The sequence below is a fragment of the Suricata suricatta genome, chromosome 6 (assembly GCF_006229205.1).
Source record: "Suricata suricatta isolate VVHF042 chromosome 6, meerkat_22Aug2017_6uvM2_HiC, whole genome shotgun sequence".
Classification (NCBI taxonomy): Eukaryota; Metazoa; Chordata; class Mammalia; order Carnivora; family Herpestidae; genus Suricata; species Suricata suricatta.
Window position 1 is genome coordinate 71,881,662 of NC_043705.1, and position 72,089 is coordinate 71,953,750.

Genomic DNA, 72,089 nt, shown 5'->3' on the forward strand with positions numbered 1-72,089 from the left:
ATTATCGTTTGCTCTGTTACTTAACATTTAAGAAAAATTAAACGTAAACTAGAAAAATGGGTTTATGTCTCTGACTGCCTTAGAAATGAGGACATTGCAGACAGTTTGCAATCTGGGTGGGAGGAGCCGGTGTGAAGAAAGATATGGATTTGTAATATGCTGCATAGGATTAGGCACTGTTGTCTGGTGACATCATTAATCAAAGCTAAAAAAATTACCTAACAGAAGCCAGCAGCCCCAGACACCAATCATCTATTTTCTTGCTGCTTTCTTGTACAAGCATGCCACTGTGAATTTGATTAACACCTCTCTCTAATCTTTCTGTTCAGCTCTACCACCTGTTTTATAAATTATTATTACTATCAGTGAGGATTGGGATTGGTTTATTTGTCTTCAGTTAAGGCAGACCCTGGGGAAGTTTTCCGGCCTAATCACATGTTTTTTAAAACAAGTACACCCACATATTCTTATGGACTTGGCAAGCTCTGTGCCTACAAATTGTGATGCTCTGATATGCAGTAAAATTATTTCTCTCTGAAGTAACTTTAGATTGAGCCATTTATCTCAGAATATCAAGTGCTGTCTTAAAAGATAAAATGAAGTGTGGCTCAATTGTCTAGTTAATTTCCTAAAAATGGAGAGCCCTTGTCAGTGAGGGTTACTCATATGCACACCCAATCTCCCTCAGCTAGATTCTGAGCCTATTTTAGGATTCCTACCACACTCAATACACACACATGCATATACCACTTAGTTCAGTGCCATCGGCATAGTAAATGTCCAGTATACATTCGAAAAGTGAGTAAATCAAGTACTCCATGTTGTCTTTTCTTTAGTATATGCTAGATATTTTTACTTAAATTATCACCTTCAACTTTCCAGTTTACTTTATTTTTCTGATCCTGGCATGTTAGATTTGTGGAATTACAGAGTTCACAGGCAGCTGTGGGATTCATAGGATGCAGCTCTTTGTTTCCCAGATGAGAATATTATAGTTATAAGAGATTAAGACAGTTTTCTAAAGTCATGCAACTAAAGAGTGGCAGTTCCAGAACCAGTCTCAGTATGAGTTCTAGTGTTCTCCCTGCACCACACCAAACTGCCTTCCATCAAAGCAATCTAACTGCATGGTAAAACCAGAACCATATAAATCTTAATATTATATCTGCTACTTCTCTGCAGAACATGTCCTTTTTGCTTTCTAATGAAAAATATCTGAATATTTGTCTAAGACATACATTGTATAATTTGAATATGCACAAAGAAAGTCTTTGAAAGATACCAACAATCTTTGGCATTATCACAATAAATAAGGGAGAGAGGAAAAAGTTCTTGAGATTTTTCCTGAGTTGATCAATTCAAGGATTCATTAGGCAAGTTTATTATCTTGTGTAGAAGGGAGTACAATAACAGGGGAGTAAAAAAAAACACACGCTGACATCATCTAGTCGTTCAGAAACCTTGATTGAGAATCACTTTTGTTAGACAATATGTCACATGTAGGCAAACAAATAGGTGGGCATCTTCAAAGGTCTAACAGCTTCATAAGATGAAACCTAGTGGTTCTTTTTTCTTGTGAATCGCATACTGACATTCAGCCCACAAAAGGCAGCTTTGGTAACTTTTGGATAGCCACACCTTGAATGCAGAATGGCAGCTGAGTTTAGTTTAAAAATATCAGTGTGCAAATAACTGGTAAGTTCCCCTTCCCTGAAAAAAAAAGTGTTTAAATGAAGAAAGAGAAAAAGCACATTTCAGCTATAGTTGAGGTAGTTAAAAAAATCAAAGAGTGATCTTCAGAATCACTTAAGCTGAGTATTGTAGACAAAGCAGACAGTCTTCTAATGACCTATGGTGTGATCTTTGTGTGCCTGACCAATGGCTCTTTACAGAGACTGTGGGATCACTGGGTTTACAGGCGAGGGAAGTTAACAGTGAAGTTCCTGATCTTGGGGACAGCCAAGCATCTAGGGGAAGAAGTTGCTTTTACTCCCATATAAGTTGCTTCTCTTGGAAATCCCAGCCAAGCTAAAGAGAGTTTTGTGGACTGCAGGGAGGAGTAGTAACAGCAATAATTAGCTACCACTAATCTACTGGAGGTATTCAAAAATCTACCATGCCATTCTTATGTATTGATTGGCAGTATATTTGATTTGATCATTTCTCTGATCCAATAAATGCAAGACAACCAAATTAACAAATGCAGATTAAGTGAGCAAATGTGATTATCCTCACATAAATAAACTCTGTTGGAAAAAATAAAATAGCAGCAGCTAAAGAAATGAAAATAATGCTGGCAGTATTGAGACCTAGTGTGTTCCAATTGCTGTATGTAGATTATTTTATTTAATCCTGGCAGTGACTCCTCTAAGGTACACATTATTACTTACTAACAAACTCCAGGCTTCCCCCTTCCTTCTGAATAAGCATTTCTAATGCACTTTGTTGGTGATCTCTTCTAAGTCATTTGGCATGTTCTGCCTTAATTTATGAATTATGTGCTTGCTTATTTCTTTTTCTAGATTATAAACCTTAAGGTTTCATATTTCCTTTGAGAGTAGTTTCCTCTTGCCTCAGCACAGATCAAATCCTACTCTTGTGGAACAATTCACATCTTATCCAAAGTTTCTCTTCATGCTTATTTTAACTAAAAAGTAAAAATGGAGATAATATTTGCATCAGCTATGTTTTCTGCATAGCACATTACTCTATAATTCATTGACTTAACAGTAATTGTTACTATTTTTCTCTGTTTCCATAGATTAAGCATTTGAAGAGGGTGTGTTAGCAGTTCTGTCTCAGTCTCTCATGAGGTTACAGTCACATGTGGGCCAGGCTTTCATCATTTGAAGGCTTCACAGAAACTGGAAGATCTACTTCCAACGTATTTTATTCACATGGTTGGCAAATGCTAATTTTTTATGGGAGGCCTCCCTCCCTGTGGGCCTCTCCACATGGCTGTGTGAGTGTCCTTAAGACATGGAGGCTGGCTTATCCCAGAGTGAACAATCTAAAAAATTAAGAGGAATCTTCATTGCTTTTTATAAGGTATCTTAAAATCATACACTATAACTTCCACAGTACTCAACTGGTGAAATGGGTTAGCACTGATTTACTGTGTATTTGCCTCAACACAAGGACATAAATATGAGGAACCAAAGAGTATTAGGAGGCGTTTAGTAGACTTAATAACAGCACTAATTGTAGTAAACAACCTCTTTAAGGCTCTGCTTTTGTCTAGTATTTGGTATCTCTAGAATCTCTTAAAATCTCACCTAATTATTTATGAAAATATCTCACATGAATTCAGAGTTATTTTAAAGTACCATGCAATCATGCTTTATTCCCCTCTTTGTTCCATTACTGGCTCTCAGCGATAAGGTCTGCTACCCAGGCGTAAGGCTTATAAAATATCATAAAGACCTTTTTCTGGTACAGATCCTGATAATTTAATATACACTATGCAAGTACCCTCCTGGGCTTAAACCTCTCTGTTGTGCCAAACATGACATAGTGCCCAATGTTGCTGACATCATGGAAGCCACCTCTTTGCTGGATGCCTTCAGAGTGGCAGCAATGCTGTGCTACGTGTTCTCTACATAAGTAGGAGAGAATCCCGTCAGCCTATGTATCAGACTGCATCACATGTGCACAGAGCTCCCAGTGATTTCAGGCTTTTTGATAAAAGATCTCTTTCAAATATTACCTGGCTCTTTCTAGTACTTGACTTGAGGACTGGGCAGCAGACACCATTCTATATTAATAATGACTCTTTCTTTCCAGTACTGATGATATTGTTGGGCACAGATATGTGCCAGATTCCCTTCTTCCCTGTAATAGTTATTTCCCAGGAGGCTTGCTAGCTCATAAAAATCTGTTTTGGTAGACCTCTACAACAAGAGTTTTAAAGTACATTCAGTTTAGGTTCAATTGAGACTCCCATTACACTCCTCCAAATAATATTTCTAAAAGGCCTCTATCCCCATAAATGGACAATATTTTTATTGGAATAAACTGAGCCTTTCTGTTTCATGTTTCTGAGAGATGCTGAAACCATACAGTAAATGGCCAGGAGCTAATTATTTTCAGAAGTTCTAGTCACAGAAGAAACATAATCAACTTTGATTCAGTCTATCTTGGGAACCTTTCCTGTGAAAGCTAATTCCTTTAAGAGCCTTCTCCGTTCCCTCACAGTACCTTGTAAGGAGGCAGAATAACTAATGAGATAACTCATGGTCTTTGAAGTCAGACAGATTAAAAGCCCAATTTGTCCACATAGTAGTTGGCTAAAATTGGTGACTTCACTAAATCTAATTTTCCTTATCTGATATTATTGTAAGAACTACATAAGACTATTTAAGTCTGTGCTTTACAAATAAATGCGTAAGAACATTAGTCATTATCATTATCTTTAAAATAATTATTGATGCTAGTCCTTAATAAAGCTTCTTAGCATTCTGGAAAATTCCTCTTCAGAGCTGGGTACTCATAGTAAACCAACATCTAACTCTGAATTGATTCTCCAGGCCACATCATCCACTACCACCTTTTTGTTCCCAAGAGTCAAACTTCACTTTTGGATCCTCAGGGTGCAAATAATTGGAGAGGTGAATCCCAACTTATCTTTTGTCTTTATTATGGGTTTTAGGACATTAACAACAGAGTTCTGCCTCTGAATCAATTTCAAAGGCAGGATATTAGGGTTCCTGGGAACATTCTGCTCTGCATTTTCCTTTTCTGGTGGTTGCCTTCATCCTACTATCATTCCTCAGAATTCAGTCATCAAAAAGACAGTAGAATTATGTTTCTCAAAGTATGATCCCTATATAACTTTGAGAGGGAAGATATGTTAACTAAAATTCAGATTCCTGGGCCCCATTCCAAACTTACTGAATCAGAATACAAGGCAGCGGGATACAAGAGTAAATATGTATTTTTTCCAACTTTCTCTTAACATGATTGAAATGCAGGGAGCTTGTGTCTAAACTTTGAGTGGTACCAGCGTACAACACAGACAGTTTGAGAACCAAGAAATCAAAACATCATGAACTAATCCTTACCTATAAAGGGCCAGAAATGCTAGATTTAACATGGCTCACCAGGTAGAAATGGACTTCTAAGATTTGGCTTTTCCTTTTGTCATGCCACAGGGAAAATAGGTATAGATGAATCAGTTACAAAATGATTGATAACTCCAATTCTCAGTGCCATGTATTTCTTGCACATGACATTAGACAAGGGCTCAATGGTCAGCCACTAGTTTGGATGGACCTCAAAGTAATTTCTAAGATGGTACCTTGAAATGCTGGCTTATTTAGTAGCTGGTCTAATGATTTGTGCTCTACACCCCACCCCCTTGGATTATGCTCATCTTAATGCTAAAAATAACTTCCTATTCTCCTATTAGCATGTAATAATTATGGGAATCTAGGATGCTGTAATTTTTCCCCCTACAATCTAAGCTACCATGAAAACATTTCACTATGGCAACCATTTGCTTACAGTGAGTCCTATCTCACCTCCTGTGCCTGTTAAAAGTTTTATTCCTACCACATACAAGTAGAAATTTCCTGCATTCTGATATATCTTAAGAAGGCTCAAATCACCCCCTTTTCCCGGTATGCCTTTATGCCTTTACTGATTTTTATGGAGTACTCAAAATCTAGCACACACACACCATATATATAACAATATATATAATATAGAGAGATGAATCTACATATTAAATGAGTCTCTATATAGATGAATCCATATATAAAATCCATATATAAAAATGGTTTATATATTTATGTATTTATATATTTACATATTTATGAAATATGTATACCTTCCCCAAAAGCTTCATACAACCTCAAAGAATTAGAACTAATATGTGAGACAAAATTTAAACATATTCCTATATATATATACACACAGGAATATATATATATACATATAATATATGTTAAACCATTTTTATATGTAAAACCATAAGATGCTCAAGGATAGTATATTAGTTATCTATTGCTTTGTAATAAATTACCCCCCAAATGACTGACAACAACAACCATTTATTATCTCTTGGTTTCTGTGACTCTGGAATCTGGGAGTAGTGAGGTTGTGTACGCCCTGAAGCTACAACCACTGTATTTCCAGGGCATCAGTGATCTTGGGGGTCAAATGGGGGAGAACATGCTTTGAATCTCGCTCACATGGTATTGTTGCAGGACTTGCTATCTCTTAGCTCAAGGAATTCGTTCCTTACCAAATGGGTCCCTCTGTAAGGTTTTTCACAGCATTGCAACTGACCTTCCTCAGAGTAAAGTCTCCAAGAAACAGAGAGACAGACAGAGACAGACAGATAAAGAAATAGGGAGAAGTGCTCAGAACTCCTATTCGTGGTTACATGAGTTTTGTGTGTATGTAAGTTCTCCATAGTAATTTGACAGTATTTCAGGACAGAATCATTTACAGTGTTTATTGGAAAATTCTAATGAGTGCTGAGCTAAAGTAGAACACTTAAGAAATGGCACATAACAACTGTGTGAATATTAAATTAATTTATTGCCATAACACTGAAAGCAGAATACCAAATATATCCAGAATAATTGGTTGCTTAAAATCACATTTGTAAAATAGTCTGTGATTAAACTGTAAACCATTTGTTGATCTAACAATAGGAAAATAGGACAGTTTTATGCTGAAAGGATTTTACAAAATATTTCTACCAAGAAAAGAACTTTTACTGAAACAATTTGTGAAAGACCTTGCTTGCATAAAGCCATACCACAAACAAGGTCATCAACAAGGTTTCAACATTTATGCTTTCTTGTAGTAATCTAAATAATGACCACCATTACAGATGTCACATCCTAATCCCTGAAATCTGTGAATGTTGCTTTACATGGCAAGAAAGAGTTTGCACATATGGACAAATTAAGGATCTTGAGATGGGAAGATTGTTCTGGATTATCTGAATGAGCCCAATGTAATAATAAGGGTTCACATTAGAGGGACCTGGGAGTTGTCAGAGTACATCAGACAGTAATGTCAAAACAGAAACAAGGAAGAGAAAGAGATTTGAAGATGTGACAGAGGAAAGAGAAGAGTTGGCCACAAACCAAGGAATTCAGGCAGTTTCTAGAAGATTGAAAAGTCAAGAAAATGGATTCTCACCTAGAACCTCTAGAAAGAATCAGTCCTGCTGATACCTTGACTTAGTACAGTGAAATTGATTTTGAATTTCTGGCCTTCAACACTGTAAGAGAATAAATTTGTATTGTTGTAAGTCTTTAAGTAATTTACAGTAATTCATTACAGCTGTGATAGGAAACACATATACTTCTGAAAAAAAATAGAGTTCTCTCTGCATTTTTACAAGTGTTCCATGATGGACTGAGCATCTTGAAGGTTTTTCAATAAACATGTATCCCAGTTCTCCAAATATAGAGAAAGACACTGCTTCTAAATGATTAGAGGCATAGGCTGGGAAGAGCACCTAACGCTACTTGTTCCTCTTTTGGGTGGAAGTGGACCCTGCAGAAAGCCCAAGCATCAGCCATGGCACAGATCCTTCATCAGGGAACAAAATGGGAGAGACCCTTGCAGCCACCCATTCTGGGATCCCCAGTGGGCAAGGGCCTGAGGGGCATAGTCACTGTTTGTATAGATAGCAACCCATGGATTCTGGCAGATTATACAGGGACTCTATTCCTGATCTGATGATAATCAGGGTTCTATTCACCCATGCCATCTCTACAAATAGGTATAAATTAAGGAGTATAAAACATATCCATGTCTTCCATGGCCCAGGTTATTCACTCCATTACCTCCCTAAGCAATTCATTATATACTGAATTGACCATGAAATGAAATTTCAAACAAGGTTTTTGGAATTGATATTAAAGAGAGTAACTTGAAATGTGAAAGTACTTATTTTACAAAATATGTATACTTTCCCCAAAAGCTGCATACAACCTCAAAGAATTAGAATTAATATGTGAGACAAATTTTAAACATATTCCTAGCCACTGTGGGCTACATTATTTTATTTAGAGAAAAATACAATTTAGTATGACATTTCAGGATCAACCTGATCATGGAAGATGAATTGTGGATATATCCCTTTCTTGCAAAATAAAGAAAGATCTCCAAGAGTACCTCATAAAATTCCCAGAAATAAAAGTATGTGGCAGCCTTAGGGGGTGAAGATAACTGTTAAGGAGTGAGGTTAGCAGGCAGACGGCATTTCAGTTTGTAACTGGGTTTCAGTGGCTTGGTTCTGACAGGCCCAACTTAGGAAAAGGGTGAGGGCTCAGTGAGTGAAAAAGAGCCTAGCAGACCAACATGGAGATGTAGGCACCTGCCCCTTCTTCCAGCCGACACCTCAGAGATGGTTGGGGGAGGGACTATTGTGCCTATTCTGTGTCAGGGCAGGCACTTCAAGCGTAGGTGCCCAGCACAAACACCACTATGTAAACTGAAGAAAACTATTGTAGTTTAATGCTCAACAGAATCTGATAGGGCCTTGTTCCGAGTCTCACAGCACACTATCCCTCTGTCCTTAGGGGTGAGAAGAAGCTCCCAGCAACTCCACAGAATATCTTCTTGATAAACCACGATAAACTCAGGCCACTGCTGATAGCACCTACCATCAGAAGGACTTGTGCCTCCCTACAACTTCTCTCATGAAACTGGACTCAAGGGCATACCTGTCTATCAGAGTTTTGCACATTTTCCCTGATCCTCATTATCCCTTTACTAGAGATCCATGATATTGTCATCACCTGAGGGACCCACATGCTATACTTCTTCTCTGAGCATTGCCATCAGCACTGCCTACAGACCCTGAAAGATGCCTTATCCAGAAAAGAGATAGGTAATTCTGAATTTAAAAGCCCCAGACATTCAAGGATGTCTAGTGGCTCCTGAGTTTTTCTTAAGTGAGCACTTTAAGAGCTCAATTTCCCATGTCTCTCAGCGTCTTTAAAAAGAAAAGATATTTATTAGATATTTACTCCAAAACAAACAAAATATTCTAGCAATTGGCATCCCTGTCTGTCTCACCTTATTTGTGCTCTGCTCATATCCAACCCAGGACATCAAGGATAAAACTAATTGTCCCAACACCAGAGTGGAGGCTCCTACCATTACTTTAATAGAAGTACACCCTGGGTCATCAATTTCAGTATCTTGGTCTCAGTCGTGGACATCTGCCTCATGAGGAAGCAGGAGTTTCTGGTTATTAGAGACATTGAGGTCAGGGCACAACTAGAAGGCTCAGTGGGTTTGGCTCACTTTGAGCCCTGTCTGGGTCTGTGATGACAGCTCAGAGCCTGAAATCTACTTCAGATTCTGCGTCTCACTTTCTCTCTGCCCCTCCCCTTTCTCTCTCCTCTCTCTCTCTTGCTCTCTCTCTCTCAAAAATAAATAAACATTAAAAAATTTTTTAAAAGATAAGAGACATGGAGACCAGGTGATATTACATGATAAACAATCTTTTCACTGCAGCCTTGACTTCTCAGGCAAAGGCAGACACACTGAGTCTCTGCTGGGTAAGATGGGAATATTTTTTAAATGCTTCATCAATTAAATTTATGGGTCAGACTGCATAACCACCTAGCAAAAGCTTAGTTTTGCAAGAGGCAAACTAAGAGTACTAGAGATTGCCCCACATTCTCTATCTTCTCAATGTAATATTTACTAAATACTATGGCTGCCTGCCAACCTGGCCAGGGACTGACATGAAGGCAAAAGGGCTAGTAAAACTCCTTGCTGTTACTGCTTGTTCCCAGGACATTAATATAACCAACTCTGGCAGAGATTTCCCTCTCCTCCATGACTCACTTGTAGTCATGCACCACTTGTTGACATGTTGCCTTCATCCTATATGTTGTCTTCTGTTCTAGCCACCACTACACTGTTCATCAGGGAAACCCCTTCTTCCACATGCTGTATAGATACCTGAACTGTCATTATAGCTCTTAATTTAAGACATTCTGAAAAGTATTGTTCAGATTCTTCAGCTTTTGTATTCTCCCTTTGCCAATCTTTAGATACAACCATATAGACACATGGTGCATATTAACCCAATCATGTTATAGAAAGTGCACCCATTCAGTCTGACCCCCAGTCAGGGGAGAAATGTAAAATAGGTGACCAAAAAAGCAATTATGAGTAGAGCTATCTATATTATTGCAAAGTCCAATGCAAATTAAAATGTGGTGCCATTTGTGAATAAAATATTGGGAATTTCAAGACAGCGACACCAGAGCATTAAACAAGCATGGAGCCTTTCTAAGCATGGAGTCCTATGTTCAGCTGTGTAGGTTGCACACACACATGAATCTAGCTCTGACTATGAGGAATCATTTCCTACTTCCCAAATTACTGATTTTCACTAAAGAGTCACCAGAACATGTCAGGGCTTTCTACTCAACAATCTACGAGAGACCTTAGCTTACCTCAACTGGAGAAGAGACCCTACAGATTATGGGACTGGAATCTGAGCCTGACCAGCACTACTACACCTGGACTGTGTGTGCATGTGCATGCACGTATGTGTGTGTATCTCATTCTGCAAGGAAGAATCAGATTCTGATCTGCAAGGAAGTTCCAGACACCTCCCATCTATTTTCAACTTGCTTATGCTTGTTCTGGTCTTTGTAGTTTTTGCCTTTCTGGCTCCATAACCCACCTTTGATATCTGATTTTGGCATCCTCTCTTTGGTAACCGTCCAGATGCCCCTTTCTGACTTTTTAGACTCTAGTTTCTGACGCTGGTTTCAGCTCTGCTAGCTCTTCAGGTTTTAATATCTCATATTTCATGTAAGAAACTGTTCTTTCCTTAGTTCTATGTAATCTCACTGGCCATACCAGCCCTTTTCCTCTACTAGCTAGGGGAAAAAAAAAAAAAAAAAAACATAAGCAGAAGTTTCCATATGTAACCTTGACCTGGTAGTTAATTTCATTCCAGAGTCAATAAGAAACCATTACCATATTCTTTCTGTTTTCCTCCTTCTTGAAATTCTTTATTTATGTATGTATCTATATGTATGTGTGTATGTATGTAGGTATGTATGTATTTTTATTTTAAAGGGTGTGCACAAGGCAGGGAGAGGGGCAGAGAGAGAGAATCTTAAGCAGGCTCCATGCTCAACACAGAGCCCAATGTGGGGCTCAGTCCCACAACCCTGTGGTCATGACCTGAGCCAAAATCAATAGTCCAATGCTCAACTGAATGAACTACCTAGGCACCCCTTGAAATTCCTTTTTTTCTTTTTTACTTTCTGTGACTCTGTACTCTCCCTGTCTTCCTTCTACCTCACTAAAGTACTTTCTCTTTTTTTTTTTTTGTCAGTTAGTCCTTCTACTAATTGGCTTCTACCATCTCTGGCAGCACAACTATCAACTCCTTACTTTACTTTGCCATAAATATTGGAATGGTCCAGTGGTCATTTCTGAGCACTTTTCTATGTCTTCTCATTACATTCCTTTATTATTGACCTCCAAATTTTTATCTTCATCTCTGACTTCATCCCATATTCCAGATTTGTATAATTCACTGCCTTCTTCATGTATTCGTGTTTTTCCTATCCGTTACAAGTATATTCCTTGACTCTAAAAGAGACTATTATTCCTTCAATCTCAGTAAATCTCAATAAGGGGCACCATCAAATTTCTCAAGCCAGAAACCAAGTGGCTGCCATGTATTCTTGTCTCCTTTACCTATTGAGTCTAGTCTGTAAGCCCTCCGGGCTCTACTTCCCAGTATATCTTCTATCAATATACTTCTCACCAAAGCCTCTGCCATTTTCTGCCTTATTTGAGCCCCATCAATTCTTTCCTGAATTATAGCAATCACCTTTCAAATACTACTTTCTGGTACTTTCTCCCACTAAATTTTTCTCTCCAAATAGGAAAATAGGACCAGCTTTTTTTTTTGTTTTTATTTGTTATTGAGACACACACAAAAATTATTATTGAGAGAAACAAAGCGTGAGTGGGAAAGGGGCAGAGAGAAAGGGAGACACAGAATCTGAAGCAGGCTCCAGACTCTGAGCTGTCAGCACAGGGCCCGATGCAGGGCTCAAACCCATGAACCATGAGATCATGACCTGAGCCAAAGTCTGCCACTTAACCAACTGAGCCACCCAGGTGCCTCAGGAAAATCTCTTAAAAATAAATTAGATAATGTAATTACTCTACTTAGAACTCTCTAGTGGCCTCTGACTGCATTTAGAATGAAATCCAAATGCTTTACAATTCTTATACTTCCCTCTCCTACCTCAAGTCTTAATATTTTCCCCTTCAATCCATTTGCTCAATAATGCTACATAGCTCTCTTTTCTCAGTCACACCACAGGGTCTCTTACCTTGCTTTGCCTCATTACTAAAATATTTTCCCTTGATCTTCACATATTTGAAACCTTCTCCTTATCACCTCTGCAAAATATTTTCTGGCCATCCTTTCAAATGCTGCCTGTCCTACCACCTGATTTCTCTGTATCATTTCCCCCACCTCTTATTTTCTTTTCCTTTTTCTTGTTATTTCTTCTTTTTTCTTTGTTTATTTCTTTTTTGTGGGTGTATATGTTTAATTTTTTTTTAGGGCAGAGGCATTTTTTACCTTGTCCAGCAATGTGAGCATTTAGAAGAGTTAGCACATAACATATACTTGGTAAATGCTTTCTGAACAAACAAGTCCATAAAGGTATGAGGGATATTGTAACCCAATAATATGTGAGTCAGTTTACACAGACCCATAGGTCAAATCTGGCCACTGCCTATTTTGATAGATAAAATGTCATTGAAGCAACCTTATTTATTTGGTTACAAATTGTCTGTGGTAGATTTTGCACTATAACTGCAGAGCCGAGCAGGTTCAACTAAGACCAAAAAGCTTTCAAAACTGAAAATATTTATAACCTGGCTCTTTGCAGGAAGTTTCTGACCCCTTCAATAATATATGTCAAGTTGCCATTCAAATTAAAAGAAACAGACATCATCTAACCTAAATGTACTGAGGAAACTAAAGCCATCTGCCCTTTCTGGAGACGGAGGGAACACTACTTGAGAAACAATTCAGCTAGGGAAAATGTGATGCAAAATAGAAGATTCCAGAATTGGAGAAACTAAAGCAAAAGTTTTTGTGGGTGATTTGGATCTACTTAAATATTGAACTATAAGACTAAAAACCATAGCAATTTTTATTAACAGAATACAAAATTAGTAAGTGCAACAAACCTTAATAGCATGACCAACAATAACCAAGAAAGAAAACAGGATTAAGTCTAACCATACAACTCGCCTCAGTAATAATCACAGCAAGTTGATAAGGGTTCCATTTTTCAATGGAAAAAAAGTATTCCTTTTCAACAAAAGGGACTGATTTACTAAATATTCACATGGAAAAAATTAATGTTGGAACCCTTCCTTAAAACATACATAAAAATTAATTTAGCATTTTAATATAACTGGAATCAGACAATATATATACTGTGTATTTGATTCTCTGACTAAACAAAATGTTTTCTAGGTTCATCCACATTATATAATGTATATGTACATTATTTCTTTTCATTGATGAATAATATTCCATTCTCTGGATATACCATATTTTATCCATTGTTTTCATTCACCCATTCATCAAATGAAAGTACAAAGACCTATTATACTATAAGAGCTTAAACTATAGAACTACTAGAAGAAAATATAGATATATAAATCTTCATAACTTTGGATTAGGCAATAATTTCATAGACAAAACACCAGTAGCACAAGCAAAGAAAAAATAAGTAAATTGGCCTTCATCAAAATTGAAAGAGAAAAGCATTTTGTGTTTCAAGGACTTATCAAGAAAATGGAAAGACAACCCACAAAATGGAAGAAGGTATTAACAAATAATATATCTGATAATAGTCTAGGATACAGAATACATAAGGAACTCTTACAACTCAACAATAAAAAAAAAATAATACGATTTTTAAATGAGCAAAGAATTTAAATAGACATTTTTTTGGAAGATACGCAAATGGTCAATAAAACCATGAAAAGATGCTCACCATCATTAACTATTAAAGAAATGCAAATCAAAACCACAATCACATATCACTTCATACATACTAGGATGGCTATAATAATGTAGATAGATAATAGCTAGTGTTGACAAGAGTATGACAAAATTAGGACCCTTATACACTGTTGGTGGGAATGTGAAATAGTTCACCTGCTTTGGAAAACAATTTGACAGTCCTCGAAAAGTTAAACATAGAATTATCATGTGACCCAGCAATTCTAGTAAGTGGAAACAACATAAATACCCATTATCTGATGAATGGATAAACAAAAACAATGAAGAAAATTATGGTATGTCCATAGAATGGAATATTACTTGTCAATGAAAAGAAATAAGATACCTATACATTATACAACATAGATGAACCTTGAAAACATTTTAATGAGTCAAAGAAGCCAGATACACAACACATATATTGTATGATTCCACCTATATGAAACATACTTGGTTGAACTTGTGGTAGTCTATAAAATTAACACCATTTAATTTGACTGTCAGAAAACGGATGAGTTCTGAAAAATTATATGGTGATATAATAGAAACCAGCATCCCTATAGTCTTTAGATATATAAATGAAGCACTAATCTCCACCAGTATGTGGTAGGTTTTTTTTAAATTTACTATATTTCTCAGGGGGCAGGACAGAACAGTTTTAGAGATTTCCACTTAGCGTTGTCCTTCTTTACTATGATAACTCTTATTGATCAATAATTCAATGTAAGTGTTATCCAACTGCCAAGAATATCAATTCTTATTATATACTCAGAGCCTGGGAAAATAATAACCAGGTGATTCCACCCATAGACCCAACAGCCACTATACGCTTGATTTAGAGAAGACTCCATCTACTACTTGGCCTTCTGCTATTCCCTTCTTTCACAAAGGAACTGTAAAAAAGCCTTGAGTCTCCTAGCGTAGTTATTAATTCAAATTCTATATGCAAGAGTTCTTATAATGTCTGGGTATTCCCCTTCCCCCAATGAAGTAAGAGACTACAGCCCTTTTGGAGATGACCTGGTGGAATCATTATAGTATATACTTGCTGTGGTGTAGCATGTCCCTTTTCCTCGGTTAATAGATTCTATGTTTGAAAATCAGCTCAGGTCCAGAAACCAAACAAGGAGTTATGACTGTTTATTGAAAAGAGTGTCCTCAACTCCCTGTTCTTTCATTCTTATCATCTTCTGGTTGGAGATATTAAGCAACACCCTTGCTCTCTGCCCATCCATTTTTTCTTATATTGATACAATCCTCTATTAACTGTGTCTACAAATCTTGACTGCCCCTCCGGTCCTTCTGGTTGTTACAGTAATTGTGACCTCCTGGTTTCTGGATTTAAGCAGTGCCAGCTGGTGTCTTTTACTTTGATGGCTTATAATCTACCTGGATGTAAAATGTCCAAGTCTGTGAATCCTACTCCTACTAACATTTCTGGCTTAAAGAGAAGATCCTCCCCTGAATTTCTCAATGATGCTGGTACCCTTCTCACCATCACATTCCTCATGGCCTTAGTGATGGGACTTAGTCATTAGAGGGGTCTTCTGGCTTTATACAATACATCCATTCTAGGATATTCATCTCCCTGGAATCTTATTCCTTTCTCTACCATCTACCAGAGAAATTCAGCAAATTCCACTTCCTTCAGCATAGACCTTTGTTTTTTCCATACATCTAACAGCAAGAAGTGTGCTTCATTGCATATAGTCCTTGCAAGATATTAAATCACAGGTCCTGAGAAAGTATCACCAAGCAAATGAATTTTTACCTAGTTTGTCTTATATTCTGGCCCCTTCATCACCCAACCTTAAAGCCTAATCCTAGGGATTCCTTGAAGGTCCTGTAGAGCTTTGTGACTCTGTCAAATATATAAGCTTATTCTTGTCTCTTTCTTGTGTATATTCTCTAATTTCCCCCAGGAAGCCCAGCATTCTCTAGTTAGGATATACTGATATTTAACCCTCATTACCAGTCTGGCAGCTAGACAAAAAGATGCTATAGCTCTTGATAGAGTATTGCATTGCTGGGAAGAGACTTTTACAGTGTCTTTCTACAGCGTTCTCCAGGGAGAGGCAAGCCACCTCTGAGAGCTCTAAGAATTTAGAGAAGTCTGTGCAATCCAAATAATCTAGAACATCCATCTACTTTTTCCCAACATATGTTTCATGTCCCCAAATGTGACACTGTGATTTATATGAAGAAATATATATTTGGTCTTCATCTTGTTTCTGGCAAAGAGCTTCTAAAATTCTTGGAATTTCCTAAGTGTTGAGAAATAAAAGTGTCTTTTGTTATGTTAGTGAGGTGACTTTTGGAAAGCACCTAAGGTTAGTAGCTGGTTGCTAGGAGAAACAGCCATTTAATTAAACGGTTGGAACTTTCAGTTCTGTCCCTCCACCCCCCCCCCACACACATGCACGCAAATACTCTGCTGGGATAGGAGAGCGTCTGCTGGTTAAATTCAGTCACCAGTGGTCAATAAGTTAATCAGTCATGCCTATGTAATGAATTCTCTAAAAACCCAAAAGGAGATGGTTCAAAGAAAGTTTGGATTGGTGAACATGTGGAGATGTGGAAGGGGGGGAGTGCGGAATGCCTGAAGAGGGCATAGAAGCTCCATGACTTTTTCCCATGCGTTTTCCTATGCATCACTTCCATCTGGCTGTTCCTGAGTTATATTCTTTTATAATTAACCAGTGATATAGTAAGAAAAATGTTTCTGTAAGTTCTGTGAGTCACTCTACCAAATTAATGAACTCAAGGAGTGAGGTGAGTGGTCATTGAAACCTCCAATCTGAGGCTGATTGATCATAAGCACAGGTCACAACCTAGGCTTTTGAGGGGGCCAGAGGGAAGCCAGTCTTGGGGAATTGAGCCCTTAACCTGTGAATCTAATGCTATCTTTGGGTAGATAGTGTCAGAATTGACATTGCTGTTAGATGTATGGAAATATTAATACTCTGACTTGAGTATTAATCATGTATAGGATACCCAGCTGGTGTTAGAGAATTGCTTGGATGTGGGAAGAAAACCCTCCATACAGTGAAATTTGTGACCAGAATCTTTACCAAATTTTTCTTTTTTTTTAATGTCTTATTTTGAGAGACAGAGATAGCATGAGCAGGGGAGGGTCAGAGAGAGAGGGAGACACAGAATCCAAAGCAGGCTCCAGGCTCTGAGCTAGCTGTCAGCACAGAGCCTGACATGGGGCTCAAATCCACGAACTGTGAGATCATGACCTGAACCGAAGTCGAACACTCAACCAACTGAGCCACCTAGGCGCCCCTACCAAATTTTTCTAAACAAGACCCTGACCTTGGCATAACAGACCTTCTTTGACCAAGCATTTAGCATCTCTGAGTTTTTCTAACTCTATCAAATCCCCTTTCAGCTTTTGAACAGTTATGGGCTGAATTGTGTCCTCCCAAAATTCACATGAAGTCCTATTCTTCAGTGTGACAGCGTTTGGAGATAACAGTTTTACAGGAGGTAATTAAGGTTACATGAGGTTATAGGTCCACCCCTATTGTCCTAATCTGACAAGACTGGTGTCCTTGTAAGAAAAACAAGAGATACCAGAGCTTTCTCACACTCTATGTACATGCACTGGGAAAGGCCATGTGAGGACACAGTAAGAAGGGGGCTGTCTGCAAGCTAGCGGGAGACTTCTTACCAGACACCAACCCTGCTGACATCTTGATTTTGAAGTTATAATCTTCAGAACTATGAGAAAATAAATTTCCATTATTTGAGCCACTCAGTCCTTTGAAACCTTTTATGGAAGCCTGAAGTATTACTTTTACCCTGTCTGCTCTTTTTCTGCAGGAGAAAAGGGGCTTTTTGTAAGCATCCAAAGTATTTAACTGCCAGTTGACCACCCTCAGTTTCCTGTTTTCTCTTTGCAAGGTGTCAATACAACCTGATAATAACCAGACAACTCCACTGTCCCTGAAGTAGTTGCTTTCCACCTATCTGTGAAGTGCCAGAATCATTGAACCAGCACGGTATTTCTGTATACCAGGACATTCTCCCAGAGCACAGTTAGGCCACAGTCTTGTACCAAGGATTATCCAAGCTGTACATTCCACTTAGGACAAGGTCCTCTTTGTCAGCCAATTAAGAAATAAGCCATTCTCAAAAGTCATCTTGCCGCCTGATCTCCTGAATAAGTAATATTTGCATCAGTTCAGGTCCTTCCATAGGCAAGCATCAAGAGAGGATTAAGCATTCAAGAATTTCATTGTGGTGTCTCTCAAGGATAAGAATGAGAGTAGGAGTGGACAAGAAGAGGCTTCAGGTGACTGTATAGGTTTGACACTTATAATAAGAAGAAAGGAAGAGATAAGCGTCTGAATGCAGCATAGTTCTAAGAAAGTCCTGGGCAGGCCAATGGGCAGAGTCAAAGTACAAACTGTTCTTGAAAGAACCTTACATTGAGTATAAATAGTCTGGTTCTTCTGTCCTCACCAAGGTCAGTTATTGATTCAGAGCCATTTGGGAAGAGCATTACCTCTGATGGTTAACTCAAAGATATAACAACTGGGACTGTCAACCAACTGTGCTCCCTTTATTGGGTCCTTTAGGAGATCTGAACAGCCTGCTTCCATGGATGCTGCAGGGTAAATATTAATACTCTGACTTGATTAAAGCGTGAGGAGGGGATACCGTATTTTCTTACCAAATCCATTTCCTTTACCTCCTTATCCTTGGCATACATTATCCTGCCTCCGTAGTGGGGTATGTGACTCAGCTCTGGTGATAGAATGTGCACTTTTTCTATGCTTGAGCCATTAAATTTCCAAGCAGTTCTTCACTCTCTATTTCTCAGACAAACTTGAAAGTTCTGTGTTGTAGAAGCACCACAGATGGAGGGAGAGTCTTAGCCTCTGAATAACTGCTTTGAGGAGAGAGGCCAGACTGCAATGAACTATGTGACATGGGCAAGCAACAAATCTCAACTGAATTAAGATTCTGACAGTTGAGGGTTTCTTATTTCAATAATTAACCTATCTTTTTTTGTTGCAGTAGTAGTTTACTGTCTTGATAGAAATATTTAAAAATAAGAACTATTTTAAAGTCCTGTTTTGATTACACAACTAGAATCATCATGCAGGAGTGTGTGTTGGAATGACTGAATGAAGAGGCAAAGGAATACAGAAACTGAATGACTCCTTACTCTTATCCACCTTATCTTTTAAATAATAATATTCTACAAAGCATAGTTGCACTCTACTATGTAAACATGTAGGGTTCTAAATAATTCATGTAATACACACTTTTAAATTTCTTATACAAATTCTTTCATATTAACTTGCCCAAGTGTTGCTCACTAGTATTCTCTAGAAATGTTTTCCCAAATGACGACTACTATTTCTAAATGACTTGCAGGTCATCATTGTTCAAAGTATCTCTGAACCAAAAAAACATTTTCTCCTCCAAAATAGCATTTTTTGTTTTCTGCGTGAAGTTTTAGTGAAATAAGTCTTTACTTGGTCCCTCCACAATGACTGGCAAAAATTGTGTGCAATGTTGCAGGACTGAGAATAGTTCTCAGAAATCTTTCTGAGCTCAATAAAACTGATACAATCAGCTTCATCTCCAAGCTGTTCTAGCTTTTAATATGCAATGGTTAGATTATTTTATATGATTTTGAATCTAGAAGCAGAGGCCAAATCACATGTAAAGACGTGAAATGAGTTGCAATCACCCAAAATCTATTTTGCTTCACCTACTCATGAAACCAGGATCGTAACACTTTGTAAGTTGTCAGGATGATATGTGTTCAGTGTATTGTAAAAGGCACAAGATTTGTTATTTTATTCCATGTTTTAAAAATCCTAGATTCCGCTTACCTATCATTCTAAAGACATAAAATGTCTGTTAATTCTAGTAATGTTTCAGTGGTTCAACTTTTAGTAATTTCCCCTAGTAATTATACCTACATTGACTAATTACTCTGTGTTGTTTCCCTTATTTCTTAAATATAGTGTTTATATTTATTAAGCACCTAAGAAATACCAGATGTTTTGCAAACTCTGGAGAATCCTAAAGTAAAAAGATTGGTAAAAACTTTGTTTTTTAATGACTAGTGAGACCAACCATAAAAAAAAGGAAGGAAAGAGGAAACAAATGCAAAAATATCAGCTAAGAACTACTTTGCAAAGAATTAAGATTGGAAGCGTGAAATGGACAGTGACAGTGGGCAAAGCAACAATTTTATTTATTTTTTAAAATTGCTTTAATGTTTAATGATTTTTTTGAGAGAGCACAATTTGGGGAAGGCAGAGAAATAGGAAGAGAGGGAGCCGTCACCACAGAGCCCTACGCAGGGCTCGAACTTGTCAACCCGAGGTCACAACCTGAGCCGAAATTGGACGCTTAATGGACTGAGTCACCCAGGAACCCTTGGAGAAGCAATTTTAAATATGTATTCCATGGGTAGACTCTCTGTAGGAGGCATTTAAGTTACAGACAGAGGCAACCACATGATATCAAAGAGGCTGCGTTCCTTGGAGAAAATGAAGGGAGCAGCTGGTGCAAGGGCTCTAGAGCAGAAACAAACTGGGACAGTCTGAGAAGAGAAAAGGCTAGCATGGCTGGAGCTGATGACGTGGAAGAAGGACTTTTATATCGAGTTCCTACTTTTGATAGGTTTGGGGCTTTTATATAGTTTGAATTTTATTCTTGGTAATCCAAGAAGCCATTAAAGAATTTTTAAGCAGAAAGTAGTGTAAAACAAATTATATTTCCAATGTAAAGGAATATTTTGTGAGGATTCTTAAACATGGGAAGATTTTCATATACACACTGCACTACGAAACACAATATACTAACGAAATTTTTAGACAATGTGGGTATAACTTTTGACCCAACACAGTACTTATTCATTCATACATGACTAGAAGGATTAATAATAGTCTATAAAATTTGACAAATATTGAAACTATAATCAGTGTATTATGAGCTCCCATTTTCCATGGAAGAAATTTAGATTGCTTTGAATAAAAGAACTTCCTCAAGACTTGAGGTCAAGTACAGAGAATAAAAACCTATGTGTTTCCCTCCTCTTCTTAGTCTAACCTCAAGAGTAAACCCCACCATGCTTCATAAGAATTAAATTGTCAATTGTTGAAAGCAGGAGTAGGAGGAGAAGAAAAGAAAATGTTCATTAATTGATTGAAGATGGAAGTTAAAACTACATTTGTCTTTGTCTTAATTCAAATCACTTTAAAACACTACCAAAGATTTACCTAGCTGTCTTCATTTCTTTATTTTCCATTGTTCCTCCATTTATCTTTTCCCAAGTTTGATATATTTTAACAGAAACATTATATAATATTATAGGAGGAGATAGTGAAGGAAAAAGGAAGATGTCCAGTTAACTAGGGTGCCCTGGGTGGCTCAGTCAGTTAAGCGTCCGACTTGGGCTCAGGTCATGATCTCACGGTTCATGGGTTCAAGCCCCGCATTGAGCTCTGTGCTGACCGCTAGCTCAGAACCTGGAGCCTGTCTTTGGATTCTTTGCCTCCCTCTCTCTCTGACCCTTTCCTGCTCATGCTGTCTCTCTCTGTCTCTCAAAAATAAATTTAAGAAAACATTAAAAATTTTTAAAAAAAGAAAAAAATTAACTAAATATAGGAAAACTGTAGGTTAGGGGACTGGTTTTATCTTGTTGGCTAATTATTTTTGAAGAATCCTGGGCATTATGCAAACAAAGCATTTAGAAATGAATGGAAAGGGTTCGTCTGAGTATCCTAGAAATAGAACCAAGAGGTAGATATAATTACTAGAGAGTACAGCATCACAATCCCAATGACATAGGTGTATGTCAAGTTTAACATGGCAAATTGACTACAGACATTTATCTTCACCACCACCCATGCCAACAACTTTAAAATGACAGTAAATAAATTTTAAAAAGAAAGTGGATACACCAAAGGAAAACATACTGGACAAGAAATTGCAAGAAAGTTTTAAAGGGCAAGGGAAGGTCAATAAACTGACACCAAATTGAGAAAGTTTCAGAAATACTGTTGAGAATAAACTGGTTTAACCCACAGTAGGCTCAGGACTCGGGGGTCTCAAATACACTGAGAGTGGATAAGAATTGAGGCTGAAAACAGCCATCAAAACCTGAATAAAACATGTTTGGACTTCTATTTTTTCCTCCACCCCTATGGGGCTACTTATGCTCTGCCCTACCATCTTCCTCCCCAAAGTATGGAGTTCCAGCACAGGGTGGGAGGCAGGGATGAGATTTCAAGGAGAAGAAGAGGGAATGACTAAGTTGTAACTTGAGCCCAGGGACTCTCTCCCCTTCCTACCTGTGCATCAGAACCAGAACCCTCACAGCTAGCCACCGCCCTGATGCAAGAGACTAGTGGCATTACTCACTGGAAAAACTTAGCAGGTCCAGATTAAAAACAAAAATGAAAACCATAGATACACTTATTTTAGAGATATCTCAGGAAAGAAAACCTGCCCACCTATGATGAGCACCATCCACACATTCAAAGTAACTGTACATTTCCTCACATTTAAATATGAATAGGGAGATAGGAATTACCAGAGATGTGACCAAAACCTCCACATATAAGTCAGAATAAGACACAAATGTAAAAATAAAATCAAGAAACCAAGACAATGTAAGAAACAAAAGAAAAATTCAGAACTTTACAGACAATATCCTGAGATAATACAAAATACCATGCCTATTGATAAAAGAACAGATGTTATTAAAAATATTGAAAAAATCAGAGAACAAGAAAGAGCTTTAAAATTTTTATAGTGTACCTAAAATTTAAAAATTAATTTTTTAAAAATCAAGGACATTTTTGAGAATGTCAAACAAGAACTCAAATAGATAGAAATAATGTAAAAAACAATAAGCAAAGAAGAGGACCATTTTAAGAGGTTCCATATCCAAACAATGGGAGTTGCAGAAATAGAAAACAAACAAAAATGGAAGGGAGAATGTATTTTTTCTAAAATAATACAAGCACAGATAAGAAAATTTTCTAAAACATAAAGACATTAGACTTCAGATTGAAATGGCCCCCTGAGTGTTAGTGCAGTCAATTAAGAAAGCCTCCTAATTAAAAGATATCACTGTGAAATTTTGACACCAAAATTGGGAAAAGAATATAAGAGCATATACACACACAGCAGTTTCATACAAAGGATTTAGAAATTAGAATGGCACTATGTTTGAACTACAAAGCTTGAAGTTAAAAGAAGTTAAAAGTAATGTATTCTAAAATTAAAAGGAAAATTATTTTCAACTTAGTGTTTAACCAAAAGGTCCAATGAGAGTATGGAATGGAGGTTATTTTCTGACACGTGAAATATTCACACTGTTAACAATTAGAAATCCTTCTGAGAAGTACACTGTAGAAAGGGTAGAATCCAAAAGGAAAGTGATGCAATTCCAAAAAAAAAACAAAACAAAACAAAACAAAAAAACAATATCCAACACACAATCATGAGGGAAAGAAGCTCCTGGATGATAGCAGTGCATCGAATGTTGAAAGCAAAACTTCCGATTTAAACAGAAAGAGAGAGGGCTTTGTAAGAGAAAGCTTTGGGGTAGGAGGCACTGATTAATTTCTGACCAAAGAAATTATTGTTCAAAAAGGAAAATGCTATAAAGAACAGTGTAGGGTCAATTGACAATGCAGTATGAACTGTATTTACCTTAGAGAAATGAAAATTTATGTTCATGCAAAAACCTGTGTACCAATGTTCCCAGATGTTGTGTTTGTAATAGCCCCAAAGTAAAAATAATCCCAATGTGCTTAAAAAAGTAAATAGATGAGGGACACCAGACTGGCTCAGTCAGTAGTGCGTGCACCTCTTGATCTCAGGGTCATGAGTTTGAGGCCCATGTTGGGCATAGAACATCCTTAAAAAATTTTTTTAAAAATACACTGATATAAAAAGTAAATAAACTGTTGTATATCCATACTATAGCATATTATTCAGCAACAAAAAGAAAAAAGTATTGACAGACACAGCAACTGGGATGGATCTCAAGGGCATTATACTGAGGGGAAAAGCCAATCCCAAAAGATTATATCATGTATAATTATACTCATAAAATGTGGTGTTTTTTTTGTGCTTTTCAAATTAGCTTTGATGACTATCGCATTAATAAAATATTGGAAGAAGAGTTAGTAATCCATGTTGTTTTATAGTTTTTTTTTCAGTTTTCATTTCATTCCAGTTAGTTAATGTAAGTGTTATTTTAATTTCAGGTGTACATTATAGTTATTCAGCAGTTTTATATATCACCCACTGCTTATAACCACAACGCACTCCTTAATCCCCATAACTTATTTCACCCATCCCCCACTGCCCTCCCCTCTGGTAGCCATCACTTTGTTCTCTATAATTTAGAATCTTTTTTTTTATTTCCCTCTCTCTTATTTTTTCCCTTGGCTTACTTCTTTGCTTGTTTGTTTTTTCCTAAAATTCCACATATGAGTGAAATCACATAGGATTTGTCTTTCTTTGACTGACTTATTTTGCTTAACATTATATTCTCTAGCTCCATCCATGTTGCTGCAAATGGAAAGATTTCATTCTTTTTTTATCGCTGAGTAGTCTGTCATATGTATGTATATTTATATACATATATATATGATATATGTGTTATGTTATATATATATATATATAAATTATGGAAGCATCCCAAGTCTCCGTTGATTTCTGAATGGAAGAGTGTTATTCTGTATCCATTCAGAAATCAACGGACACTTGGGCTGCTTCCATAATTTCGCTATGATAATACTGTTATAAACATAGAGGTGCATGTATCTCTTTAAATTAGTGTTTTTGTATTCTTTTGGTAAGTAGTAGTGCGATTGATGGACTTGATAAATAGGGTTCTACTTTTATCTTTGTGAGGAAGCTCCATACTGTTTTCCAGAGTGACTGCACCAGTTTGCATTCCCACCAACAGTACAAGAAGATTCCTTTTTCTCTATGTCCTTGTCAACACCAGTTAGTTTTTTGTGTTGTTAATTTTAGTCATCCCGACAGGTATGAGGTAATAGCTCATTATGGTTTTAAATTGTATTTCCCTGATGGAAAGTGATGATGAGAACTTTTTATGTGTCCATTGGCCGTCTTGATCTTCTTTGGAGAAATGTCTATTCATGTCTTTTGCCAATCTTTAATTGATTATTTGTGTTTTGAGTGTTGAGTTTTATAAGTTCTTTATTTTGGATACTAACTCTTGATTATATGTATTTATTTGCAAATATCTTCTCCCATTCTATAGGTTGGCTTTTAGTTTCATTGATCATTTCTTTCACTGTGCAAAAGTTTTTATTTTGACAAAGTTCCAATTGTTTATTTTTGTATTTGTTTCCCTTCCCTCAGGAGGCACATCTATGAAGTTGCTCCAGCTAATGTCAAAGACATTACTGCCTGTGTTCTCTTCTAAGATTTTAATGGTTTCAGGTCTTACATTTAGGTCTTTAATCCATTTTAAATTTATTTTTGTAAGAAAGTGGTCTAGTTTCATTCTTGCTGAATTCATGTTGCTGTCCAGCTTCCAAACACCATTTGTTAAAGAGGCTGGGTTTTTGTTTTTCCCATTGGATAGTCTTTCCTGCTTTGTTGAAGATTAGTTGGCCATATAATTTTTGGTCCATTTCTGAGTTCTCTCTTACGTTCCATTGATCTATGTGTCAATTTATGTGCCAATACCATACTCTTTTGATTCCTACACCTTTATAAAATAATATCCTATTTCCAGACTTTGCTTTTCGTTTTCAAGATCTCTTTGACTATTTGGGGTCTTTTGTGGTTCTATAAAAAATTTAGGATTTTTCATTCTAGTTCTGTAAAAAATACTGTTGGTATTTTGATAGGGACTGCATTAAAAATGTAGATTGCTTTGGCTAGTATAGATGTTTTAAGAATATTTGTTCTTCCAGTCCACAAGCGTGGAGTGTCTTTCCATTTCTTTGTGTTGTCTTCAATTTCGTTTGTTAGTGTTTTACACTTTTCAGAGCATATCGGTCTTTCTTTCACCTCTTTAGTTGGGTTTATTTCTAGGTATTTTATAATTTTGGGTGCAATTGTAAATGAGGTTGTTTTCTTACTTTCTCTTTCTGCTGCTTCATTACTGGTATATAGAAATGCAACAGATTCCTGTACATTGATTTTGTATCTTGTGACTTTAATGAATTATAATACTTTTTGAAATGACAGAACTATAGAAATAGAGAACAGATTCATGGTCACCACAGATTATGGGGTAGAATGTGGGTATATGGGCTAACATGAGAGAGTTTGGGGAGTTGATGGAACAGTTCTGTATTTTGATTGTGATGGAAGTTGCACAAATCTATAAAAGGTGATAAAATTTCATAATACACAAAAAATATGTGTCAAAGCTGCTGAAATCCCTGTTAAGGTCTGTAGTTAATAGTTTTATATCAGTGTTAATCTCCTGGTTGTTATCCTTGTTTAGACGTTAGGATTGATTAAGATGATGTCATTGGGTGAAGCTGAAAGAAAGACTAGAATACAGCAATTCTAGACTATTTTTGAAACTTGTATGTGAGTCTAAAATTATTTCAAAATAAAAAGTTTTTTTAAAAAGTACACCTGTCAAACACTATTCCCAGAGAGTTGGGTTCAGTAGGACTAAAGAGAAGAACAGGAATTTGTATTTTAACAAGCTTACCAAGTGATTTTCATGAGCTGTTGCGTTTGAAATTCCCTCATAAAATGCGTGATATCCTCAAAAGATCCTTTGGCAATGAAGACAAAAGCCACATTTTACACAATAGATCCTATAATACCTCTTATTGCAAACTGAAGTTATCATACCAGAAAAAGATAACAAATTCATGAGGGGCCAAATAGTGTACATCCCTGTGGCACAGCTAGATTCCCAGATAGCAACTAGGTGAATTTTAGACAGCTTCGGATCTTTTAAGCAGCACTCAATAAGCATTATTTCATACCTTTAAATGTCTCATAAGATGTTTCATGTTGCTAAGTAAGGGGAGATGAATAGATGAACCTGATTTTATATTATACCAAATGGCGAGGAAGGGTATTACAGAAGATCCCTACTTGAAGAGTAGACCTCCCACCTTCAAACACAGGTGGGCCAAAGAAAAATATGTGAAAAGGACCAAGATTTTGATATAAAATATACATAGAATTAGAGCCATCAATGCCCAAGGCTATATCTTTTAATTATAAGGAATCTAAAATGTGGTTTATCTAAATGCATATTAGCTGAATTTAATGGGAAAGGTCTAGAATGAGATAAAGGCTCAACACTTCTATATTGCCTAGTTAGCATCAACTTTTATCATGAAAATTTTATTCTCATGAAGAGAATTACTTCATGAAAATTTTATTCTCTTGAAGAGAATGACTAACTCCAATATTTTCTCCCAGTTATTTTATTCAAGTATTAATTTTTAATATAAAAATTAGATAGCTAATATTAGCAATAATTTCTTGGAACTCTAAGCATATGTATATATATATATATATTAAGAAAGAAGATAATTATTCATTAAAGAGACCCATTTTTTAGCATCTCTACTTTATATCAGTTATTATATTAGATACTTAGATTCAAAAATGAATTGTATATTGTTTCTTTCCTTAAGAAGCTGGTGGCGGTTGGAGTGAGAAAAAATTAAACCAACAACTGCAGTACATTAACTGATTATAGTATAGGTAGTTTTCTGTCTTAATCTTGAAAGCTGAGTAGAATCTAGGTACATGAAGAAAAGATATATAGTACACTACAGGGGGAAAGAAGAGTTTATGAGAATGCATAGAATTCGTTATGATCATGTGTTCAGGTAACAGTGACTCTATCTGAGGTAAATGTTACATTTGGTGTGGGTTGGTACCTAGCAAGATAGGTAAATCCAGATAATGGTGAGGATCTTTATCTTGACAGTCTGGCATATAAGGCCACCTTGAAAGTATTCAAGCATTTTGAAAAAAAAAGCCTCTAAGTAGCAGTGTTGTCATTAGACTCTAGTATAACTAAACTAAAGAGAAAAATGAAATTATTGAACCAAGAAAATGGGGTGCAGAAAATTATCCATTATGATTATTTCCATTGTCATCACAATTTATACTCGTTTTCGCACATGGAAACACCACTTCTTTGTTAAAGCAGCAGAGATTAATTAGTCAAACCCCAAAGGTTGGTTATGTTTCACGTATAGCCAAACCATCTGTATACAATAATTTGAAGAAGATTTTTTAAATTTCATGTGTAGCCAAGTCTCTGTTAAAAGAAAAACAAGTGTGCTTTGGATTGGAAACACCATCTGGATCACTTCAAGTTTACCAGGCACCAAATGCACACTGAAAAGCCTAAAGTCTGAAATATATAAACAAACCAAAAAAAAAAAATCTTAAAAGAGATTTCAGATCTTTACAAAGTCCCTCCAGGAAGGCAGGTTGGCATTTTCTACACTGCACCTGCGTACATTAAAATGTCATGTTACTTCCTAGACGGGATATTGTGAAGATTAACAAGATCATGCTTTAAAGCTCTTTGAGTTCCTCAAAGAGTAAAGCTCTGTTAAGTTCAGGTGTAGCATTCATTTGACCCTGCATAGTCATTTGAATCCCAGTTACATGTGATATCAGAGTGAAGCAGACCCAACTTCCTTTCAAAGATCTTACTACCTACATGAAATAGATAAATAAAATTCATTAGAGAATTAGAATTATTAATGTTTGAATTATTGAAAAATAAATATGCTAAATAACTGCATCCAAGAGGTGTCTTAACAGGCCCTTGATAAAACTCAAAAAGATTTTTACTCATGTGATGAGAACAAAGGGATTTCTTCATCGATTATTTAGGTGGAGTGAAGGAAGGAGTATTATTGCAGGTAAAAAGAAATGTATAGCAAAAAAAATAACTTTTTAAGGTGTAGGCAGATCAAATTTATTTTTTTAACCAATTCAAGTAACCAATAATATATATCCAATAGTCCTTGATGCTGAGTACTCTGAGAAATTATAAAAAGCAGGAAACTCAACAAAATAATCAGAATCATTTGCTTTATTTTGAAACTTAAATGTTAATGTTAATGATGTTATAAAGATAGATACATTCACAAACAATGTAAAGAATACCTGATATTTGCTCATAATATTGCCTATGAGATCTATGCCAAAGGCTGTTAAAAGTGAAGATCTTCCCTTTTATTAATTCATTCAAACAATATTTATAGATTATTATCCAACATAAGTCATTTTGTAAATGGGCTAATATGGCCTGAATTGTAATGGTTTTGTTCATTCAAACATCTATTAACACCCAATCGCAAGGGCAAATACAATCTAAGATAAACTGTAGTCAGTCTACATAAGGTCATTTTTCAATAGTGGCAGAGGCATACATGTAAATATATAATAAATTCATTTTATATATAAGGTAGAATAGAAATTAAGATGTATAAATAACATAATGAAGGCTAAAATGCAAAGTTCGAAGTTCTCAAACCTAGTGACATTTTAGAATCACCTTATTTTTTTCTTTAAAGAAAATGTACAGCCCCCTGTTTCTGCCAATTCTGGTTTAAACAGGCTAGAATAGAACACTAGTTTTTTAATTAAAGCTTATTTATTTTGAGAGAGAGAGAGAGAGAGAACATGGGAGAGGGAGAGAGAGGATCCCAAGCAGGCTTCGTGCTGACCAAACAGAGCCCAACGCAGGGGTTGATCTCATGGAGATCATACCAGAAAGTAGTAGTCTACACTGACAGCTTATTCCATCATGAGTTATAGTTCTACAATTTGGGGTTCTCATTCAGTTTTCCTTACTAATAAACAAAACACATAAAATAAAAACACAAGGGCATCTCTTTATAAGAGTTTTGCAAGAAGTTCAACTTCCAGGTATTTGTGAACATCAGATTTACCATGTCCACAGCTATGATAAGAATACAAATCAGGTATAAGGTGATCTTTTATTGAGCCAAGTAAAGAGAGGCTTAACTTAAAGAAAATCTCAGGACCAAAAAGTACTATGTTGAAGTTCTCAATCATGAATTACCCAGAAATGTCTGAGACCAAAGTTTTACAGCCTTATAAAAATATTTCCTCAGTAGCATCACACCTCCATGTAATATATTTAAGCATGCTGAGTAAGTTGGATTCAGCACCATTGGGGAAAAAGAATCATATAAATGAATAGGTGAGTTTCTTCTTAGGGAATTTTAAATATACCTACGCATTCACCTCCCCAGCCCCTTCACTGCTCTTTTTGAAGCTTCTTGCCTTGGATTAAAAAACATTGTTCTGTTTAATTAGTAAACATAAATATATCTTTGGAATATACAAAATCTTTATAAATCTAAAACTGTCATCAAATACCCATAATGTCATTTTTCTAAATTAAATTTGCTATGCATCTATAGCTTTTTGGTAGTTATTTTCTTGCACTTTGGGATGTTAGAGCAAAATATGGGATTATATAAACACACATGGGTAATATTTAAGGAGTATTCTTTACAGCTACCATGCATGAGTAGTCAAAAGAAGTCCTTTAACGATAAGCTTTATTGACAGAAGAGATAATAAAGATGTGCACTTTTTGTCCTTTTTGGTTTTTCAAATATGGCAAGGTAGATCACTGTACAAGTATGTTTGTTATTATGTCATATCATTGTTTGTGGTGTTGGCCCCAACGAAGTATGTAGTTTTATTCCTCATCTATTGCTATAAACCCCCCATTTTTTTTTCCATAACTCATATAACTGTACTGATAGTAGGCCAAATCACTACCAAAGGAGATATTGGGAGGCTGAAAGTCCATTGGCCACGCAGTTTTGATCACAGAAATCTCCAGGTAACTCAAAGCCTCTGTATAAGGAGTTCCATTAGGTGAACTGCAATATCTATCTAATTTAGCAGAAGTGTCAATTTCTTGAAAATATTCAGGGACTAACAGCAGTGAATATACACAGTGCAATTAGATATGGAAGGGATCTTTTTTATTAGGCTAGATAGAAGCTGTCAACACTATGTGGCAACAAAAAATGATGAAACGTGGCACAGACACGTGGCCTCACTTATTGCTTTCGATTTCATCATTAAACAGAGATTGCCATCGATGGTGGCATCTTCTGAAACAAAGGACAGAAATCCATATCTTCTGGAGCAAGAGGCAATATCAAAATAATATCTAAGCCCTCCTCCTAAAGATGGCAAAAAGTGTTTTCTCAAGCTGCTGAAATCCATTTTGCCTAATTTTCACAAAGAACATGATGGTTTTGTTTCCCTGAACACACTCTTCCATGTGACAGGCTTTCATCCTTTGTCTTCTGATCTATGCCCAAACAATAGACCAACCCCTCAAATTAATGTTTGTATCCAATGGGCAATCACAGGCAGGTGGACACAGATGTTCCTTAGGTCATTACTGTCATGCTCTATATTAAAGTTTGCAAAGATAAGAAAAGCTATATGTCTTAGTCTATGTGGGCTGCTGTAACAAAATATCACAGACTGAGTGGCTTATAAACAACATAAATTCATTTCTCACACTTTTGGAGGAGGGAATTCCAAAGGTCAGGGGCCAGCCCAGTAGTGTGAGGAGCCTTTTTCAGGTCCCAGACTTTTCATTGTATCTTCTCAGGTGGAAGGAATAAGGGATCTCTTTCTGGTCTTTTCTAGAAAAATGATTTCATTCGTGAGGGCCCTGCCCTCGTGCCCTCCCAAAGGTTTTACCCACTCTCCTTGAGGGTTAGGGTTTCAACATATGAATTTTGGAGGGACACAAACCTTCAGACCGTAGCACGATGTCTTCTTAAATGTCTGAGTTTTTCATGGTTTTAGTCATAGAAAATGTGTGTCTAATCCTTTATAAAATAACAGATATAGGATTTTGGTTTTTTAAGTGTTTCAGTTTGTTTTGTTTTTGCAATGCTAGTCAACAATAGTGCCTTGGGTAAATTAGAATATATGTATGCAAAATATAAGAAATGGATTAGAAAGAAATTCATCAACTTCATTATAGAAGTTGTCTTTGATAAGGGAGAAAGACTAATGGAATGGCAGGGAGTTTTCATAGGAGACTGGCTGAATTTTTAATGTTTACTTTCTTTAAAAAATGATGCAGCAAATATAGATAGTGGTATGCTTTTAATATTGTATGTTATGATGGATGTCTTTTAATATTTTTTTCATTTTTTTCTGTATCTTAAGATCTCAAAAAATTAAGAAAACGAGACTATTAGCTAATCACATGCCCATTGTGCTGTCTCTTTTTGAAGATGATTGTAATTAAAACACCCATTCTTGCTGTCCAATTAGCAGTTTGCATCAAAGAAATTTACATTGGGCATTAATCAATTCAAGATCACAATTTTAATGTCACCAGTCACCCTGCTTTTAAATAAATACATTAATATTCAAATTCATGTGAAAGCATCCCATATATCTGATTAACTGGAAGTTAGACAAGCCTTAATATATGCAGAACACCATTAATGTGCTCTGAAAAGCAAATGAAGAAGCTGGAATAAATATATTATGAGTTATATGTGTCTGTCTTTTATGGAAATGAAGAAAAATCCCCTCAGGATGATCCCAGATATTTGGCAGTTTTAGCATCAGTAAGGATAAGAATGACTACATCCATTTATAATAATAAGTTATGAATAACATTTATGTTACATGTATGCATCACACATAACAACCACATGTGTATAGAATTTCTCTGAGTACTGTGTTGTTTATAAGAACTTTCCAAAAATGATCCTCAAGTTATTGATGACTGTTTACTTTCAGTCCATGAATCATTTGCTGAAGATATTTTACAGTTGTGATTCATCTGGGCTTTTAACTGATTTTTTTTGTTTGTTTGTTTCCCTTTTTAAAAAATCACCAATTCTGTGTTCAGATTATTCCCAGGTTTGGCCTATCTCATGGGGTAACACCAGACACATCTGTGATTTCTCCCAAAATGATGATAGCAACAATAGTGCGCTTACAAAATAAAGGCCAGAGAAAGTCTTTCCAAAACACAACAGGGAAAATAACTCGAAATGAGAGAAATGAGATAACCAGCAGATGCTCCAGAATATGGAAGTCATCTGCAAGCATTTAGCGGCGTGGAGAATACTGAAACAGTTCTCCATTTGCCAGACGCCTGAAATAGAGACAGATGAGCTATTTCTCTGAACTTCAACAACAGCGCCAGCTGAAAAAGCAGACCCTTTCTGCCAAGGGTCACTTGTTGGAACTGTTGACTGTAAATCAGAATTCTCTTTTTGGACTCAGGGTACTCAGAAAACACAACAAAATGTTCTTATGTGCATCTTACCTGGAGCGCAAAGATGATCATCAGTGGCTGCTGAAGATCTGTGATGGTGGGGACAAATAGTTTACACGTTTTGAACAAAGATAAGTCGTTATGAAATGCACATATTGTACATGCCGTTTCTTCCCTTTCTTTGACGAGTAAGAAACGTTCCCAAACAAAATAACCCACCTTTCAACTGCATCGGTAAATAGCAGTAAGGATATTTAGGTCTGGATATAGTCATGAAAAGTCCCTTTATGTATTTTTTTTCTCCCTAAAATAATTGCTGCTGCATTACACCGTGTCTTCTAACCTGTTTTAGAAGAAAGGAATGTCTTTGTGTAAAGTGTACTATCTTGGAATCCTTTTCCTCAGATTGTTGAGATCATGAGTCTGGCTTTTTTTGCACTTGCTCCCAGGGTGTCTGAAACATTTTAAAATAACAGTGGGTAGTCAAAACTGCTCGTGCTGGCAGCGGGTGCCTTATAGTTTGCCATCATATAAATGTCAATTTTGCTCTCACTTATGGAGCTAAGCAGAGATAAATCCCGGTAGCACTGAAAGAGGTCTGTAGATTTCATAGTTTCCTTCATTTCTGTGTGTGGCCTGACCACTCAAACCCATGCCTCCCCGGTCCTCTCCATCTCGTTTAACTCCGTTACTCTTTTCCTTTAATTTTTCTAGTTCTCTCAAGGGGCTGGGGGATTTCTAGCGGGGTTAGGATACATTGTAAACCAGTGGTTCTCACACTGCCATCCCAAGACCAGCAGCATCACCCGGGAACTGCTAGAAACACAGATTCTTTGTTTCTCACCCTATTGAAACAGAAACTCTGGAATTAAGATCCAGTAATCTGTGTTTTAATAAGCCCTTCAGGTCATTCTGATGCACACCAAATTTTGAGAAATGCTGGTGTAGACCACAAAGCAGAATTTCCCCTAGGAACTCTGCAAACCATCACCTTTGGACCTCTCCATCAAAAAACCCCAGAGAATTCCCCCAGTGTGAGGGCCTGAACATTGTCAGATGCCTTACAGTCTCAAGGTATAAAAGGAATCCCATTTAAATTACAGCTAGTGTCAATTTTTAGAATAGGTAGTGGTGGATTAATTTGCATTATGAATTTATCCTACATTGGTGGCTGGTTCAGTTGGTAGACTTTTTTTTTTAACATTTATTTATTTTTGAGAGACATATTATGAGCAAAGGCGGGGCAGAGAGAGAGGGACACACAGAATCTGAAGCAGGCTCCAGACTCTGAGCTGTCAGCGCTGAGACTGATGCAGGACTTGAACCCATGAACTGTGAGATCATGACCTGGGCCGAAGTCAGTCGCTCAACCAACTGAGCCACCAAGGCGCCCCAAGCATGTGACTTTGATCTCAGGGTTGTAGGTTTGAGCCCCACACTGGATGTAGATATTACTTAAATAAGTAAGAATCTTTAAAAAATAAATAAAATAAAAATGGGTGATATTACAAACATAAAGAAAGTATCAAAAGGGATTTTGTGAAGTGATAAAATTTATGCATCACCTCAGAATAAAAGTACTGAATTTACATTAAGAAAATAGATGAGGGGCACCTGGGTGGTTAGTTGATGAAGCATCCGACTCTTGATTTCGGCTCAGATCCTGATCTCATGTTTATCAGACGGAGCCCTGCTTCAGGCTCTGTGCTGACAGTGTGGATATTGCTTGGGATTGTCTGTCTCCTCTCTGCCCCTCCATCAGCTCGTGCTCTCTGTTTCTCTCACCTGCCCCCTAATTTATTTGAAATAAATTAATAAACATTAAAAACAAAAGAAATGAGGGGTGCCTGGGTGGCTCAGTTGGTTAAGCGTCTGACTTCGGCTCAGGTCATGATCTCATGGTTCATGGGTTTGAGCCCTGCATCAGGCTCTGTGCTGACAGCTCAGAGCCTGGAGCCTGTCTTTGGATTCCTTGTCTCCCTCTCTCTCTGACCCTCCCCTGCTCATGCTGTCTCCCTCTCAAAAATAAATTAAAAAAAAATTTTTTTAAATAAATAAAATTCAAAAACGAAAAAAAGACAATAGATGACTATCTACTTCTACTTCATTGCTGTGCCTCTCAAAGGTATTGTTGTTAAAATCTGTTGAGAATATTTCCTAAGTGTCACTTATACATAATCTTCAAAAGACCCACTGCACATTCCGATGTAGAAATTAGATTCTTTTTTTTTTTTTTAGCTTCTCCCTTCAGCCTGTAGACCAGGTAAGCGCCCTCCCCATACCACATCTGTTACATCTGTTAACCCAGGTCAGAGGAGATTGCTTCACAGGGGAAAGACAGGAGCAAAGACTGGCCTGAGGAAATGCCGAGTGCTGCAGAAGTGCTCGGTTGTCAAAAATCAATCAGCAGCCCCTTTGCTTTCAAAATGTGAACAAGATTTATTCTTTCTTCAAGAAACTTCACCATCAAGTATTGTAGCAATATCTTTCAAACTGAAAATACCATTTAATTCTGTATTTCTTATTTTTTAAGGGTTGAGAAGACCAAATTGTAACTTGGCACCGCTCAATACTAGCAGAGTTCTGGAGGTGGTGGTCTAAAGGTAAGTTCCCGTCTCTCCTGGCTCAGACTCACGGGCTCAAGCTGTTTCTTCCAGAACCATATACAGGTCATAAGCCCTAGAATTCTTGAGGCTTTCTTAGCAGGAGCCACCCAAGCAGCCAAAAGAATTTCAGGCTTCCACAATGATCAGCACATAATAAACAGTGTTTCAACACTGAAATGATACCTTGAATTATTAATAATATACTTGAATGCCTGCTACTAGCAGAGATAACCTCGATATTCTGAAAAAGTAAGAAAACCATAAAACACGTACAAACATTTCTGTCCATTTCAGGAAATATTTACAACTCAGCTGGAAAGAACAAACTAATAGGAATGAAGTAGCATCAGGGTACCACAAAGGGGTGCATTCATTTCAAGGGTGTTAAGCGCCCCTTCTTTGCACCCAGTCCACTTTCTCTACCTTAATACTGTCTGATAGAAGGGAGTATGCTATGGAGACTCTGTTATCTGTAGGTCTGAAAGGCATTTAAAAAATAGGGACTGCCTCATGTTTCAATTGTTTTTGACAAAATAGTCTATGCCATACTCTAAACTCAGAAATGAAGTTCTTGCTGCAAACAGAGACATTCCATCCTAATGATTAATCTGAATAGTCTTAGAAGAGGTAAAAATTCATAGGGAATAATTTAAATTTTTCTCTTCTGCACCAGAGGTAAATCAAGTGCCAGTGAAATTCTGCCTCTAAATAAAAGCGAAGGTATTTAGTATTCTAGTTTTTGGTGGTCTTTTTTAAAGGATTTTTTTTTTCTTCACCTCTTCAAATAAATCCAAAATTCAGTGTGTGTCTATATATATATATATATATATATATATATATATATAGTACACACACATAGTATTTGATTGCATTTTAACAACTAAAATCCCTTCGGTGAAATGAACGTTCCTCAGTGTGACACTACATCTCCTAACAATACACCATGGTGTTTCCAGAACATAACATTATGTTCTGAACTTAGAGCTATGTGAACAAATTCACACCCAAAAGTAAACCAGCAAAGTGCTGGCTTGCTTCCAGTTTTACTTTCCTCATTGTTTTGTAGGAATAAAGAACAATTTTGTGGTTGAAAATAAAAATGTCTTTTCCTAACCGTGATCAGCTTTTCTGACCTGGCTGAAATGACTTGAAGCCTGTGTCTTTCAGGCCTTGAAGTCTTCTGCCCCAAAACAATTTCTGCTCAAGAGGACATTCTCTGCAAGTTTTAATCCATCTCAAGTCCTGGTGTACATTTTCTGCTTGATTTTACCTTGCTTTCTTGCATATGTAATTTCTTACTAGAGTGTCATAAGTTCTTTTATCCCAAGGTTTCCCAAGAGGATACGTACTAACTGAAGATGGGACTTGGGGCCATTTCCGGACACACAGGTAGGAGTTAAGATTAACCGAGTCTTTAAAAGTACCACGGGGCTAGGCCCAGCCCAGCGTGGTCCTCATTGAGCATAGTGTGCACAGCTCAACTCAGGTCAAAGTCAAAAATCCTCATCAGGGCCTAAAGTCATTCTTTTATCTCTTTTACATATTTTATTTTATTGTCACAAAATAGAGCACTATAGGGAAAGGCCACTCATGGACACCAGTAAATTTTTTAAAAGAAATTATATAATCACTTTGACTAATTTCACATTAAGTATTTACAAAGCAAGGTAGTTTTGTAAAACCAAATGGAACTAAACTTTGGAGAATTAGCTACTAGAATCTTATTGGTGATTAACTGATCTGTTTTACATTGGTGTTATGTAAATAACTTCAAATAGAGAAAAATTAACAATAGATAGAAATTACTGGGTAGAAATGATGATTTTTGTTAATAGTAGAAATGGAGGAGTGAATTAGCTAAGAGTTCTATGAAAAATAACAAATAAAATTTTAAATTAGTGAGAATTAATTATTTATTCTATGGTGTTATAAAAATGTTAACATTATTTCAGTTTTAGCAATTATAAATGGTGTTAAGTACATATTTTAAATTCAATTCCATTTAACAGAATTCAAATTTGAAATGTTCCAAAACCTCCAAAGTTTAAAATCATATAAAATGTGATAACAATATTTTGAAAACTAAACAGAATCAACTACTTTGCAAGATGAAAATTCAGTCTATTGATTTTCAAAACTTTTAAATGAAAAAGCTAACAACATATTTTTTCCATCTACCATCCCTTTTTATTTATATGCCTGTCTCTTCTGGTTCACCCCTTTAAGTGCTTAAATATTTTCTTCTAAGTACAAGTTTTATAGTGGATTTTCATTTCTATTTTCACAGGATTCTTTGGTGTCTTAAAAATCCCCTAAAAAGGATATCTTAACAATTTCAGAGGCCAAAAACTTTATATTGTATCCCCACTCCCCAAAATTAATTAGTATCATTCAGTACCTTTAGAAATGAAGAGGTAAATAGTGGTATTACATATCCAAACAAATTATAAACCCATTACATTCTCCTCCTATTAAAAAGGGTATAACTATTAGCTAAATAATTTAAGGAATTGAGTTTGAGTTGGTTTAAAATATGCTGAAAACTGTGATAGAATCTCTTGGCTTTTTGAAAAAAGGAAGAGCTTGCCTGCGCCTCTTCACTCTCACCTCTATTAACATATATATTATTTCTGGGCAATGTATGCACCCTACGGAACCTAGCAAAATTTTACCCAGTAGAATAAAATAGAAGCTAAAAGAGAAATAATGCCTATGCATTTTCTAGCTTTTTATATTATGGAAGACTCAGCCATAATAGGTCCCTCTGCAGTAAGAACAGCCTCAAGCGTAAGATAGAAAGAAAAGTTATATGTCAATCATCTCTCTTCCTGCCTTTCCTAAAATGTCAGAAAATCCTAGAAATGTGAAGCCAGAAGGGACATTTAACATCACCTAATTGATCTGCATTGTTCTAAAAAATTATGGGAGTATGATCTGCAAACTGACTGACTTATGCAAGGTCCTACAAGTATACTGTGAGAAACAGAAATTTAGCTTCTCAACTGTTTCATCGTATAGAAGCGGAGTAGGACACTTACCAGCACTGAGTCACAGACATAGATAGTCTAGATGAACTGTTTTAATGAGAAACGGTGCTGTCAGATATTTCACGTCCCTTTCATGACTACCTCTGCTCTCCCAGTTGGCCGAGATAGCAAAACAGGAAGGGGCACAAATATATCTCTATGGTGAAAGTTTTTCTGATTCAAATGATGGTTTTCGCCACTAGCTTAAAACGTAAAATTTGTTGTGTAAGGAAAATATTACTTTGCTGCTTGCAGTATCTAAACTTCATACACAAGACTTCTAGTCCCAGAGATAAACTACCAGTGGCTAGTATGTTAGTAATCCATAAAGCCAAATAGCTTCACAGCAAGATGTTTGGTAGACAAAACCCAAAGAACATAGTTTTCTTCATTTAGTGCATATTAATCGTTGCGATGAAGATATTCACTCTAAAGTCTAGGGCTGACATAATAATAATAGTAATACTAATAATAATAGAAATACCTACTATGTGCTCAGTTTTTATGCTGGGCAGAAGATGAGGGGATGAGGAAGGAACAGACCTTCCCCTCAGAGAGTCCGCTTTTAAGCAGGTGAGATATGATGGCATAGGCACAAATGACTACAGTTCAAAATAGGTCACTTCCGTAAAACAATTACAAGGTTCTAAAGGAACTTAAAAGATAACAGCTTTTGGGGGGAATGTGAAAAGCATTCTGAAATAAGTGGCATGTGAGATAAAACTTGGAAGCTCCCAAAGGCTGAGACTGTCAGGGAAGTTGGAAGGTCTGGGGCTGATGTGAGCTGGACACCACCTCAGACCCTCTCATGTGCTCTTTGTCATTTCCCCCCACCCGTGTACCTTTGTTCATGATGTCTATTCTTCAGGATTACCTGCCCCCACCTCTTCACCCCCTCACCTCCTCAAGTGTTTATGGAGCAGCCTGGTGGAGGGGTATCAAGGGTTGAACAGTTTTAGAAATGCAAATAACAACTTGCCAAAGGTTATACCCCATCTCTGCCTTTACTGGACCCCCCAACAAAGCTTAATGAAGCACTGTACATAGAGCAGCTGAACAATATTCATTTACTCATTCATTAATGTATGTTTACTGAGCATCTATTAAGTGTGGACACTATGTTGGGAGAAAGAGGACATTGACAAAATTGTGGTCCTCACTTCCATGGACCTTATAGATATGTAAATAAACGGTTGTAACAATATGATAGATATATGACAGGCCAGGCGAGGCATAGGATGGTATGGTAGAGACTCCTCCCCAGATTAGGAGGGTCAAGAGAGTCTGAAGTGACTCATCAAGGATGATTAGGAGTTAGTAGGAGCCATCGTGCAGAAGAAGCTTGGAGCCGCCACTGCTCAGGAAGCATGTGTTTTTGCAGGGAGGCACATATGGAGGCAGTGACAAGTGGGAACCTCAGGCAGTGATGCCAATGCTAATACTTTAAGTAAAAATCTCAGAAATGAAGTGCGAAAATGAAGTTTCCTGACCAAAGGTCAAAGGAAAGGGAGAGGGTCTGTGAAAGGAAGGACTGCCATTGAGATTGGGGGCAGGGAATTTATTAAATAAAGGGAAAGGAACCTGAGATAAAGAATGGGGGATCACAGCCTTTGAAGCTCTTTCTTCACTGATTTTGACCTGGAGGTCAATCCACTGGAAGTCAGAACTGATAAAGCTTTCTAAATGACAGAACTTTTCTCATGCAAATGTCTCTTGAAATGCAAACTAAAGGTGAGGGGAGGGCAGTAGGAAAACACAACGTGAAGGGCAGGAAAGTTCCTAAGCAATGTCTTTAAAATCAACAAAACAAAACAATAACCCCTTCAAAAGACAAGGGAAAACATCTCTTTACAACAGTTTTCACTGTATGCTCTCTGTAGATAATGTTTGTCTACAACTCTTTAAATTCCATCTTCTGAAGTATTACTCTAGATTCCGTCTTTTAAAACATTACTCTCCCAAACAGAATAGACCTTATGAATATATTCACTTTATAATTTTAACAGAATGGGACTTAGAGCCCACCAATATAAAGGAAATAATATTTAAATAACAGAATGACAGCTCTGTGAAAAAAAACTGTATGAGGTGTTCGGTTCAGAGGCTTAGAAAAGAAAAAAAAGTAGATTTAAAGATAGGGTACTTGACTCCAAAAATGGTGCTGTGAGACTGAATATTGTGGCTGAGGAAATGTGTTTTGTTCTGTTCTGTTTAATTGTGAGGTTAAAAGCAGTAGTCAAACCATGACAGCGAGGAGCTTTCTGCTCTGCTATATTACAGTTCACTTATTTCCCTCCAAATATTAAACAATGCCAAAAAAACTTTTAGTTATTTGGGATGCGATCCATTTTCATTTTACTCTTGTCCTTTTTTGGTTGGGAGATGACAGTTTAATATTCCAGGCTCCAAACCAGAGCTTGGCAAATGGATTTAAAAAAAAAAAAAAAAAAGTTAAATGCCGCAGGGAAGAAAAAAGGCATGCAATTAATTTTCCACAAGAAACTGTGAAACTGGTGCTAAAGATGACTATGTTTATTATCTCTTTACCTCATACAATTCTTGAAATCTTTCAGAGCACCATAGGATGTCAGTAATTTTACTGAAGTTAGTTAGCTCTTGGTGTTATAGTATAAAAATTCACATTTATTATATTCCACTTTAGCATCTTATTTTTTTATTTTTTTCAATGTTTATTTATTTTGAGAGAGAGATAGCATGAGTGGGGGAGGCACGGAGACACAGAATCTCTGTTATGAACCCAGAGCCCAACACAGGGCTTGATCTCACAAACCAAATCATGAGGTCATGACCTAAGCCAAAATCAAGAGTCAGACATTTATTTGACCAACTGAGCCACCCAGGCACCCCATTTCAGCATCATCTAAGATTAAGTGCAATATAATATAGTGATTAAAAACTCAAGTTTGAGAGCTGATTTGAGTTTAAATCTTACTCAAGGGACTCCTGGGTAGCTCAGTCAGTTAAGTGTCCAACTCTTAGTTTCAGCTCAGGTCACTGTCTCACGGTTTGTGAGTTCAAGCCCCGTATCAGGCTCTGTGCTGACCATGAGGAGCCTTCTTGGGATTCTCTCTCTCTCTCTCTCTCTCTCTCTCTCTCAAAATAAATGAAAAGAAAAACTGTTTTAAAAATTAATAATAAATCTCACCCATGACTCATAAATTGTGTCACTTTGAGAATGTTACTTAACCTGTATCAGCTTTAATTGTATCATCTTTAAAGAGATGATATTAATAATTATAAATTCAATGTGCTTTTCTGAGGATTAAGTAACATAAAAAGAGCCAATGTGTGCACCTCAGTGGCTCAGTCAGTAACGCATCCGACTTCAGCTCAAATCATGATCCCACAGTCTATGAGTTTGAGCCCCCCAGTGGGCTCTGTACTGACAGCTCAGAGCCTGGGGCCTGCTTCAGATTCTGTGTCTCCCTCTCTCTCTGACCCTTCCCTGCTCACACTCTCTCTGTCTCTCTCTAAAAATAAATAAACTTTAAAAAAAAGTTTTTTAAAAAGAGCTGATGCAAATGAAAGAACTGATACATAATGAGCTTTTAGTAAATAGCAGCTCTTGTTATTATTGTTGTTAAATGAATGTTCTTGTTCTGAAGATTTAGAAGTTTCCTTGGCCAGGGTCACCTTTTTGTTCACACACAATAGTTTTCTAGGTATTTTGTTACTTTATTCCCTTGAAAATACATGTCAATTCAAATATGCGGACAATATCATAACTAGCTTAAAGATTACAAGAAATACAACATTTTACTCAAACAATGGCTTTTTGGATATACCTAACCTGCTTAAGAGCTGAAGGTTGGCCTGTAAGCCCACATTCAAAAATTGCCCCCTCATGATCCCGTATGCACATTTCAAAAATCAAACAAAAAAAACTTCATTTGCCAGTTGCCTTGCTTAACACCAAACATGGTAGGAAAAGCAGTCCGTTAGTGACTGAGTAGCTTCAAGGCTTTCTTTCAAATCCCAGTTTTTTAAAAAAATGACTATTGCCAGCAGGAATTCTAGTTCTGAAAATGGTATGCACTGTTGATACATTTGTCTTTTACTTAGGGAAAGTAAGTTTTTGAAGTACATTCTGGGTCTAAGGGCTTTAGAAAATACTTCTAGGCGCGCCTGGGTGGTTCATTACGTTAAGCATTGGACTTCGGCTCAGGTCCTGATCTCACAGTTTGTGGGTTTGAGCCCTGTGTCGGACTCTGTGCTGACAGCTTAGAGCCTGGAGCTGCTTCAGATTCTGTGTTCCCCTCTCTCTCTGCCCCTCCCCTACTCATGCTCTGTTTCTCTCTGTCTCAAAAAAAAATAAACATAAAAAATTTTTTAAGAAAATACTTCTAAAGATGATCTTCTCATGGTTGTTTCATTCATTATCAGTTAGGGACATCTCTTTTATATGTCTGACCCTTGGATACCTCTGGGGCTGCGGTAAGGATTGAAATGTTGCTCCTGACTCATTGAGCTTATGGTCAGAATTGGAAAGGGAGGAACAGCTAGAAATTAACAGGCATTATGATAAGACATAGTATAGTACTATCATAGTATATATAGTATAGTATAGTATAGTATAGTTTGATAATGGAGAAAATATAATATAAGAATACATTTGTTCTTGATATCTAGCAACATGTTGAATAATGGTTTAATCAGTTAATGTACATTAATTGAGAACTAGTGTAGGTGGCAAGGAGTGTTTTGACAGTGGGAAAGTGATAGAGAAAAATATCCCCTATGATTTCTAGTGGTTCTCCTCCCTTTAGAGCATGCAAGTCTTGATTTAGGGGTTCTGGGTTCAACCCTTATGTGTGGCTTAGAGTTTACTTAAAAAAATAGATGGAGAAGGAAAAATAAATCTTAATTATGCTGCTGATCTTATCCCTGAAGAACTTTATAGATATGTCAAGAAGCTATTCACACAACAGGAGTCTTACTAATAATATTCTTATGATTCTTTCATTAATTAGAGAACAGCCCACCCCCTGCCTTGGCTCCTGTTAACTTTTTTTTTAATTTTTTAAATGCTTTTTGATTTTTGAGAGAGAGAGAGACATATAGCAGGTGGAGTAAGGGCAGAGAGAGGAAGACACAGAATCCAGTGGAGGCTTCAGGCTCTGAGCTGTCAGCCCAGAGCCTAACAAGGGGCTCAAACTCATAAACTCTGAGATTATGACCTGAACCAAAGTCGGACACTTAACCTACTGGTCCCCTGTTAGCTTTTTGATGCCAATCAATGTGAATGGATCTTGGTTTATTGACTAGTTGTCCTTTATCTGTTATTACAGGAATACAAATTATATCCATTTATGCAATTTGGTACTTATGACAGACATTTTTATCTCAATTTTGGACATTTAGTAATAAGTGTTGTAATAAGGGTGAAATGGTTATGAAATGGATGCATATCTAAACATATGTATATACCAAAAGTATGATCTCCATAAACAACCTTAAATCTTCTCTGGAATAAGGTAATAGTCAAGTTACAAGAAAAGTTTATACAGATAATCACACACACACACAAACACACACATTTAGTGAAAGGTCTAAACTGAGTATGAGAAAGTAGAAAAAATTAAGTAAGCAGTTACTATTTATTAAGGCCTCAGTTAAGAAGCCCTCTTAAATGAGGGACAAAATGTGCAGTGCAGTGACTTAAAACTTAACAGGAGTAAGTTTTGAAAATATTCATTAGTAGAAAAAGCTGTGAAAGCCAGAGGAACTTAATTTTATTTTCACAAGGCTCTATTTAAAAATGAAAGCTTACTTGACATCAATATATTTTTCCACCTTTGTGCAATATTTAGTAGAGGAAAATAAACCATTTTATGTCATAGAGTTAAAAAAAAAAAGTACCCCTAAAATACTCTCATAATTTAAAGACAGTGTTTGTTCAGATCAAGTCAGAATAATAAGAGTATAGCCTGGACCTTTGGGGACACAGATGAGTCCAAATGACTTGAAAACTGCTACATTAGAACAGTACCAAAGAACCAACCAGTCAGAAGTACCAGATGGTTATGTATTGTTTCAGCAGCAAGACACCCTTTGGATTCCAAGATTACATGCAAATAAGATTAACCCCATGTGCCATTTAAATATCAACTACAGTCTAAAAACCACAAGTACTAATTTACCTACTTATTGCCAAAAGGAATATCAATTAAGGATTTAGGATAAAATAATGGTTGTTCCTGAGTTGGGTTGAAAAACGCAAGAGTTTAGTACTCAGGATGAGATTCAAATTATGTTTTCATCAGTAAATACTTATGTCCTATTGATTTCAAACATTTTACTTGTGCTAGAGGTGTAGCTGTGATACTGTGATGCACAAACATGTTTCTGCTTTCATGAAACCAAACGTGTCATATTAGCCATTAGTAGTAATACACACCCACCCCCCCCCCACACACACATATATGTGTCTATGGTCTTTCCTCCTGTGTGTGTGTGTGTGTGTGTGTGTGCAAACCTTAATCAATGCCTCAGTTGTGCAGCTATATTTTATTGAGTAAGTTGGAGTCAATAATGTGGAGTTATTCATTTTTTTTAAATTAGAAAATCAGTTCAACTTTTTGAAGCCAAACACTATGTGGATGACACTGTGCTGAAATGTAAAAGAGCATGCACTCAAATCAGTAAAAAAAATATATATTGTTTGGTTGGTTGGTTACTCATTAATATAAATACAAATCTCGTTTGCTTACACAAAAAGTAGCTTTTAAAATGTTTAATTTTAATATATATTATGAAGAAAATATGGCTACTGGCAAAGAAGGGAACCAGTAACAGAATATGGAAAGAGAGATAAATTTTACCTAAAGCTCAGGGAAGTCCTCCCAAAGACAAAATTTGGGCTGAGATTTAAAAGATGAGTTTAGAACCCTGTGCGTAAAAAGTAAAACCATTTTAAGCAGAGCACACAGGACAGACTTACCATGGAGAGCTGAAGACCTATGTGTGGCATGACTGGGAAAAGACTGATTGAAGAGAAGAGTATAGGGAGAGAGAGAAGTGTTTTAGAACACTTAGTGTTCAGGATAGATTTAAAATAGCTTGAATGGCAAGCTGAATAATATAGGTTATACTCTGAAAAAGGAGGAACCATTTAAGGGTTTTGAACCTAACTTTGTAGCTGTATTTTACATAGGATAAATGATAAGTTGTATTGGGAAGAGAAGAAAGGAGGAATTAACTACAGTAAAGACAATTTTTCATGCTAGGGGCCAAGAATGTCTGAGACATAGTAAACCCTTGTGAACCAATGAAAAACAAAAGAATGAATGTAATTAAGCAATAATGGAGATAGAGTTGAGTCATTACCTAAATAAAACATATGTGATTTCAGAAGAATTAGACGCAGGAAGTGAAAGAGCAATAGGAAAAAGTAATGATTCCAGGGTTTCAAGATGAACTATGAGAGTAGCTTGTGTTGCCATTAACTGAGATGTGGAACTAAGATGAGTAGATGGTTATGGTGGATGGTGAGAGAGGGAGAGATTGACAACATTTGACAGCGTACTGAGTTTGGTCTGATACCTTTATAGAGACGTACTACAGTAGGTATGAAATCAGTATTTGAAGCCTGGAAAAGAACTCAAAGCAAGAGGAAGAGTTGGATATCATCTGATGTTAGTTGAGGTGCAGAGAGCTTGAGATTACATCAGAAAGGAATATATAGCATGGGGGAAAAAAAGATGATCTTCACAGGGTGGATTCCCAAGGAAGCAGGCCATGAGATGAAGATTAGCCAGATTGATGTTTGTTAGGCAGTATGTTTGGGATCAACACATTGGGGAATAGGAGAGGTCAGGATGGGATATGTATTCTCTTTTTTTTTCTTTTCATATTTTTATTTAAATTCTAGTTAGTTAATATACAGTGTAACATTGCTTTCAAGAGTAGAGTTTAGTGATTTGTCACTTATATACAACACACATAAAACAAGTGCTCATCATAAAAAGTGCCCTCCTTAATATCCACCATCCATCTAGCCTGTCTCCCACCCACCTCCCTCCACCCACCCTGTTTGTTCTCTACCTTTAAAAGTCTGTGATTCGTTTCCCTGTCTCTTTTTCCCCTCCCATATGTCCATTTGTTTTGTTTTTTAAATTCCACATGAGTGAAATCATATGGTATTTGTCTATCTATGCCTGAATTATTTTGCTTAACATAATACACTCTAGCTCCATCCTCATTGCAGATGACAAGATTTCATTCTTTTTAGATGACTGAGCAATATTCCAGAGTGTGTGTGTGTGTGTGTGTGTGTGTGTATAAATTTATCATATCTTCTTTATCCATCCAGTGGTCATTGGATGGAATTTGGGCGCTCTCCATAGCTTGCCTATTGTTGATAATGCTGCTATAAACACTGGGGTGCATGTACCCCTTTGAATATGTATTTTTGTATCCTTTGAGTACAGAGTAACAAAAGTACAAAAGTAGTACAAAAGTATTACCTAGTAGTACCATTGCTGGACCATAGGGTGTTCTATTTTCAACTTTTGGAGGAACCTCCATACTGTTCTCCAGAGTGGCTGCACAGGTTGCATTCAAGGTGGGACAAAGTTTCAACAGAAAGTTCAGCTAACCCCCCAGGGCTTTCTGAAGATAGTATGATCCTTTATGCTCCACCCCAAGATGGAGCAGAGGCTGGGCCTTACACCTCTGTACCAATCAGCCATTGGAAATGACTTCCCTGGGAACTCAGCATGATCTTTGGCTAGGTAACCCTCTTCAACTTAGGTAATTAAGTTCCTTAAGGGTGCTAATAGTGGAGGTCTGTCTTCTGGCAGTGCACGCAGCAGGAGTTATAATTACTTCTTGGTACTACATCATATCTACCAGGATGGTTGAGCACAAAATATTGTAGGAAAGCCAATATTGATGGAACTGGATGGTGAAGGGTGAAATAGAGCAAGGATTTCTGGAGGTATAAGAGCACTGGGATTCGGGTACACTTTGGAAGCCAAGATTCAGGAAGGAAGAGAAACACAGCAGATGTAATATCTGCAGAAAATTTAACTTTAAAGATAAGAAAAGGACATTGGATTTGGCATAAATATGATTATATTTTAATGTTACTATGTACTAGGGCAGAAAATAGAATAAAATTTAGAATTGTGTTTAGCTAAAAGTCATCATTGTTGAAATCAAAGAAACAAAAGGGGAAGTCAAAATGCTAAGAAAGAAAATAATAGACTGCAAAAGAATATGTTCTCTTTCTATTAGAAAATTCACCTGCCATTACTAATATCCTACTGTGATCTGAATTCATTCAACACGAGAAGTAAAAATGCTAAAACCTAGAAAAGCGGATTAATTAAATTGGCTCAGCAATATTTTCATTTCATATGAGAAAACCCATCTAATGAAAAGAGTTTTCTTCATTCCTGTAATTTTCTGGTAATAGTCCCCTTGAAAGATTCCAAGTTATGTTTCATTCAAGATGTTCAAGAAAGGCTTTCCTAAAATTCTCCAAACATTATGGTCTGATAAACTTCAAGCTATTTTCCAGATTAAGGCTTGGATAGAGTGAATGCCTTTGTCTGGTTTAAAGCCCAATTCTATGGTACTGCATAAATAAAAACCCTTATTTAAAGTTATACAAAGGTTGACAGCCTCCTTGACAACATATTTCTAAAAACACCCAAATGTCTTCAAGAAAGATAAAAGACAAGGCAACATTTATTGACCAATTATTATGCTCAAGACACTTTTTCAGATGTTTGCATATAGTATGTCATTTGTCTTCATTCCAATTCTGTGAGCCATTCCCTATCTTATAAATAACTTTTCTGTATTTCCATTTTCCAAATAATCTGCCCAATGCTACATACTCTATAAGGAATAGAACTAGGATTTATTGAATGTCTGAATGACTATTTCATTCATTCACCAAGTATTATTAAACATCTGCTTTTTGCATTATTGGAACTTCAATCTGATAGCAAAGCTTATATTCTAAATTTTTATTTTCATGATTAGTTTCATTTTGATATACTTATTTTCAAGCACCATAATGTTTTAGAAACACATTCAAAAAGTCCAGCATGGCTGCCTGCAATGGTAACTCAAGTTGCCTGAATGAAATTACTCAGAGGTCACCATTGCCCCAAAGATGCAGTTGTTCATAATGCACATTAGGAGACACCAAGAACAGTGTCTGGAAGTGGGGAAGACTAATACATACTGTTTTTCAAGTGACATGTATAATGTAAAATAATCAGTTTTTATTGAGCGATATTAATTTTTTCCCCTTTTTTGGATCCATTTTTTCAGTTAAAATAATTTGAAAGAGTGGGTAAATCATACTGTATTAGATACACTAAAAGAAAGCAGAGAGATCTCTCTCATTTTCCTACCTATTGGCTATAGAACTTCTGTGACAAAGAGAAAAGTGTTTTGGCACTAAGTATATATAGTCAGCTCATTTAAATTATTGGAACATTCACGTAAGGTCTGATAAATTAATAAAACAATGAGGTCAGTAAACTAAGATGGTTTTAATACCTTAGTAGCCTATGAAAACAAACCAAAACCCAAGCCTGTAAGTGCCTGCCTCTAGTTTAAAAAATCAAAACCTAAGGACAACTAGTTATAAACAGTCATAAACAGCCAACTAAGCTTTTCCAAATAATGTCACCTCTTAAGCCACATCAAATAAGCCAATCAAATAATGTGCTTGCTTTGCTTCCACCTCTTCTGTAGAAAAGTCTTACCACTAGCTCTTGAAGGTGGAGGGATCCTGACCACTTCCAGTTCGGTGATGCCTCATTCCAGTCAATTTTTGCTCAAATAAACTCTTAAAACTTTTATATCCCTCAATTTATCTTTTAACAGCTGAATGGTCTCTAATTCAATTCTCTTTTATATTTACATGCTGAGTAACAGAATTCTATCCCTATTTTAACATCTATGTGATAAAACCATATAACTATCTACATAATGATACTCTTTAAAACATATTATTTAGAACTAAATCTGAAGGACAAATTGCTGGAGGAAAATATGTTATATTTTCAAAGTAGGATTTTAGTATCAGTTGTTGCAGGTGGAAATGAGTTATCAAGGTCCATTTTTAATAAGCTTTATGCTTTGACCTCACTAAACTTGTCAGAGTATTTCTGTAGTACAAATAAATTGATAAGTTAATACAATATCTATTTTTGGACAATATTTGGTATGGTGTGCCTTATTACCCACCAATGATCTTTTCAGTAACACTCGAACACCTAGAAGTTAATTCCATTAATTGAAAATATTCTTATATAAAGATGAATGTATAATTCTGCATAAATCTAAATTCTCACAAACATTTATTTGGATCTCCACTTTGGATAATATATATAAGAATTGATTCTTATTGATCAGTGATTTAACAAATTAGTAAGTGTACTTATATTAACACTTTAATCTCCTGATTATGTTTCCTCCACAAATGCTTAAAGTAGCTTTTTAAATGTCTTAATGCCTCATAAAAGTAAAACAGGAGTACTTGAATAGGAGATAGATTAAGGATCCATTTGTTAGATGAACAGCTTTATTTATGATCAATATATAACTCAATATTTTCCCCAGGGGATGAGACATATTTGTACAAATTAGGGAAAACATTTCTTGGATCTGCCCAATTTGACACAATCTGTCACCAGTACTTACCCCAGGAAGATAAGGAAGATATCTGATCAGTGAAACTCTTTCATTGTTTAAAGTGTATACTGACCAGTAGAGGAGGTTATATCATATAGCTAAAAATTTTTTAAATATACATGTAATCTTTTGCTCACTAGTGGTGAGCATTAAATGCATAATTACTTATAAAGAACTAATACTAAATGAGGGTTCAAAAGGAGACATTATAATGTATGATACTATATACTTGACAATGAAGATACAAGAGAATTATATTTTAAAAGGATAAACAGAATGGGGTGAACAAATAAAAAAAAGCAATAACTGCTTTTATAAATAATGTTGGTAGTAATGTCATCTTAAGACAAGAATGCATATGATATGGAATAAAAGAAATGAGAAATTATGGGATACTTTAAGGTCCCCTGTGTCCTTGAGAACTAGTGTTGCTAAGGAGAATGTGAAAGAAGAAACAGATGAAATGTAAAACAAATTAAGTAAAAGCTGTATTCTAAAAGTTGTATAGCAATTATTATGTGAGTTCATGAGATATTTTATCTTTAATATGCTCTTAAATAATATATGCAGCATACTTATAATGCATGTATTTAATATATACAAAATGTGTTACCTCTGTCCACTAAAAAGATTATATTAATTCCTTCCACTGAAAAGCTCTAGAAACAATAATCTACCCAACTGCAGTGAGCAAACCAAATATTGTATGCCCCCCAATGGAAAAACAGAATGCCTGTCTATGTATGATCTTGCCAAAGAATCAAACCTGGGGTAGATTTGGAAAAAACGTTTTGAGTTCATCTTTGACATGCTGTGTGCTACATAAGTAGAAGATCATAGCAACCATGTAAAAATATGTTACTGAAGGCTTTATAAAACTAGAGTAAATATTTGAGAGTCATTTTTATGGTATGGTACTTGGAACAATAAAAATTACTAAGTTGTATGTTAAGAGAAATAGCAGAGGTCTAAGGTAGGAACCATTAGAAATCAAGAATCAAGCATGGAGTTGGTTGGGAGAGATGTGAAATAGATAAAGGGGAGTAAGAGTACAGTTATTGTGATGAGCACTGAGAAATATGTAAAAATGTGGAATCATTATACTGTACAGCTGAAACTAATATAAAACTGTATATTAATTATGTCAATAAAAATAAATAAGCCAAACAGAATGTTAAAAGGGAGAATCGAAACATGGATAAATACTAATAAAGATGATCCATCGCAATTTCAGAGGAGTAAAAGAAGTAGTAAGATCACAGGGGTCATATAAGGAGAAAATTTAAAGAAGCAAATTTTATGAAGTTTCAGTTTTCAGCCAAAGACCTAAATATTCAAGATGTAGTCATCAATTCCAAGGGCTTATTATAGTGAATGCTAATAATAATTAAATCTTAAAATTGCAAAAAACAAACAAAAAATGTCAGCAACTTCATTTGCACTTTGAATTTAAATAACAACAACCATAAAACCTTTGCAAATGTACATTTTGCAGTCATTTTCCAAAGGAGAAAGCTGGCACACAGAGGTATCAAGTGATATTAGAAATCCAAGCTAGTTGAGAATGAAGACAGTTTTTTTTTAATTATTAGCACGAGGATCTTTTTAGACCACCCTTTTTCTATGATTTCACATTCTGATTAATACGTTCAACAATCTTCTTATATGTATTCATCAATTATCTGTGTCCACTTAAGAAGAAATTGCAAATACATAGCCTGCTTCTATGTTTTGAGGACACATAAAAGAAGCATCATGGCAAGATGGACAACAGAGGGTGCCCTCCACTTTGTGCATAAGATGCATTGACTAATCATTTCCTGAATCATTACTAAGTGATGCTTCATAAAATTCTTGGCAACTGAATCTTTTAAACTGCAACAGATGTGAAATGGTGAGTAATCTACTTCCGTATTTTTCTCCCTAAAGGCAGTTGAAATTCAAATCATCAAAGTCAAAGCAAAGGCAAGCTGACTATCCTGAATTAAATGTTGATGTCAATGGAAAGCCTTATACAGTATCTGGAGATATTAACAAAGAAAACTTTGCAAAGTGAAATCACCGGCTACTTGGTGTTAACAGATTTCCAAGTCAAGAGAGAGGGGCACAAGTCGTGGGCAAACTTCCATGCTGATAGTTAACAACTGACTTCCAGGGAAATGTCATTCTGAAGCAGTGCCTTTGCTAATTGTTTATTTTAGATTTTTCCACTGAGCAGAATTACAGATTCCTTCTACAATTTACTAGGAAAACATTTACTTAAACCCTTCTTGACTTTTAAGTGCAATAACAATAAAAGGAATCCCCTTCTGGTATTTAAGTTGAACGAAATGCTTTCAGCAAAGTCACTCTATATTTGCAATAAACTAATTTCTCACAAAGGATCTAAGTCCTCACATATGGAAAAAGTAACCAACCATTTTCAATATGCTTCATAGCAGATGCTTCCACAAGCAAAATGAAGCATGGAATCCACAGGTTTCAGAGGAAGGATGTAACTGAAAATAATGTGAACAGCTGGCACACTTTCCGATTTCCCCAAGAGGCACACGCTGAGGAGGCCATCGCAGCGTTTCTGCCTCCCTAAGCCTCCTACCACTGCCCCACGCCCCTAACACACACACGCAAATGAAGCCTTGGAATCGTTAAAATTACTAGACTCTCTGTCCAAGATCTGATGTTCTGGGAGCTTCCTCAGGCCTCCTGGGAACCGTCTCTAGGTGTGTAAATTTTATATTATTGATTATTTCAAAGCAAGACCATTTATACCTCTAATCCTTTTACTTGACATCCAAACTCACACAATGAATTTCTATTTTGTTATTTTCAGATTCTCCTAGACATATAGCTCCTATATACCAGTGATATAAGTAACTTTCCAGGAAATAGGGCAGAGATTCTCACCTTTCCATAGGATTTTCTTTTTACTATAAAAAAACCCCCTCCAAACTCTGCTTATGATAATAGTTATGTTTTTATTGTCAGGTGATTAAAGGCTTACCATAATGGCAAAACATTACAAGGATCCAGTATCACTTTTTAATGATACATATTTTATATATAACATCAACATCTATATACACTTGAAAAGATAATATTTATTTCATAATAATGAGATTTTCACCCATAAGAATCTGCAAGTATTATAAAATATCCACCTCCTATTTTTACTTTTTCCCATTCTCAAGAGCACTAATACTTTTCTCAGAGGACTCATTTTTGTCCTTTTTCAAATATTTTTTACAAGTTTATTATTTATTTTTTTGAGAGAGAGAGTGCAAGTAGAGGAGGGGCAGAGAGGGAGAGAGAGAACCCAAGCAGCCTTCACACTGCTAGCCGGGAGCCCTAGATGGGGCTCGAACTCACGAACTGCAAGATCACCACCTGATCATGACCGGAGCCAAAACCAAGAGTCAGCTGCTCAACCAACTGAGCCACCCAGGCACTCCTGTCTTAAGATCTTTCATGTTTCAGAAGATTCACTATAGACACAAGCATTATCATCAGAAGGCGGCTGTTTTCTTACTCAAGCTCACTGGCTCCACCAGGCATATTACAGACCTATGCTGAAACGGGTCACATATCCTTTATGGTTTTTCAAAAGTGCTACTTTTCTTATCTCACTAATCCAACTAATGTTATGCATCATTCGTATCCTGGGCACATCCAAGGCCCCTGGACCCGTTCAACTCATCTCCAAGTTATTTTTACTACTACTTTCCAGTAGAGCCCCTCTTTTCTCTCCTGAACAATTACTGAGTTGTCTTCTTAGGCATAGGCTGCATGTAGTCACAGATCCCAATTCATACAAATTAAGTCCTTCCCCTCTACCCTTCTCACCTCCTGCAGCATGTCTTTGCTACCTTGTTGATCTTTGAAGACTCAGAACAAATGTGACTTTCACTGTGAGGTTGCCTCAGTATCTCTAAAATTGAGTATCTGCCCTCACAGAATCTACACTTCAAGTCACCTATGCAAATAATGTCAAAACAATGTAATCTCTCTGTAGTTTGCAAGCAGTATAGGACAGGAACTGTATAGTGATTGCTACACTCTGTTCAATACATGTCTTTCAGTGATTCCCAGCAAATGTCTCCTGGCTTTTTATAACTCTCTCAGATTGTATATAATCAAGTTCAAGGAACTTAGGTTTATCAAAATCTTTAATGAGTGGCCCCAATCTATTTTTTCATACCCATTTCTACCATCAGCCTTATACCTGCCTACCACTTTACCAGTAGTAACCAGACATTTTAACCCATGACTTTATTTTCTGTATTTCAAATGTATTTTCTTTTTACTTTCACAAAATGCTATCATTCTGTTGATACATTTATAATACCCTACTGATCTTTATTAAACGTCATCCTCTAATCTTTCTATTGAAGTATTCTTCATGTTTTATACATTTATAAAGTAAAATGTTACTTCTTCTATGGAAACATCTTTAATTTACCAGTTAGAATTAGTTGTTGTTGTTTTTTCTCCTGTGTTTCAGAATACTTCTCCTATACTTCATTCAAAGCAAATAATACAGGATAGTCTTTGTCTCGATGTGGTAACAAATAGGGCCTGAGATCTTAGCAGTTAGCCTAGCAAAGTTTGTTTCTTGCTTTGAAAAGCCTAATATAAGTCAGGTAACTTCCCAGAGTAGCTGTTCTACGTCAAATGACTTCATTAGTCACCAGACTTCTTGTGTGTTTGCCATGGCAGTTCCTTAATCACTTCAAGAGGGAAGAAGAAACTGGAAGGCAATGCAGGAACTTTGGATGGCTCAACCCAAGAGTGCTCAGTGCATGTGACCCCACTTAATTCAAATAGGTCTACAGGAGAGAAGATGACTGGATATTAGTGAGCACTCATATTAAGTACCAGAGGGACTTACTTGCTTTATAGATATTTATGTATTTACTTGTCTTCCTTTGTTAGACTGTGAATTTCTTGAGGAAAATTCTTCATTTCTATACCCCAGAACTTCAGCCAATACCATGTTTTGAGTATGACATCAGAGTTATTGCAGGACAGAGCTGAATTAAATCACAAGGCAAATAAAGTTGTGCTTATCTCTGAGGAGAAGAAACACAACTTCTGTTCTTATGTCCTCAAATATTCACACAGTATATTCTCCCTCTCCTATCAAAACGGTTAATAACAAACACTCCCTCCCATTCCGTTTTGAGAGTTAAACAGATTTTTAAGAATAGCAGAAGGTGCCACATGAAATATGTGTTGTTACTTTCTAAAAATTTAGGTTCTGCAGAATATGTAGCACATGAGAGGGTCAGGATATGAACTGTCTAACTCTGAAAGAAAGAAACCTTCAGAGAGCTCACCCAAAATCTACTACACGTCCAGCTTGCTTGAGAAGTTTAACCTTATTTTTAAAAATAGTAATTATATAAATGTGTCAGGAATATAATGTGTCTAAGTCCAACTTACCTAACTTAAATGCAGAGGTGTTTTAATATCTATCCATTAAATCTATCTTTCTGTCACATACTAAATGATTATTAAAAAGTGAAAGGGGTGCCTGGGTGGTTCAGTCGATTAAGCATCCAATCTCAGCTCAGATCTTGCAGTTCATGGGTTCGAGCCCCGTGTCAGGCTCTGCCTGGATAGCCCTGAGTCTGGAGCCTGCTTCAGATTCTGTGTCTTCCTTTCTCTCTTGCCTTCCCCCACTCACACTCTGTGTCTCTGTCTCCCAGAAATGAATAAACATCTAAAATTTTTTAAATGATAAGCAGTGTTTCAAGTTTGCTAAAAAGATGATGGCAATATAGTGTAAGAAAAAGTGCCCTGAATTAAAAATTAGGTGACTTGATTGTTTAATCTAAAATCAGTCACAGCAGCTTGTTTGTAAAATAACTAGGTGGTATTTAAGGTCACTTATTAACCACCAATTTGTAACAGCAGTAACTATCATTTATTGAACCTTTATTATACTACTATTAACATTTAACTTTTAGTATAAGAATTTGTATAAGTTCCAGGCCTTTCCATAAGTGCTTTACATATTTCATTTATTCCATACATAACCTCTTTGAAGTAGGTACTGTTATCTCCATTTCACAAATGAGGAAATGGAGGCACAGAGTTTAAGCCGTTTATTCAAGGTTACATGGCTACCATTAGTTTAAACTCCATATAACTCCAATGTCTGTACTTTGGACCTCAACCATATTATCTCATTTAATATAAAACATTGTGGGGGTTTCAACTGCAAGTGCTAGAGCAGAGCCAACTAAAACTGATTTAAACAATATACATATGAGATCATATGATCTTTTATATGAGATCATACATATATGATCTCATATAAAAGAAATTTTCCAGGGCAGTGATGTCATCAAAGGTTCAGACTGTCCATTTTTCTGCTCTGTTACACTCTGTGGGTCAGTGATCCCTTCCCTCATGGTCAGATAACCTAAGCAATTGCAGACATCACATTTGGGAAGGACTATACCAAGCAAAGAAGACAAGGATTTTTGTCCATGAGTATATTTTGGATGAGAGATGACCTTTCCCAGAAGATGATATGGTATTTTCCTCAGTCCAAGTGACCAGGACTAGTCTGACTAAAGGAGGCTTAAGACATGAGAATCTATTTGGAGACTGTAGAGGGAAAGACACACTCTGATAGAAAATGTGTGTGTAGGGGTGCCTTGGTGGCTAAGTCAGTTGAATGACCAACTCCTGATTTCATCTCAGGTCATAATCTCATGGTCATGAGATCAAGCCCCACCTCAGGTTCTGTGTTGGACATGGAGCCTGCTTAAGATTGTCTCTCTCCCTCTCCTTCTGTCCCTCTCCTATGCACATGTTCTCTCTCTCTCACTAAAAAAAAAAGAAAGAGAGAGAGAGAGAGAAGAGAAAAGAAAAGAAAAGAAAAAACTGTGTGTGTATAAAGGAGAAAGGGGACACATTCTGCGTGGAGGGAAGCAAGTGGAGAGGATGACAGGGTGGCTATGGGTAGGCAGTCAGCAGCAAATAGTACCGTGAGTAAGTATTACTACCCTTATTTTACAGATGAGAAAGCATACTTCAAGAAGTTAAAAATTTGCACAAAATTACTTGGGGATTTTTTTATTTTTTAATGTTTTTATTTTTTTAACATTTTTATTTATTATTGAGAGACATAGAGAGACAGAGCATAAGTGTGGGAGAAGCAGAGAGAAGGGGAGACACAGAATCTGAAGGAGGCTCCAGGCTCTGAGCTGTCAGCACAGAACCCAATGCAGGACTTGAACTCACGGACTACAAGATCATTACTTGAGCTGAAATCAGATGATTAACTGATTGAGCCCCCAAAGCCCCTCTATCCTTGTAATTTTAAAAGGAAAATTGCATAAATATGAAACAGCATAGGTGGTTGAAATAAGTATTTTTGTTTTTCTAAAATGCAATCACATTAAAAAGTCAGATCATAAGCTTATCATCCTTAGAATTTAAGTGGTTTTCCTTCCAGGCTTTTTCTCAAAAATATTGTTGCATAATTGGAATTACAGTTTATATTAGCATTTGGTGTTCTTATTTTTTACTTAACATTATAACAAAAATATGCTTGCCATGTGCACTTCAAAATCATCATTTACATATGCAATATTTCATCAATTAGATGCATTATGTTTAATCACTGCCTAGTGTTGAATACTCGGTTTTTTCCATTGTTTTGCTATTTTAGGCAATGACTGACATGTATCTCTGGGCATATTTTGAATTCTTTTCTTAGATTCCCAGGAGTAGAATGACTCAGGACCAAGAATGACTGTTTGCTAATTTTTTGTTTCATTTTATTTTGTTCTATTATTTGTTTTTGCTTTGGAGTCTTCATGGATTCTGCCAAATTACTTTTGGAAAGGATGGGTTAGTTTACAGTGTGATTAGTAATGTATGGGAGCACTAATTTTCCTGTGCTTTTACCCTTAGTGGGAAATATATTTCTAAGTTGATACATTAAAATGACCCTTCATTTTGCGATGAGAGAAAGAAACCATAGCACTCTACTAGTGGCTTATAGTTTAGGACAGACGAAATAAACACAAATATCAATAAAACAGTTGTGGATGGAGGAACTAGGTAGTGAAGGAAATGTGTCCTGATCATTGTGGAAGGGGAAACGGCACTTGAAATACCTCTCCTAGAGTGAGGAGAAGAAAGATGTATGAAGAGGGAATGGAAATTATGGGCATGATCAAGAGCACAGAGGGTTGAAATGGCAGGGCACGTGGTGAGACACACAGTTTGAGTTTACAAGAGAATCAAGTAGGAGTCAGAGGGTGGAAGAGAGAATCCCGGTGAAGTAGGAATCGTAAGATTTGGACATTATATGACATAATAGGAAGCTTAGGCCTAATCTTAGAGGTTATGGGAAACCACTGTGTGGTTTTAAGGAAGGGGTAGATGCAATACAAACTTTTTTAAAACCAGCGTTTTTCAACGTGCATCTAGAACAGTGGCATCAGCATCACCTAGGAACACAGAAATACAAATTCTCAGGTCCCACAGGACATTTACTCGTTAAAAAACTCCATGAATGGGGCCTATCAATCCGTATTTAATAAGCACTCCAAGTGAGTTTGATATCCAATAAATAATAAAATTTGGGAGCCACTACCTTAAACTGACACTCTGGCTGCTGGGTAGATAGTGGCTTTGATGAGGTAAGGTTGGATGCAGAAAGACCAGTTGGGAAGCTGCTGCAGAGTCAACCAGAAAAATGATATGTCCTGAACTTGATCAGTGAGGTTGAAACCAATCACGTTTAAATGAATTTATGTAGGAAAAGTACACAGACTGAGAAATTTTGTATGAGGACAGAATGCTGGGATATATAAATTCTAAAGGGGCAGGCTGAAGAAGTGCCCTTTAAGAAAAGATAAAGTCAGGAAGGTCTGAAAAGGAAGAGGAGGGTAAGTGCCCTGGAAACCAAAGGAGTAGAGAGCTTTAAGAGATTCAGATGGATAATAGTATCCCAAAAATATAAGGACTCCAAAACATGTACTGGGTTTTACAATTAGGGCACCATTTTTACCATAAAGAAAGCAGTATAGTATAGTTCTCAAGATGAAATCAGACTGAAGGAAGATAAAGAGGAAATGAGATTTGAAAAAGTGAAAGAAATCGTGGAATAGTATCACTCTGGAGAATGCTGAATGTAAAAAGTAGCAGTTAGATCCTGAGGTTAGTAAATATTTTCTGAAAAGACCACATTGTAGTATTTTCAGCTTGTGGGCACATGGTCTCTACGGCAAATATTTGACTATACCACTATAGGGCAAAAAGCACCCATAAGCAATATATAAGTGAGTGCTCATGACTCTTCCCAATAAAACTTTATGAAAACAGGCAGTCTGCTGGTGAACTATAATTTCCCAATTCCTGGGTTAGACAATTGCTGTTAGAATGAAGGAGATATTTTTCCTTTATTTATTTGTGGGTTTTTTAATGTTTGTTTATTTTTGAGAGAGAGAAAGAGAGAGAGTGTGAGAGCCCACGTGTGAGCTGAGGAGGTACACAGAGAGAGAGACAGGATTAGAAGTGGGCTCCACACTGACAGCAGAAAGCCCAATGTGGGGTTTGAACTCACAAACTGTGAGAAATTGACCTGAGCCAAAATCAAGAGTATGACACTTAACTGACTGAGCTACCCAGGCATCCTGTGTTTGTTATTTTTAAGATGGGAAGTAATGTACATATTTATAGGCTGAAGGAAAGAATATGTAGAAATGAATACATTGGAGGATATACTTACTCTTTTATTTAACTATAGTTACTGACCTCCTCCTATGTTCCAAGCATTTTTCTGGGCACTGAGAATAAACAAGAGAAAATCATTGCTCTCAAGGAAGTTTAAAAAAAAGGAAGAAGTCACCAAATAACAAATAAGGAACATGAGGTGATAATAATTGCCATGAAAAACAATAGAACAGGTGATTTGATGGAGAGTGCCAGTTGGGTTATTCTAGGTTTACAAAAAGAAAATCTCCTCTGAGGCAGTTATATTTAAGCCTCGATATGAATGGCTAGAAAATGGAGTAGAGAGGGGTAGTAATTAGCACAGCAAATATCTAACAAGGCAGAAGAAGAACCAAAGGGATGAACTGGGTTTCACTGGAGAAGGCCTAATCATCCTATCAGATTAAGGATAAACTCAGAGATGGAAACAGCAAAAGGGTTAAGATTCATCATGAGATTTTATGATGAATGAAGAGACAAACTTATCCAACTAGAGTGGTTAGGATGGAGTCAAATAAAGGGTTTGGGTGGATTAGTGAATAATTAGGTGGTGAGGAAAAGGAAATTCACCAGAGTCAAATAAAGAATGGATTGTGGCAGTAAAAGTCCATCCAGATTGGCTGCATCTATGCAATATGTCTGCCTGTAGGAATGCTGCCAACACTTTCAGGAAGAGAGATTTGTGGTATGTTCTGTAGAGCATGTGGTATACTTCAGACACACTTAGCCCTGCCCAAGGAACTACATCCTACAGATTTCCCAGGGAGGTGAGTTCACTCAAGGGAATATGATTCAAGAAATACATTCAAAGACTAGGAATTCTGGAAGTAATTTATATTGCCTAACTTGCTCATTCATAATTATTAAAGGACAATGAAATTGAAGCCCTTACGTAATATTAAAAAAGAAAAGCACAGGGTGCCTAGGTGCCTCAGTCGACTCTTGGTTTCAGCTCAGATCATGATCATAGTTTGTGAGTTCAAGCCACACATCAGGCTCTGTGCTGACAGTGCAGAGCCTGCTTGGGATTCTCTATCTTTCCCTCTCTCTCTGCCTCTCCTGTGCATGTGCACTTGCTCGCTCTCTCTCTCTCTCTCTCTCTCTCCCTCAAAATAAAAATAAATAAATAAACTTTACATAAAAACAGTAAAAGCTGCTATGGTTCACTGCAGCCTGTGCCACAGGGCAGAGAGATAACATCTGTCATAAAAAGGGGATTCTAAGAAACTCCCAAAATCTAAGAAAGGGGAAAATCAGAATACATACAGAATCTGGCAAATAGGATAAAGCAGGAAAGCAGGCCTTAGCCAATCTGATTGAAAGCATATGAAACTCTAGCAGCTATTTGGGCAGAAAGAAGGTGTAGAAACTCTGATACCCAGAACCCAATTTTTTTAGCTAATTGGACCTAGAGAGTTGACCCAGAGTTGTAGCATTCTAGAATTTTTAGTTCCAAGGAACTCAAGGATAAGATTTTACTTTTCAAGTGTTAGCTTGCAAGGACTTGAAAAGAAAATCCTAGAGTAGATTTCTGAGAAAATGTTGAAACAAAACTTTGGGCATACCATCAAAGTAAGCCAACAATCTCATCAGCTAAAGGAGAGAAAGAGAACTCAAAAACTGAGCCAAAGAGAAACAAGACACAAATAAAAAGGTTTTGATTGGAGGGTGGTAAAATACAAAAGTTTCTTTATGTTCCAGTGAGAGTAGAGCAACTATGGATTTTTCTGGAAAGTCTGAGGTCTTGATGTAACCAGAAAGATAGCCCTGACTGTCCATGAGTGGATCCAGGAGGTATCCCAACCTTTCAGACATGGTGGGGCCACTACCCAAGGAATATTTCCACTCCTAGCTATAGAAAAGCCAGAATTTATTTTTAAACCCAGCTGGCACATTGAATGAGAGCTGTCCCAAAACTATTTTCACGGCTCCTTCAGTGTGTAGGATTAGGGCTGCTACAAAAAAATGAAGTTAAGACCAGGACAAGGCACTGAATGGCAACCAATCACAATGATAACATATTAAGACAGAATAAATGATCCTTCTTTTTTTTTAATAAGAGTCAGAGCTCTTCTTTTTTGTTTGTTTGTTTGTTTGTTTGTTTGTTTGTTTGTTTTAGAGAGAGACAGAGCCTGTGAGAGCATGAGTGGGAAGAGGAGCAGAGAGAGAGAGAGACAGAGAGAGAGAGAGAGAGAGAGTCTTAAGCAGGCTCTACACCTAGCTTGGAGCCTGATATGGGGCTTGATCTCACAACCATGAGATCATGACTTAAGCCAAAATCTAGTGTTGGTTGCTTAACTGACTGAGCCACCCAGTTGCCCACAAACTTAATGATTTTACATAAGAATGTCTATTACTGCTAGGATTTTCTATTACTCCATTGAGATTTCCTACCTATTCTAGAATATACATGATATATAAAATTTTATTTATGTGTCAAAAGGACACAATAAAAAACTCTATATAGTGCTATAGTGTTGGTGCAATAAATCAGTATATCCAAAATTGTTCAATAGAATATTGGTACCATGAAATATTAATGGTATAATGAAAAAAAAAAGGATTCTATAATCAAAACCCATGGGAACCACTGGGTTCAATAAAATTAAACACTTCTTTTATTGGGGAACTTTTCAGAGCCTATTGGTATGCTAATTTTACCATGGCTATCCAAAGGAGGTACATAGAATAGAATACTTAATCACTATTATTTGACCATGGGATACAATTTGATAGTGTGGTTAATAGATTTAATTTTCCATAGAACAAACTTGATAAAATCTTTAACATTTAAGGGAAAAAGAAGATATTTAACATGTTTTCTAATATCACCTTCTTTTCTCTAGCATCAGTGTATTGCTCACTCAAGACAAAAAAATCCTAGGAAAAATTGTGTAGATACAAGCCATACTCCTAACAACCCTACCTAACTCCATCAACAGGAGAATGATATAATTTTGATATAGTCATACAAGGAGAAATTCTTCAACAATGAAACTAAAATAAATAATACCTCACACATCAACACAGGTGAATCTTAGAAACACAACATTTAGTCAAAAAAGTCACTATTCAGAAAACTACATACAGTATAAAACCGTTTTTATAAAACTTGAATATTGGCAAAATTAAATACTCTAGGTTTGGATACATAATTACATGATAAAACTATTTTTAAGAAACAAGGGGATGGTAAACACAAAATTTATGGTGGCCAGGGGAGGCAAGGACATTGAATATAAAACGGAACCCAGAGAGGCACCTGTGTGGCTCCATTAGGTAAGCATCTCACTCTGGATTTCAGCTCAGATCATGGTCTCAGGGTGGTTAGATCAAGCACCGCATAGGCCTTCACATTAACAGTGGCCTGCTTGGGATTCTCTCTCTCCACCCCTCCTCTCTCTGTCACTCTCCCTCTCTCCTCCCTCTCCAAGTTAATAAATAAGCATTTAAAAAAAAAAAAAGGAACACACGGACAGATACAACAGATGATAAGGCCTAGTTATTGCTGGGGAATTACTCATGGGTATTCATTTTATTTTTATTTTTTATAATACACATATGTGTTGTGGGGTTTTTTTATGCAATTATCAAATATTATATACTAAAATGTATTTTAAAAAGCACATAATAAGCGCTCAATAAATATTTGTCTAATGAAAAAAATATTAAGATAATTGGGGTACCAAAGCGAGAAAGCAGCCTACTAAGACTTTTAGGTGATTACTGATGGCCCATGTCCAGAGAGATATTAAAATCTCAGAAGCCCTTGCAGAATCTGGAGCATGGTAGGTCCTAAAACTGACAGACCAAGTTTTCTCCCATCCCCTCAAAATGGAGGACTCAGACACAGACCTGGAATATTTAAATAAAATTAAGAAAAGTGATATTTCATACACACCTGGATTCATTGGCCAATATTCATACTTAATACATGTTTTACTTTTTAAAGTAGTCAACTACTATAGAGCAAATCTAATACCCAGTGATGTAAGGTATTATATTTGATAATAGAATCCTAACATTGGAGTGCTTTCTGGATGTCAACTTCTGCATCATCGAGGCACATTATGATAACATAAATTACTGTTTGGTTCACGGAACCTCTTCTCCTTGCAAGATGGTGATGTGTTCAGTCACAAAATGCTGGATGATGCTAAGACTGCAGCTGTTTACTCAAAGGACAAAAAACCACAATGGAAATAAATCACAAACAAAGTAAGAAAGACTTTGTTGCTATTGCAAGCATCAAGACTGCCAAAATGTCTTTTTTATTAAGATATATTAAGTATATATTAATTGTTATTTATATATTGATACTTATGATTAATATATTAATTATACATTAATATAATTGACATATATAATTATACATTATATGACATATGCCAATTATGTAATATAATGTTACATTATTTCAGGTGTAGAACATGTTTCAATTTACATATATATTGCACAGTAATCTCCACAGTAAGTCTAGTGAACATTCCTCACCACGTTTATTTACAAAAATTTTTTTCTTATGAAAAGAACTTTTATTTTCATAGTGACTTTCAACATAAAAGGATCTTGAGGGTATTAGACTAAGTGAAATAAGTCAGTCAAAGAAGGATAAGTATCATGATCTCACTTATTGTAGAATCTTAAAAAAAAATTTATTATTCATTCAAGAGGGACCCTCAGTATCCAGGCCCCCTACTGTAGTGGTTTTTAAAATGTGTTTCCCTAGACCAGTAGCATCAGTGTCACCTAGGAAATTATCAGAAATATAAATTCTTAGACTTCACTCCATACCTACTGAATCAAAAAATATGAAGGTAGAGCTCACCAAGCTGTTTTATCAAACTCTTCAGATAATTCTCACACTCATAATGTTTGAGTTTCACTGCCCTAGAATAATAGAGAAATCTTTACCTAAAGAGCAACATTTTATTGGTTAAACTATTATTTTTAGCCAGGGCACTTCACTGGCTCATATATGTTTTGGTCCTTTTTAAAAAACTGAACTTAATTAATAAAGAGTTCGTTCAGGGTGGCTTTCATCACAACAATGACTCAAAGTTTTCTCTCTCATTACATATTTTGCTAACCAAACACATGTGAGCATCTCAGGAACCCCTGAGGAGTATTCTGCAGAGAAGGGTAAAGTAGGATTTTGAAACAAATCCAACAATAAACCAAGTGTTTGCATGGTTTTCTCCAAACTCTCAGGGATCTCCTGGGTGGAGGGGCAAAGATCTTGTTGCAAGAGAGTGTGGAATTTTCTTTTAATTGTTCATGCGCAGGGTGAGTGATCCATGAAAGGACTGGGGTAGTTTGGGAATGAAGACGAGATCCAGCACAACATGGTGCATCCTCCTCTCAAAAGCATTAAAAATCGTCCAAAGAAAATACAGACATTTGGTTTTTTCCATGTGTAGATATCTCCCTTTTCTTCAGGACCCCTGGCTTTGCAGAATAATGTATATAGAAACTTAGGAATTCCATGGGGAAAGGATACAAACAGTTTACAATAGAGGGACAATACGGATAAAAGTTCTTGCAAAGAAAGGTTAACTTCAATGGATCTATAAGCAAGGACTCTTAGAAAACTTGTAAACTATTTTAAGTTTTAAGAAGTTCTAAGAAGTTCCAAAGAACTCAGAAGTTCTAAAGCAAAGATATAGGAAAGAACATGGGATTTGTTAGGTATCTGTGAGGTAGCAAGAGGGAAGTACAGAATAGTGGGCAGAATGTAAACAAGCGATTTGACAATTAGTTAGGTATTACTTTGAGACATTTCCATAGGTTGAAATTTGTTATTCTTGACTTTATTAGTGTTCAGTGTCAGTGTGTGCTTCTGCTTTGTTTTCCTAATAAACTAATAGGGAGAGATAACAGTGTCATAGAAATACCTTTAACTTTCCACCATAAGACAGTCAGAGGAAGGCTATGGTCAAGTGGATCTTTGCGAATCAAAGTATACTGTTCCATAGATAAAATGCTGTAACTGAGGAATAAGTTCCTGTACAGTCTCACCATCAGATATATCATAGGCTTGTCCAATAATTGTCCTTAAGTTGAAAGATATGATTGTCAACCTCACTGATTATTATCCAAACTGCCATCCTCTACAACTTGAGGACACCATTCTTACCACAGTCTGTTTGAATAAACCCTCTGGAGCTAAACAACACTCCGGCCTCAGATTATTTAGAATGCCATAAAACTTTAGGACATTAGAACTAGAAGCTTAAAATCCATCTTATATAAGACAACCCTTTTGCTGATAGAGAAATTGAGACTGCTAAAGTCACATAGTTATCTGAAAAGAGCTGGAATTGAAGAACAGACTTTGTGACTCATGTCCAGTAAAAACAAAGCCTCTCCCTCTCTCCTCCACAATGGCTTTCTCACTATGTTCTGGCCACAGTGTAGAGGCTAGATTCCCTAGAGAACGAGCAGAGGATCTATACCCCTTTATGACCTAGCTTAAGAAGCCCTAAAGCACCACTTCTACCATAATCAAGATTCGAGAGGAGAAAACAGGGCCAATCTCCTAAAAGAAGTGTCATAGTCACATTGAAGAAAGAGCAAAAGGAATAGGAGATATTATTGTGATCATCTTTAGAAAACACAATCTGCCACAGATTGAACATATACATCTAATTCTGTTCCAATTCAAAAATTTCACTCAAACAATAATAAACCCAAGGCATAAACCCACCATCACAGGGAGAATAGAAAAAAAAAAAAAGCAACAGCAACAAAATTTTAGAAGCTGGAAAGCAGATGTTCAACTGGCAAAAGACTTGAGAATCCAGAAAACTGAATCTTAAACTAGCAAAAGGGAAAAGCTTAAAACTCATCAGATTTCTAACAAAGAATTCCCCAAGGGCTAAGGATATTGTAGCATCAGATACCATTGTGAGTGGGAGGAAACAGCTAAAATAAGGAGGATTTTAAGTAGCAGTCAAATCTGTAGATTCCCCTCCCCAGGTGTGGGGAACCAAATGCCAGCACCTTCCAAATGCTTGCCCAACAGCCGAGGCATGTTCTCTTCTAGGAAGGAACCGGGGAGAGCATTAGATACGCTTAGTGTTGAAGACAAAGGTAACATGATCAAAAGAGGGGGGTCGAATGCAAACACTGATGACTGAGCCCTCCCACTCCCCTTTCCTAGTTGGTTTCCTGATGAGTAGCAGCTAGGCCCTCACCCACTAGACAGAGGACTAGAAAACACTTTCTCTAGGAATCTGATTCCTTCAGAATAACATGTCTAGAAGTCATAAAACTAAGGGCTCAGTTGCATCACCCTACTGTGGTGTTCACCGATAATAAGATCCACTCATGTCTCAGGACTTCCAATAAACTTTTTTGGTCCTGTGGAATTAACCTGATATCTGAGGAAAGCCTACAACATGAAAAGTAGGAAAAAATAGAAGAAGCAAGTTGCAAGAAACAGACTGTGCAAAGAGGTAAGAGCATTGAAAACAAATGTATTATTAATATCCAGAGATGTAAAAGGAGATATTGCAACTGTGGGAAAAAAAGAACAGGATATTATAATAAAACAAACATCTGAGGACTAAAATAGCTCTAGCATATTCAAAATATGATAGAACATAGGTTTAAACAATCTCTTAGACCAGAAAAAGTAGAACAAAGTACTAAGCAGATCGTAAGAATTTCCAGGTCATTTGACTTAGAAGGAGGTGATGCATTTGAAGTGGTAAATTGAAAAACATAGATCTAATAAAGCTGTATCAAATTAAAACCGAACAAGTAATAAAATAAAAATAAATTATCAAAGGCAAGTAAACGTTGACTTCATATGGCCTAACAAAAACAAGATTGGCAAGAAATAAATTTAAATAAAGAAAATAAAAATAACCCAAAAAATGAAAATCAATCCAGAAGCTATAATGCCAAAAGAAGAAGGAGGAGGAAAAGGAGGAAGAGAAGTAGAAGAAAAAAGGAGGAGAAAAATAAGCAGCAGCAGCAGGGGCAGCAGGAGATAAAGGAGAAGGAGAAGGAGGAGGAGAAAGAAAAAAGAAGAAATTAAAGAAATTAGACGTAAGTCTCCAGATTCAAACACCCATTACATGCCTAACATAATGGAAGCAAACAGACCTGTATCATAGCATATTGACATACTTCAGAATACTGAGGACAAAAAGAATATACAAGAAGCTACTAGAGAGGTGGATGGGGAGAGAGAGAGAGAGAGAGAGAGAGAGAGAGAGAGAGAAGAATTCACCTAAAAAGGATTAAGAATTAAAGTGGCTTCAAATTTTTGTCAGCAGCAACTTTGGAAACTGGAGCATGAAAAAGCCAAAAGAGAAGTACCTTCAGCTTTCTGGTGGAAAATTGGTAGAGAATTCTATATCAAGATAAACTGTCAATAACAATAAAAATCAGGACACTTTCACATAATACAAAGCCTCACACATTTCCCCTGCCCCACACACTTCCTTTCTTGGAACTCATAGGTGGCTATGCTGTACCAAAGAAGAGGAGAGAAGAGAGGGGAAGGGGAAGGGGGGAAGAAAGAAAGGCATAAAAAACAGGAAAGAGCACAGGGAAGGAGAGGTGAGTCCCTGGGACAGTGGAAACAGAAGATCCCAGCAGCTGGGTAATCAGCGATACAAGGGCAGCCAACCCAGATTGTGGCAGGTCAGAGGGCTCAAGGAAATACTTCTTGTGGAATTAATAGAGATTAATAGACTCTTTGATGCACAAGACTTTATGGTTAAAGAGATGATAAAGAAAACCAAGCAACACTAGACAATTTTTGATTTCATATAAAATTTAAACTTGTGCCCAAAAGGAAAAGTAATACGGTTTACTAAATGGAGCAGTGCATGATAAGTGTTTACATAATCAAAATAACATAAACAATGACTATTGATCCTATAACTTTAGCAGGCAGTTGGAGAGATGGAAGGGTAAGCCTATTTTCTAGAGGTACAGGGAGCAGTTATGTGAACAAAAACGTTTTAGTAGTGGGAAGTCAATAGATTCTAACCTGACACTGAAAAATCAAGATGTAGCATTTTAAGTACATTACTAGCAACAGGGAGAGGCTGGTTTCCTCTGGGGAGCATGGTAAGGTGTTTCTGTGTTTCTTACAACGTTTATAAAATTTTTTGGCTCTTTAGTCTATGTACATGTATAATTTTGATAAAGAGAAAAAAGAATAGGGGGCTAAAATGATAGCGAACAACATTCAGCCAGGAAGGACCACACCAGCTTATTCCGAAATGTAAGAGTTAAGGCCCATTTCCAAAGTGGTTTAACCAAGCTATCAGAACTATGCTTCCTGAGTTCTCTGTTATCTGGATTTTTGTTATTCTGGCAGGAATCTTCTTTTTAAAAATCAAAGGCGCTATTTCCATTTTCAGCTGTTTTCAAGTCAGTTTCATTATTGCTACTTACTCATTGTTCTCATATTATATCAAAGAGACATTTATTAGCAAGCTGCATCCAAGGCAACCATGAACTTGAAGGTAGCCATGTACAATTGATTATGCAAGTATATGTCTTCTAATAAGATTGGATCTTCCTATCTAATCATGTAGTTATTCACAAAGTTTCTAAATTATCCTATAGGGATAATAATAATGCACTTGAAAAATCACACTTCTTGACCGTTTCTTTGAGGTCAAATGTTTCCTTCAGTCTCCCCATCACTATAAGATTAATTGCAAGTGCCCTTTTCTGAAAGGCAATAAAAATACTACTTCAACATGATTGGAATGATTTGGTTTGTAAAAATGTTAAGGCAAGCAGGATATTCGACCTCCATCAGATTTTAGAAATAGTTATTTTCCCAAGTAACAATAATCCAAATATTAAATGGTGAAGTTGTATACTTTGCATTTCCATTTCACCCAAAATAAAATTCCTCTTGCTAAACCATCTCCAGGCTGTTTCCATATTAGCATTCTGGTTAGGTTCAGCTGAGTATATTCCATTTCTCTTGAAAACCCTGTCACTAACTGTTCATTTCATGCCAACGAGCACAGCCTTCTGACTGCCTCCAGCCTGGATGATCTGTTTATTTTGACCATCTTATCAAAGGTGCAGAAATGATAATGAATGCAACGCAAGTGAAAAAACTGTTTTTCCCCATCTGATTTACCTACAGAGATTAAACACCCTCTGTGTCAAATGAGTGTCATCGTCATTTTCCAAAAGCAATTTTAATATGTTCACCATTGTGGATATTAGGATTTCTGAATAGCACAGAATCTGGAAACCTGCTTTAGGTTGATATATCATAAAAATGGCATCAATTCATTCTCTCCTAAATCTCATCCACTATTGTTGCTGAGATTTTCAAATTTCTTTGCTTTTCACATGGCAGATTTAAGTGAAAGATGATGCAAAGCCACATAAAATATTTCGCCACATTAAACTTAACTCCCTAAGCATACCAGGAACTCTTGCATTTCCTAGAACTAAAAACCATTACTTTACACTTCTTGTGATTTATTTTGAGATTATATTTTGTGCACTCCTCAAAGAAAGCATTGAGCTGCTTTTGAAGGCCAATTGGGGTTTGAGAGATTAATGAATACTGAATCCTCAGTCTTAAAAAAAAGAACAGTCACACAGATGTTAAGAACATTTTGGGCATGAAAACTATGCCAAAAGTCTCCATGATATCATTTAAATGGACGCTAAATAGTGAAAGGCTATCGTCCTAGCATCCTCTCTTCTGAAGGATTTGATTATAATCCAGCATGCATCCTTCAACCTGTAAATTATTAACTATAGCTAAAAGGAGATTTAGGAAATTTCTTCGTGACTCATAGTCACTCCTGATATTTGATATTTGCATAAATAAACCCTTGGTGACTTAAATGTCATCTTGTCCATATGAAACAGGAGGTTGAATTTTGATCTAAATCACCCTATTCTAAAATGCTGAGCAAAGTCTGCACTGAGCCAAAATCTGGTTAATGTGAGGCAAGTGAGAGAAAACAGTAACTGCATGAGTAAACAGGCTCAGAGAGAGACTTTGGCAAGTTAGAACTAAAAATGGATGAGAAAAAAATAGGAACAGGAAATGAGAGCAAAATAGAAAGAATGTTGCAAGTTATGGTATAACTCAGAAGGTCTAGAAATACTCATTGCCTCTCTCTGTCCACTTCTGCCCCAGTGACACGTCTCTGTTTAAAGACGGCTGATGTTGCACTGACTCTAGTGTATATAGATTACACACTAAAGTAAAAAAAAAAGTATGTTTGGAAAAAAGTCCATAACGTTAATTGGTCATGTACATCAATATGTGTGTGTATAAGTGTGAGAGCACATGCACATGTGTATATGCACATACACGCGTATACAGATCCACTGTCCAGAGCCAAACGTGAAGTGGTTTCTATACTAGGCCACTTCAAACCCCCAAATACAAATAACTAGTCTTACAGTGAGATTCTTAGTTATAAACAGATGAGAGAGAAAAGTTGCCATGCTCTGAAGGCTCAAATATTTATACTCACGAGCTGCCTATCCTAAGTCCGTAAACCGAAAGAAAAGAAAAGCTTTACAAATAGTTTACCCATGTGAATGACAGTTATTCAGCTTTATATTACAGGCTTGCAAAAGATGTTAAACACCATATTTTGTTTTATTTTTGTTTTCTTTTTCGTGATCTTTTGGAGCTTTCTGTTTTTAATTTCTAGCAAGATCTAGTTTAGGTTTATTCTGACAGTGAA